Source organism: Phaseolus vulgaris, chromosome 6 (genome assembly GCF_000499845.2).
Source record: "Phaseolus vulgaris cultivar G19833 chromosome 6, P. vulgaris v2.0, whole genome shotgun sequence".
NCBI classification, from domain to species: Eukaryota; Viridiplantae; Streptophyta; class Magnoliopsida; order Fabales; family Fabaceae; genus Phaseolus; species Phaseolus vulgaris.
Genome location: NC_023754.2, coordinates 6,894,708 through 6,966,796, shown reverse-complemented (window position 1 = coordinate 6,966,796; position 72,089 = coordinate 6,894,708). Strand labels below are relative to the sequence as shown.

General features: G+C 40.7%; 2 protein-coding genes and 1 pseudogene across 2 annotated transcripts; 1 reads left to right on the top strand and 2 right to left on the bottom strand.

Moving 5' to 3' along the window:
* The first annotated feature begins 35,104 nt into the window (after positions 1–35,104).
* Positions 35,105–36,130, top strand: LOC137833296 (uncharacterized). Its single transcript, XM_068641656.1, has one exon. It carries the CDS (start codon positions 35,105–35,107, stop codon positions 36,128–36,130), a length of 1,026 nt encoding a protein of 341 aa, XP_068497757.1.
* A 7,077-nt stretch (positions 36,131–43,207) lies between these two features.
* On the bottom strand, positions 43,208–44,356 carry LOC137831018 (auxin-induced protein X10A-like; annotated as a pseudogene).
* A 2,182-nt stretch (positions 44,357–46,538) lies between these two features.
* Positions 46,539–47,706, bottom strand: LOC137833295 (uncharacterized). Its single transcript, XM_068641655.1, has 2 exons — positions 47,480–47,706; positions 46,539–46,812 (listed from the first exon to the last, which is right to left on the bottom strand). Exons 1-2 carry the CDS (start codon positions 47,704–47,706, stop codon positions 46,539–46,541), a joined length of 501 nt encoding a protein of 166 aa, XP_068497756.1.
* Positions 47,707–72,089: the final 24,383 nt, after the last annotated feature.

Below are 72,089 nucleotides of genomic sequence, written 5' to 3'. Positions count from 1 at the left end.
ATCCAACTTCTAAGAAAGTGCCTCTATATTTTCCAGCTCAAGGTGATTCCTCAAAGTGTCAAGAATCTTGTTCTATGTGGCTATTGGAATCACATCAGAGGTTCTCATTTCTAAATACGGTGGGTGGAGAAGCTTGGGAGAGAATGGAAAAGGTAGTAGTTGCTCTCTTTGGTGGAAAGATCTGAAAGAGGTTTGGTCCCCGAAGGGTTGGGGGAGAAGCTTTGAAGACGGTTTCAAGAGGAAAGTTGGTGATGACAAGAAGATTTTGTTTTGGAAGGACCGTTGGTTGAATGGCGAGACGTTGAAGAATGCCTTCCCAAGATTGTTTTCTATTAGTTCTTCCAAAGACGCAAAGTTGTCGAAGCTTGGTTTTTGGTCTAACGGCGTTTGGATTTTGCAGCTTGATTGGAGAAGACCGTTTTTTGAGTGGGAGAAGTCGATGGCGGAACAGTTGAGTCAACTTTTGTTGGAGGCTAGGATTGATCCGGGAGAGGTTGATAGTTGGATGTGGAAGGAGGGGGGTCTCCAAACTTTTTCAGTTAATTCTGCCTACAATCTTGTTAGGAAGGACAATGAGGAGGATTCTTTCCCAATTTTTAGTAAATTGTGGAGGTGCAAGGCAGTTCCTTCTGCAATGCTTACAGCTTGGAGGGTGATGGAAGACAAACTTGCTACGAGGGTAAATCTGAGTAGAAGAGGGATTTTGGTGGATAGCCCCATGTGTTGTTTGTGCGGGAAGGAGGAAGAATCTTGTAGACATTTGTTCTTCGACTGTAGCTTTGCTCGGCGTGTGTGGTGGTTATGTTATAGATAGCTTGGGGTTTTGTTTGTGGCTCACAATGAACCGAAGTTTAACTTTGATCAGTTTAGGATGAGTTTTTCTTCAGAGACGGTTAATATTGTTTGGAACACACTCTGTGTTGGGGTGGTTAGCGAGATATGGAAACACAGGAATAACATAATTTTCAAAAGTGGAGTGGCTGATGTGTCTGAAGTTTTTGCTCTGGTGCAGGTAAAGGTGTGGTCCTGGGTCTCTACAAATTTTCGGTTAGTGTCGTTTTCATTTTCTGATTGGTGTTTAGAACCTTTGGTGTGTATGAGGTTAGTCACTTGAAGTTTTTAGGGCAAGGTTGTTTTAGTTAGATTTAGTTAGTTTCGAAGGTTTTAGGCTGGAATCGATGTTTGGGCACCATGTATAAGGGTTGAACCACCCCTAAAGTGGTTTCAATTTATTTATTTTTTATTTCCGATAAAAAAAAAAACAAGTACTATTTGGTGCTGAAAGCCATAATGAAAACGAGCCACATAAATAACAGACTAGCATGTGGTTGAAGCTATTCCGAGACAAACCACTTGATAGAATAGTTTCAAGGGAGTGATAGAACTAGGAGAATGTTGATATTACAATGAATTTCTTAAAGAGTAATAGACTTTTAAAGGTGATAACACAAATACGGTTGCTTGGTGAATAAGTAAGAAATTAATTTATGGTGAAGAAAATCTTGGCCAATCTTCCTGAGTGATATGGTTCGCAAACAAAACTACCAGTAAAATTAGGAATTTAGGGTTACGGAATAAAATCAATTAAAGACAGTAACAATGAAAACCTGGAGAAAGAGGCGTCACAAAAAAGGTTTGGTAAGCCTAAGGATGATCACCACAAAAATTGGTGAATTTTTTTATAAGATGCAAGGAAGAACCCTAGCAGAGATATATTCTATTAAATTGCCAAAACATTCTTTCTCATTCTAAATTCCAAAAGTGTATAAATAAAAATTTAGTTATAGGTCTTGTCTTGTTTGTAAGTAAATAAAATAAAAATACAATCCCTATATTTCAAAAAATGATCATTTCTCCTAGTGGTTAAGTTGATACTTTGTAACGGGTAAAAGGAGACACATCAGACACGTTAAAAGTGGTACCCACATTGTACTTACTTGGAAGATCAACCTTGTAGGCATTGCCATTAATGTTTTCTAACACTTGGAAAAGTCCATCCCCTGTAGGTTGGAGCTTGGATTGTCTTTGTTCAGGAAACCTTTCCTTCATCATGTGTACCCAAACCCCGTCTCTAGGATCAAAGATTACCTCTTTTCTTCCTTTGTTAACTTGTTTAGAATAACCTTCAAATTTTTTTCAATTTGTGCTTTAACCTTTTCATGTAGCTTTCTCTCATAGTCAGCCTTAGCCTGTGCATCTTTATGATTTAAAAGGTAAATGTTAGGCATAGGTAACAAGTCTAATGGAGTTAAAGGATTTAATCCATACACAATTTCAAATGAGAACAATTTGTTGTGCTATGAACCACCCTATTGTAAGCAAACTCAATATGAGGTAAACATAATTCTCAATTAGCTTTCAATCTTTTTTTCAAAATAGTTCTAAATAAGGTACCCAAAGTTCTATTCACTACCTCTGTTTGTCCATCTGTTTGGGGATGACAAGTAGTCGAAAACAAAAGTTTGGTACCTAACTTACCCTATAATGTCCTCCAAAAGTGACTTAGGAATTTGGTATCTCTATCACTCACAATACTTCTTAGTAGCCCATGAGGTCTTACTACCTCCTTGAAAAACAAGTCAGCTACATGGCAAGAATCATCATGTTTTTTAGAAGGAATAAAATGAGCCATTTTGGAAAATCTGTCAACAACCACAAAAATAGAATCTTTCTCTCCTTGAGTCCATGGAAAACCCAATAGAAAGTGAATTGAAATATCAATCCAAAGATTATATGGAACAGGAAAAGGAGAGTACAAACCATGAGGTTTGACTTTTTATTTGGCATTTTTACAAGTAATGCAACTTTCACAAAACTTTTGCAAATCATGTTTCATGTGAGGCCAACAAAAATGTTCACGCAAAGTGTCAAAGGTTTTCTGAACCCCAAAGTATTCCATTAGCCCTCCCTCATGTGCTTCTCTTACTAAAAGATCCTTAATGGAACATTTAGGAACACACAATCTTTTCTCTTTAAACAAATAACCATTGTTCCTAAAATATTCATTGGTGCTAAACTTTGTGCAAGCATTAAAGACTTCAACAAATTCAAAATCATATGGATACATTTGTTTTAAAAATTCAAGACCAACCAATTTTGTTTCAAGAGAAACAATCAACACATGTCCTGTAGACAAAGCATCTGCCACAATATTTCCTTTTCCTTTTTATGCTATATGACATATGGAAATTGTTCTAAAAATTCAACCCATTTGGCATGTCTTTTATTTAATTTTCCTTGGCATTTTATGTACTTTAAAGACTCTTGGTCACTATGAATCACAAGTTCTTTTGGTAAAAGATAGTGTTTCCATGTTTGTAATGCTCTCACTAAGACATACAATTCCTTATTGTAAGTGGGATAGTTTAAGTCAACACCATTTAATTTCTCACTAAAATAAGCAATTGGATGACCTTCTTGCATCAAAATAGGTCATATACCCACATTAGATGCATCACATTCAATTTCAAAAGATTTTGCAAAGTTTGGTAATGAAATAATGGTGGCATTAGTTAATTCATGTTTAAAGGCGGCAAAGGATTTTTCTTGTTTTTCTTCCCATTTGAACCCAACATGCTTTTTAACAATCTCAATTAGGGGTGCTGCCAAGGTGCTAAAATTCCTTACAAATCTCTTGTAGAAACTAGCTAGGCCATGAAAGCTCCTAATATCAACCAACTTTTTAGGGATAGGTCATTCTTGGATAGCCTTCACTTTTTAATAATCTACTTGAACTACTTTAGAACTTACCACAAACACCAAGAATGCAATTTGTTTAGTACAAAATGTGTAGCATACAACTTTTCTTTTCTAAGAACATTAAAAACAAAACACAAAATGTTCCACATGTAATTTTAGACTAACTAGTACAAAAAGGTAGATTAACGACAGTTAAAATCAACATTTAAAGACGGTTCCAGAACCGTCGTTATTACGGGCGTCGTTAAAAGGTTTGGTTTTTCATGACGGTTCTGGAATCGTCGTTAAAACCCCTACTTATAATGACGGTTGTGGGAGAATCGTCGTTAAAGATGTCTCTTTTCTTTTAAACTTATGGTCTTTTAAAGACGATTCCTAGAGGAACCGTCGTTGTAAATAGCCATTTTTAAAGACGGTTCCAAGTGGAACCGTCGTTATATATAGTGTTTAAAAAAAAATTCATTGCTTTTTAAGAAATCTCAAACTTGCGTAAAATTTTCAATTCCAGAAAATAAAATCATTTCAAATCATAATTTAAATATAAAAATTACATACAACAAATTATAACATTATACAAAAAAGTTTTGCTAATATATGAAAAAATTTGTCATTGTAATGATTTATCTATACTAGAGTGTTATACATGTTTACAAAATACTTTGACCATGTTGTTCTCACATACTCCAATGCTTCTAAATCTAGCGGGTGTTGGTCGTTGAAGAACTGTGACATTTGAAATTTTTTGAATTAGTGCATGAATAATAAATCTCAAATTTTAAAGTTTTTATTGTATTGAGGTATTACCTTATCCCAACCTTTCTGAATTTGAGCTTGCAAAATAGTCAACATCCACTGCTTAACATAATAACCCCACTCATAATTTTTAGGTTGCCTGTTGGACTGCATGTGAAAATAAATGTATTAAATGAATGTGTGAAACACATTAAATTAAGTGAACAAATATACTTTAAATACCTTAAGGTACATCCAAGTCAGTTTTTGTGAATTTGAAGTTCTCCTCCCACACAACATATTATATCCAGAGTAAGCACTAAAATAATAAGATTTCATGTTAGAATACATAACATTATATAATATATAAGTAATAATAAATGTTAAATGAAACTGTCATACCTATCTATAATGTTTTTAAAATAGGTAGGAGGTTTTTTATGCAAGGAGCAAAACCATGTAGCGGTATGATCTTGAACATATATGATCAATAGTTGTCAATGACGCTTGTATAAGAAATCAGTTAATTAGTTTCTCTTATTTCAATAATTTATTAAAACTTATTTAATAAATAAGAACTTACTCATGGATGTACGGAGCAAAATAAATGTGTTTTCCACCATTCTTTAAGGCAGTGGTGATGTATGTTTGTGTTTCTGACTTCTTGTTTCCAATTGATTGAGTGATTTGAGGGTCTAAAAACCTATATATATTGTGTTTCCCCTCATCACAGCATAATCCAGAAAGATACCTAAATTTCAATAAGTTAGTACTTGTACCGCCCTGATGGTCGGGTATGATGACGTGGCATCCTGCTACAGTGTAGGCGTGTTGACAAGGCGCCAGGTTGGCAGATGGGAAAGAAGTCGGGAGGCACGCGTAGTCGCCAGTTGTTAAGTTGGCGTGTTCCAATTTCTAGTTTACCAGAATAGGTGATCGCCAGGTTCAAGATTAAGTCGCCAGATGTTGACCCAGGCGACCAAGCAGTCGGAGATCGCCAGAACAAGCACATCGCCGAAGATGAAGGAGAAGCAGATTATGAGGGCGGCCGGCGAGACCACAGGGAAGGTGTATGAAGGCCCTAACTCGCCAGTTCCAGTAGAGATCGCACTCCTAAGTTAGCTATGCACTGGGCAGTACCATGCATAAGTAACTTAGCCAAAATGAGAGCAGAAGCGGCGCCAAGTCAGGGAGCCTCCAGATGATGGCACGTGTACAGTTGGATGCGAGCCACGTGTCCAAGTCTGTAACTGCCAGGAGAGAGAAAACCACCAGGTATATAAGAGTTCTTAACAGACTTTCTGAGGTACGCACGTTCAGTTCATACACTTTACGCTTGCGAGTGACAGAGCTGTTTGTGAGAGGATTTGCACGGTTCTAGTTCTATCAGTTTTTGGTGATACCGTCACTGACTTGAGCGTCGGAGTGCGATCGGCCGCAGTGGCGCCGTATCGTTTCTTTGCAGGTTCTTGAAGCAGATCCCGGGAAGGAACGAAGGTGAGAGGCGGTGCGCACGTCGATCTGTTGACGAGGCATTCTCCAGCGCTCCGGTCAACAGGCAGGATCATCAGGCGCCCACTGTGGGGCCGTGTAAAACTTGCTCCCATCCACAGCGTGAGTTCGTGGAAGTTTTCGAGGTTTTCGGCGTGGTTGTGTGCTGGTGCAACCGTCGTTCGCAGTTTCTTTGAGTTTCGTTCGGTGAGTTTGCGTTTTGTACCGTCTGTTTGGTTTTCAATCGGTGGAGTGAGGTCTTTTGTTGCTTGCGCGCAATCTGTTTGGTGGAAGTTCGAGTTCTTTTGTGGTTTTCTGCGAAGGTTTGCGGTGTTCTTGAGTTCTTGCGCAGTTTCTTGAGTTTTCTCCGATTGATCGCTGATTCGATCGTGGTTGAAGTGTTGTTTGCTGTATTCCTGTGGTTCGCTGAAGTTAATGAGAAAAATGAGAAGCAATCGTTCCAGTCCCGTGGCGCCTGTCGCTGCTGAAGGCGACGCCGCCATGACCATGGCGCAAATGGCAGAGATGATGCGCTCGCTGCAGGCAACCGTGGAAGCCTCGCGCGTAGAGCAGGTAAGGATACATGAGGACCTGGTCGCCTCTCGCGCCAGGAACGAGGAGCTCAGCAAGGTAACTGAGGAGCTGCGTCGAGCTCTTCAGGAGCAGCAGGGACGTTCTTCCGCTGAAGAGGTGGCACCGTCGACGCCACCTCGTGTTTTCCCAATGCCTTTTGTTCAGGCGATTATCGCCGGCCAAGGATGAAGAAATGCTGGTCTATGCCTTCAAGAAGGGCGTGCAGCCAGGGCCATTCTGCGAGGCCTTGATCAGGGCTCATCCAGCGACGTTTGCTGAAGTCAGGCGACTTGCGGTGACCCACATCGCCGACGAGAGTGAAGTCGCCGAGAAGAGAGGCAGCGTGGCTCCCGCCAGGCCACGCGCCCAGACCAGGATCCAGCCACAGAGGGTGCTGGAAACGGCGGCGGCGGCCAGAAAAGACCAAAGGACTCGCTATCCTTACGATAGGAGAAATAAGGGAAGAAGCCAAGCGCGCCAACCACCAGCACGCCAACAACCAGCACGCCGGGAGTACAATCGCCCGCCTAAGCACAAATTCGTCATGGGACTAGCGGACCTGATCGCTATCCCTAACATATCTGCTAGGTTGAAGGCGCCTGAAAAGGTGGGCGACAAGGTGCTGGGGTCAAAGCCGGACGCCTAGTGCGAGTTCCACCAGTGTTTTGGCCACAACCTGGACTCGTGTTTGTCTTTAGGATACCAGCTCGACGATCTGGTTAAGAGCGGGTTCCTAAATGACTATCTGCTGGATAGAAGGACGGGGGGAGCGTCGAGTTCCCAGCCAGCAAGTGGATAAGCCCAGCAACACGAGATGCCTATCCATGGGGAGATCCACACCATTGCAGGGGGTTTCTCAGGTGGTGGATGCACCGCATCGCAGAGGAAAAAGTATGCGCGATCGGTGATGGCAGTGGACATGTTTGAAGATCACTCGCCGGAAGTGGACATTACGTTCACAAAGCAGGATCTTCGGGACGTTGTGCCTCATGACAACGATCCCATAGTTATTTCGTTGATCACGGCGGGAAGGAAGGTCCACAGAGTTCTGGTGGACCAAGGAAGCTCGGCAGACGTGATGTTCTGGCCGACTTTCATGCAGCTGGAATTGCCCCTTGACCAGCTAAGGCCCTATGGAGGGTGCTTGTATGGGTTCGCTGGTGACCAGGTGAAGGTCAGGGGGTACATTGAGCTGAGAACCACGTTTACAGATGAGGCTGGGTCGAGGACGGAGAAAATCAAGTACCTCATCGTAAACGCCCCTTCAGCATATAACATCCCGTTGGGAAGGCCCACTCTTAACAGGATAGGCGCCATTCCGTCGACGCGTCACATGAAGGTGAAGTTGCCGTCCATGGAAGGGGTGGTGATCACGATCAAGTCTGATCAGAAAGAAGCGAAAAGGTGCTATGAGAATAGCCTGAAAAACAAAAGATCAGTGAGTTATGTAACAACCACCCCCACCTCCCGGTGTGAAGCCCAGACCGCCAGTAACAGAGGAGGCCGCCGCAAGGGATGTAGAGATGGTAGACGCTGAGCTGGGGGGGGAATGCTGGCCTGGAGGAGGAAGAGGCGCGGAATCGCCCTGAGGAAGCAAGGGAACAGGGAATCGCCAGGGCGGTGATCGCTAGAGAATCCAGGCCCAAACCCGTCGAGCAGTGGCTCGAGAAGGAGATCGGAGGGAAAATCTTCAAACTCGGAAGATCCCTGGAGGTCGATCTCCAGGACCAGATCGCCAAGGTGATTGAGCGGCATCTGGACTCGTTTGCTTGGTCCGCTTCGGACATGCCCGGGATCGATCCCGACTTCTTGTGCCATCATCTGGCGATGGACAACATGGTGAGACCGGTGCGACAAAGGAGAAGAAAATTCAACGAGGAAAGGAGGCAGGCGATCAGGGACGAAACCCGGAAACTCCTCGCTGCAGGCCACATCAGGGAAGTCCAGTACCCTGAATGGTTGGCAAATGTCGTACTGGTGAAGAAGAGTAACGGGAAATGGCGCATGTGCGTCGATTTCACCGATCTGAATAAAGCTTGCCCAAAGGATTCGTATCCTTTACCAAGCATTGATGCCCTGGTTGATAGTGCTGCAGGGTGCAAGCTGCTGAGTTTCCTGGATGCCTTCTCGGGCTATAATCAGATCAAGATGCATCCCATGGACGAAGAAAAAACAGCCTTCATGACGGAGAGGTCGTGCTACCGTTTGGGCTGAAGAACGCGGGGGCCACGTACCAGAGGTTGATGGATCGAGTACTTGCACCGATGCTGGGAAGGAACGTGCAAGCCTACGTCGATGACATGGTCGTGACCTCGCAGGAGAAGGGCAAGCACGTTGCAGACTTGGAAGAATTGTTCACGACGATCGCCAAGTTCAAGTTAAAGCTCAACCCGGAGAAATGCATTTTCGGCGTGGAGGCTGGAAAATTTTTGGGTTTTCTCTTGACTGAAAGGGGAATAGAAGCTAACCCGGACAAGTGTGCCGCCATCTTGGCGATGAGAAGCCCGGCTACAGTAAAAGAAGTCCAGCAGCTGACAGGTCGGATGGCAGCCCTATCTCGCTTCGTGTCAGCTAGCGGAGAAAAGGGGCATCCCTATTTTCAGTGTCTGCGGCGCAATAACAAGTTCGCTTGGACGAAAGAGTGTGAGGAAGCTTTCGTCAAGCTGAAGGAGTATCTGGCGAGCCCGCCGGTTCTGTGCAAACCGCTGGCGGGAATCCCTCTCAGGTTGTATTTCGCTGTGACTGAGAGGGCGGTGAGTGCGGTGCTCGCCCAGGATCAAGATCAGGCTCAGAAGCCTATTTATTTTGTGAGCAAGGTGTTGCAAGGCCCAGAGACGAGATATCAGGCCCTGGAGAAGGCTGCGCTGGCTGTGGTGTTTTCGGCGAGGAGGTTGCGCCACTACTTCCACAGCTTCACAATACTGGTGATGACTGACCTGCCCATCCAGAAGGTCTTGAAGAAACCTGACGTTGCGGGAAGAATGGTGAAGTGGGCAGTGGAGTTGTCAGAGTTTGACATTAAATATGAGCCCCGAGGCCCGATCAAGGGGCAAATCTTTGCAGATTTTGTGGTTGAGCTCTCATCAGAGGCGACGCGGGTTGAAGGAGATGATTTCCGTTGAGTACTCTCGGTGGATGGATCGTCGAACCAGCAGGGTAGCGGTGCTGGAGTCATATTGGAAGGACCCAACGGCGTGCTAATCGAACAATCGTTGAGATTTTCCTTCAAAGCCAGCAACAATCAAGCAGAGTATGAGGCGCTGATCGCCGAGATTTTGCTGGCCAAGGAGATGGGAGCTAGGGTGCTGATGGCTAAGAGTGACTCGCTGCTGGTCACAGGGCAAGTAACAGGCGAGTTCCAGGCTAAAGATCCACAAATGGCGGCTTACTTGGCGTATGTGCAGGAATTGAAGAGTTCCTTTGCCTCTTTTGAAGTAGTACATGTGCCCCGAGAACAGAATGCCCGAGCTGACTTGCTTGCTAAGCTCGCCAGTTCAGGCAAGGGGGGTAGGCAGAGGACGGTGATTCAAGAAACTCTGAAGACGCCGAGGGCATTTGTAGCAGATCACCTGGTCCTTCAGATAAGCAAGTCGACGGAGAGAGCAGCGAGAAGCCATAAGTCTTTGACGCAAGAAACTCTGAGATCGCCGAGAATTAGAGCATGTCGAGGAGAGAAGGTGGACGTGATGCAGGTCTGCGCCACCCATGAGCCAGACACTTGGATAACACAGTACAAGCGGTGCTTGGCAGATGGCCTCCTCCCGCTGGATCCAACAGAAGCTAGGAAGGTAAAGAAAAATTCCAGCAAGTATACATTGATTGATGGCGATCTGTACAGGTTTGGGTTCACTCACCCACTCCTGGAATGTATACACGGTGAGAAGTGCACGAGAATTATGGCAGAGCTCCACGAAGGTATATGTGGAAGCCACGTCGGGGGTCGAGCTCTGGCCGCGAGGACTCTCCGTGCAGGCTACTACTGGCCATCCATGAGAGAAGATTGCAAGAAGTATGCCCAGTGCTGCAAACAATGCCAGCAGCACGCCGATTGGCACAAGGCACCTCCCGAGGAGTTGAAGTCGATCTATAGCCCTTGGCCGTTTCATACTTGGGGAATCGACATACTGGGACCTTTCCCGCTGGCGATCAGGCAGATGAAATACTTGGTGGTGGCGATTGAGTATTTCACCAAGTGGATCGAAGCAGAACCAGTGGCCCAGATCACCGCACACAAGATCGAAGGTTTTGTATGGAAGAACATCGTGTGCCGGTTTGGAGTGCCTAAGCGCCTGGTGTCGGATAATGGGACTCAGTTTGCAAGCCACCTGTTGAAGAAGCTTTGTGAAGGGGTTGGAATTCAACAAGTGTTTGCATCCGTCGAGCACCCTCAGACGAATGGCCAGGTGGAATCAGCTAATCGGGTGTTGTTGAGAGGTTTGAAGAGAAGGCTTGAGAAAGCCAAGGGAAGTTGGGCTGAGGAGGTGCCCCGTATAGTCTGGGCGTACCACACCACCGAGCAGTCGGGAACCCATGAGACCCCGTTTAGCTTGGTCTATGGGTGTGACGCCATGATTCCAGTGGAGATCCAGGAGAGCTCGCCGAGATTCCAGAACTTCGTAGAGGAAGATTCGAATGAAGAGAGAAGGCTGAACCTGGATCTGCTGGATGAGGTCAGGGAAGAGGCGAGGCTGAAGGCTGAGGCGGTGAAGAGGAGGATCGAGCGAAGGTACAACTCTAAGGTGATGCCAAGGCAGTTTAGAGAGGGCGATCTGGTGATGAGGAAGGCCCACCAGTACGAGATGGAGAATAAATTGTCACCCAAGTGGACTGGACCGTTTAGAATAACCGAGGCGCTCGGGAACGGGGCCTACCGCTTAGAAACGCTGGAAGGAGGGGCGATCCCTCGTACCTGGAACGCCACACACCTGAAGTTGTACTATAGTTAAGAGCTTTGTAAGTAAAGACAAACACAAATGTTATATTACAATGTCTCTATTAAAACAGTTTCAAGGGGGCACTCTTTTTTCCCTAAGGAGGGTTTTTAATGAGGCCACCCAATAAAAGAAGAGTTTTCGAAGTATAAGGTGTTTTCAGATTGCATGTGTGCTATTCTCAAAAGTTTTGAAGAAAGACCTTGTCATTTGTACATGATTTAAGGCAAGAAAAGATATATCGCGTGCTTTCTAAAAGTTTTAAGTCCTCATCGTTTTTCGGCGATTAGAGGCACCAGTTAAGTTTTAAGTCCTCATCGTTTTTCGGCGATTAGAGGCACCAGTTAAGTTTTAAGTCCTCATCGTTTTTCGGCGATTGGAGGCACCAGTTAAGTTTTAAGTCCTCATCGTTTTTCGGCGATTGGAGGCACCAGTTAAGTTTTTAAGTCCTCATCGTCTTTCGGCGATCGGAGGCACCAGATGAAAGACCTCAACGCCCTCGCGCGTCCTGAGGCAAGTAAAAGACCTCCTCGCTGTTGAGCGAGTGCAGGCGAGAAAGAGAAAAAGTCCTCCGTGTTTCTGGGAGCGAGAAGATGTAACTCCTGGGGCAATGTAGAGGCAAGTTAAAGACCTCATCGCCGTCGAGCGGGTGCAGGCGAGAAAGAGAAAGGTCCTCAGTGCATCCAGGGGGGAGGAGATGTATACCCTGGGCAAGTTGAGGCACCAGATAAAGTCCTTCTCGCCGTTGTGCGAGCTAAGGCCAGTTAAAGACCTCCTCGCCGTCGAGCGAGTGCAGGCGAGAGAAAGAAAAGGTCCTCAGTGCATCCAGGGGGGAGGAGATGTACACCCTGGGCAAGTTGAGGACCAGATAAAGACCTTCTCGCCGTTGAGCGAGTTCAGGCGAGTTAAAAGACCTTCTCGCTTATGTGCGAGCATAGGCAAGATAAAATCCTTCTCGTCTCGAACGAGTTCAGGTATGGCGCAGAGGGTGGAAGAAGCTTGAAAGGTGGCTAAGGTAGGTTCGAAGAGAACGCCTAGTCAACCGGTCTTTTGCTCTGAAGTTCAGGGGGGCAAAGGAAGATCCCAAAGGGCGTTTCTACCCCAGATAAAGAAACGATTGCCAAAGCATGAAGCTAGGAAAGGCTGATGGTACCAAGAGTTCTTGGCGATCGGGGAAAGTTCAAACGACGGCGAGAAGGTTGAAAGACTTGTTTGATAAAGCAGGTCAAGTGGGACGTTGTTTGAGCCAATCATTGAGTTACAGTTCGTTGTTCGAAGGGTATTCTTGCGATAAGGTTAGTTGCCTTAAGAATACAAGTTGTTTAAAGTGATTATTGCTTAAGTTTGAATTGGCTCGAGGCAATTACGTCAAAAGTCGCGTTTGCAAAATCACTAAGTTAAATCCGACAAAGTTAAACATGCAAAGAGGGCTAAAGCGCTTAAAAGGAGTCAAGGGAGAGAATATCCAAGTTCTGTGATTGAAATAAGTATCTGTTCAAAACACATATGCACGAGTTTTTATTACAAGGTATATACAAGCGAAATTATAAAGTAGCAGACGGGGTGGAGTTGGTTGAGCCTTCGGCGGGAACGACCTTTCCATCTACTACTTCGTTGTTCAACGACACCATGCTGAGGTCGAGATCGGGGAATAGGCATGCGAATTGTTCCCGAGCGGCTTCGAATCCAGCAACCAGAATCTGAGCAGAGCTCAGCTTAAGTTCTTCAATTTGCCCTTGAAGTTCTTCAACCTGTTTCTTGAGCTCCTTGTTCTGCTGCTCCAGCTCTTCGACCTGTTTTCGGAGTTGTTCGTTGGTCTCCCGAGCATGAAGAAGGTCGTCAGTAACCTTCTTGGATTCCGTTTGAGCCTGGGTCAACTCGGCAGCCATCTTCCCTTTTTCCTTGTTGGCCTCGGCGAGATCAGCCATGGCGTCGTCCCTCGCTTTTTCTACTTGCCCAAGTAGCTTCTCGCGGTCGATCGACCTCTGCTCCAGTTTTTGCACCCTGGCGGCGTCAGCTTGAATGTGAGCCTCCAAGTCGCTCGCCTTGGCGCGCAGAGGCACGATTTTGCTTTCTAGCTCAACTTTCTCTTGGGCAAGATCATGAACTTTGCGGCGAAGGTCAGCAGCTTCCTTGCGCGCCAGCCTGAGCTCGGTATTCAGGGCATCCTCTACTCGGGAGTGATCAAGTTCTGCGAGCGTCAGGCTGAATGACATTTTCTCCACCTCGACCTTCATAGTGCTATTTTCAGTCTTGAGGTTGTAGAGATCGTCTTGAAGCCTCCTGGTGGAGCTCTCCACAACCCTAGTTATGATCGATGGGATATCCTCTGCTATGGTTTTGAGTTTGGCAGTCAGAGGTTCCCACATCCTTGTGACTTCGAGGGAAAGGTTCGCTGCTTGGAGAGGCGCCAGGGGGGCTTGTTGAGGGTTCTCGCCGCCACCTTCCTTAGCAATATTTTCAGTGTTTGCTTCCTGGCGTGGCGACGCAATCGGGGATTCGGTAATTAGAATTGGAGAGGTGTGAGCAACCTCATCCCCGATTGGAACGTTCTCTGCAGCTGAAGTGTTTGAAGGGGGGCCCCCTCCAGCTGAGATGTGTGGCGTAGAGGCACTTGGGGGGTCCTCCAGAAAATTTGGCTCTTGAGCCTCAGCTGCTGGTGGCGCAGTGGCCAGTGGAGTTGCTTGGACTGGTGATGAAGGGGCTTGTGGTGTTGGCGATGAGGGAGGAGGAGCGGGCGTTGATGGTGGTGATGAGGTTGGAAGAGGGGGTGGAGCAGGTGGAGAAGATGGTGCCACCCTCTTCCTTTTCGTGACAAGGCCATCCTCTGTGACCTCGTCGTCCTCTTCTTCCTCCTCTTGGACGATTTGGGGGGCTTTTCGCTTAGGCCTCTTAAGGACCAGTTTCTTGCGCTGGGTGGGTTCTTTGGGCGGTGATCGCCCATGAACGATTGCCTTCTCGACCGCCGAGTTGGGCACCGTTTGGGAACCGGTCGCCAACCCGTGGTTTCGGGCGAGCGCCTTTAAGTCGGCGAGCATGTTTTTACCCAACATATTGTCTGCATGAAACGAAAATGCATGAGTTAGCTCAGAGAAGAAAACGACAAGTGTATGAGGTAATAAAACAGCAAAACGGGTAGTATATGCAGAAAAGGTAAAACCAAAGTCTTGTGCGTATCGCACAAGACGCCCAGAAGCAATATCAGAAGCAGTATCAAAGCAACAGTTTGGATGTCCTAACCTATTTGGAATTCTAGCTGGACCTCAAAGAATTCGAAGGAGATCAAGGTGGGGGTCAGGAATGTTATGTTGGCATCCGACACCCTCTTCCAGAATAGACAGAGGTCTCTGTCCAAAGCTCCCATGCTATCAGGACTTCTGGGCCTCCTGAAGCAGCTCTTGGACTCCTTTTTCCCCTTGTCCACCCAGTACAAGGGGAAGCCATCAAGAAGGGAGGTGTCTTTATCGTTTGCGCGCACTTGGATGAACTTCCCCTTCCAGTCTTTGTACGATTGCTGGATTATGGTAAAAATGGATCTCCCAGCAATTGTGTTCAGGCTGACCCACAGGCGGTCTCCTGGGTGCTTGGCCTCAAAAAGGAACAAAAACACGTCCACCGACGCGGGCAACCCCAGGTGGTCGCATGTTATTTGAAAGGCTCGAACAAACGCCCAGTTGTTGGGGTGAAGCTGGGCGGCAGCAATATTGAGCTCGGTCAAAAGTTCCCTCTCGAATCGGGTGAGGGGAAACCTGAGCTTGACCTTCTTGAAGAAAGTTGTATAGACAAAGCAGAAGGGCCCGTCGGCGCTTACTTTGTCATCAGCACACACTGGCAGAGCGGCGGGGCAAGGCAGCACCATCATCCTCTCATCGTGCTCCTTGTGAAACGATTGATAGGCCTCGTCCCCCTTTGTCAACCGCAGAACTGCTCCCGCAGTGTTCACCGACGAGGTCTCCTTCAGAAGGGTTGGGTTAGCCCAGGGGTATAGAGTTTTGAAGTCTGGCAGAGGGACGGGGGCTCCTCCAGCGTAAGGTGGAGTCGCCTGGGCCAGAGCAGTTTGGGAAGATGCAGGCCTCTCATCCTGCGAAGAGGAAGCGCCACGAACTTGCGTTGAGTCGTGTGCTTGTGAAGAAGGGTTTCGCGCTGATGGAGGGGGGTTCGGGGTAATCTTGGTGCGAGTCATGATGGCAGCTGCAAAGGAAGAAGAAAGGAAAAATGATCAGGAGGGTTACGAAGGCTGACTCGGTCATGGAAGGGAGGTGAAACGACGAACGAATGTGAGTTCGTTGCGACGATCGACAAAGCCCTAAGTTACGCAGAAGAGAAATGGAAAAACGACCCACAACGTATGCACCAGGCAGTTACAGGATGATGCAAATCGGTGAAAATGCAAGGAAACCCAGCAGACGAAGGAAAGTAATTACCTTTCGATGATCAGGAAGACGATGGAGGAAGATGGTGATCTGGAGCGTTGAAGAGCGTTGAGAGTTTTCGCAGAGGGAGGTTAGAGCGTTTGCAAGCGCGAAGGAAAGTGATGAAACAGTGGAACGTAATGGGTTTAAGGGTTTTCGAAATGGTTTTGAGAAGCGCTAACGGCAGATGAAGATAGTCGTTGATGAAAGCCACGTGTCGAACGATGAGTGAAGGGGTTGGTGGAGCGTCAGAGCAGCAGAAAGTACAATCGCTTGGAATTCTGCGTCAGTGCCACGTAGATCGGTGTTAACGAAGGCTCTTTCAGTCTTTTCGCTAGACAAGTCTTCGCTTAAGACTGGGGGGCTTGTGTACCGCCCTGATGGTCGGGTATGATGACGTGGCATCCTGCTACAGTGTAGGCGTGTTGACAAGGCGCCAGGTTGGCAGATGGGAAAGAAGTCGGGAGGCACGCGTAGTCGCCAGTTGTTAAGTTGGCGTGTTCCAATTTCCAGTTTACCAGAATAGGTGATCGCCAGGTTCAAGATCAAGTCGCCAGATGTTGACCCAGGCGACCAAGCAGTCGGAGATCGCCAGAACAAGCACATCGCCGAAGATGAAGGAGAAGCAGATTATGAGGGCGGCCGGCGAGACCACAGGGAAGGTGTATGAAGGCCCTAACTCGCCAGTTCCAGTAGAGATCGCACTCCTAAGTTAGCTATGCACTGGGCAGTACCATGCATAAGTAACTTAGCCAAAATGAGAGCAGAAGCGGCGCCACGTCAGGGAGCCTCCAGATGATGGCACGTGTACAGTTGGATGCGAGCCACGTGTCCAAGTCTGTAACTGCCAGGAGAGAGAAAACCACCAGGTATATAAGAGTTCTTAACAGACTTTCTGAGGTACGCACGTTCAGTTCATACACTTTACGCTTGCGAGTGACAGAGCTGTTTGTGAGAGGATTTGCACGGTTCTAGTTCTATCAGTTTTTGGTGATACCGTCACTGACTTGAGCGTCGGAGTGCGATCGGCCGCAGCGGCGCCGTATCGTTTCTTTGCAGGTTCTTGAAGCAGATCCCGGGAAGGAACGAAGGTGAGAGGCGGTGCGCACGTCGATCCGTTGACGAGGCATTCTCCAGCGCTCCGGTCAACAGGCAGGATCAGTACTAATATATTTAATGAATCAAAAGTATAAAGATTTTAAAATTTGAACTTACTTCATCCATAATTGCAGAATTGTTATGTTAATCTCTTGATCTCCGAATGTAAGGTCCAACAAATCAGACATGTGAACGTATAACGGTATATTACTATGCCTTCCTAAAACATTGGCATCCCATGGAACCTCTAAGACGGTTCTATCTAAAGCTGTAGCAACTTCCACCAATGCCTCCAGAGGATCATCAATGGAGACTATTTTCTTCTTTCCCAGAGGCAGATTTGTCTTAGGTTCCTGCTACTCATCAAAACAAACAAATACTTAAATTAGTTAGAATGTAATATGTCTGATATATAATTCTATTAGTATTAGTGCAAAGATATACCATAGAGTCTATAGGTCTGACGAGATGTCTAGGCCAGGCAAAGAAAGTATGTAATGCCTCTACTACAATTGTGACCTCTGATGTCGACACATGAACTGCAAGATCACCATAAAGGACCTTCTCCACCGTGACCTTCAAGAAATTAGAAGGAAGAGGCACATTGTGTAACATTGTGACCCCTTCATAACACTTATCCAAGGCAACGAGTCGGGTCAAAGAATTACACTCAACATATAATTCGCATTGGCTAGTTGAGCCAAAGTCATCCTCTGATAGATCAACTGCCGAACAACTCCCTTTAGTGCTGACTTTCTTAATAGGAGGTGGAGGTGGTTCATCTTCTACCATAGTAGGTGGTTGCTGTGAGAGTCCTAAACCCTCCCACCGCTTTTTGAACTCTATTTCCATTCGCGCACTAAACTCCTCCATGAAGCTTTCTTTAAGCTCTTGAGTTACCTCAGCCTTTAACTGCTCACGTAGTTGTAGTAAATACTCTTGGCTAGGTTCATTGGACAATTGTTCCTTGTTGTGTGATGGAGCTCCAAAGTATGACCGAATCCCAACCCCATATCCAGCTACATGAACACGTCAAGGGTGTTCAGGTCGTCCGAGAGCAACATTAAGAATATCATTGCGACCACATGGTTTAAAAGTCCCCTGTGTTGATTGCTCATTTAGAGAATCCTAAAACAAATGAAAAGAAATTGTCAAACTTCAACACATTGAATTTAAAATAACACATAGAAAACATATTTCTTACAATGCGTTCAACTGTTTGTTCTGTAGACTTAGAACTCCATGTCCCTAATGGGTTTATACGGGCACCCTTCCACTTCTCATGTCGGAGAGGTGGGGATGGAGGTCTTAAAGAATCTACACTATCCATTTCCTCAATGGAAGTAGAACGTGTTTTAATCTTTTCTTCAAGCATCTTTTGCTCTAACAACTTATAACCACCACGAGACAATAAGTGTGGGGTATCATTATGTGCCTGACTGGCTTTTGCTTTGTTCCGAACCTCCTATCATAACACTCAAAATTTAGTAATACGTTAATATAAACTATATTCAAATATAAAAGTGATATCAACCTGCCATTTTTCAGTTTGTCAAATATTCACAAACTGCTGTCAAGTTTCTTCATCAATGGATGCATATTTTGCACAAGGATTTTCTTCTTTCCTTTCCCCATATATATAATCTGTTGTCAATTTTGATTTGAACTGACGAAACTTGACACCCACATCTGAAAGAACCTTCGCTTTCAAGGTTTCCACATTTGGGATCTTGTAATGCGTCTACATTGTTTGAAAGAATTAGTTCATAAAAAAAAACAAAGTATAAAAGAACTTTAGATTGAGCAAAGTAAAAACAGTTACATACCAGAATATCTTGCCAAATCATGTTTTTCTCGTGGTCAGTCACGTGATCCCAGGATTGAGTTAAGATAGAGATCCTTTCACGAGACAGTACTCCGAGATAACTCCTATATTTCTTTGCATATTTCCCAGTGGCCACACCAGTGTGGATATCAATAGACAAAGGTATTTTGTCATCTTTATTTATCTTCTTAAACATATTCTTTAATCTTGTAGGTCCTCTACCAGTTTTTGATCGAGAAACTTTATCATCTGCCGTGTTCCTGTTATCAAACAAATATGATAAGCATCAAGAATATGAAATATAATTAAGATGAAATATATTGTAAAACTAAACATGAATCACATGTACATACAAATATATATTCCTTCATCATGATCATTTCGAGTTGCATGTACAACATCAGCAACATCCTCGTACTCTTTATTGATGGTCGTTCTTGTAAGTGATTCAATCTCACATATGTCATTGTTTGTATCTTCTGGGTCATTATGTTGTTTTTTTCCATGTAGCACAACAGACCAATGGTCAGACATAGGATCTTGGATATAGAAAACTTGGGAAGCTTGATGTGTCATTATAAATGGTTCGTCATGATAACCTATCTTTCGAAAGTCAACCAAAGTCATTCCTGATTCATCAACTTTGACACCAGTCTTATTGTCAACCCACTTGCATTTGAAAACAGGTACAGTAAACTTGGTATAATTAACTTCCCAAATCTCTACTATGACACCATAATAAGGCATTGATCCCACAACAGGATTTTGATCATTTGCAGTTGAAAACTGCATAGACTCTGCATCCAAGGTGACTTCGCTATTTTGCACTGTACTCCTATCATCTCGAGACTTTGTGTAAAACAAACAACCATTTACTTCATAGCCAGAACAACATAAAACATCAAATTTGAGACCGTTTGCAAGCCATGTTAATGTTTCAGATGCTGATGGATCATTCATTATTTGTTGCTTAAACCATGACATGAAAGTTTTGTTATGCTCAATTAACACCCATTTTTCTGATTGTCTTGGATTTTTATATTTGACAATGTCTTTGTGTGTATCTAAGTATGGTAACACCTCATCAGTGTTATTCAAGATATACAAGTGTGCTTGCAGAACCTCTTCTCTAGATTTGCTTATGACATGTACACCTTTTGAAGATCTACTTATGAATCTACGAGAGTGCCAACCTTTTTCAAGAACTCCTATACATTTGGCTTTTGACATGTACTCGGAACAAAACTCAATAGATTCTTCTGAAATGTATCTTTTAATAATGGAAGCTTCCGGACAACATTGATTCTTTACATATCCCTTTAAAATCTTCATGTATCATTCAACTAGATACATCCATCGCATATAAACTGGCCCACACAATCTGATTTCTCTTACAAGATGAACAACCAAGTGTACCATAACATCAAAAAAAGATGGAGGAAAAAACATCTCGAGTTGACACAAGATAACAATTATTTCTTCTTCAAGTTCATCCTACTTCTGAGAGTCAATCTCTTTACTACATATGGAATTGAAAAAAGAGCATAGTCGAGTGATTGTATGCCTAACATTTTTTGGCAAGATTCCACGAATAGCCACCGGTAGTAATTGTTGCATTAGAACGTGACAATCATGTGACTTTAAGCCAATTAGTTTCAAATCATTCATAGATACAAGACTCTTCACATTTGAAGAGTAGCCTTGTGGTACCTTAACACCTTTAAGACATTCACAAAAACTTGTTTTCTCTTTCTTTGACAAAGTGTAACACGATGCAGGCAAGTATGTACGTTTACCAACTTCTCTCGGTGCCAATTCCTCTCGTATATTCATCTCAATCAAATCCAGACGTGCATTCACACCATCCTTTGTTTTGCCTTTAATGTTCAGAAGTGTTCCTATTAGACTGTCACACACATTCTTTTCTACGTGCATTACATCTAGACAATGTCTGACATTTAACTTACACCAATACGGAAGATAAAAAAATATTGATCTCTTCTTCCATATTTCATTCACAGTTTGCTTCTTCTTCATTTTTCCAAAAGTCACATTAACATTTTTGTTTTTTTCATAAATTTCAACACCACTTAAGGAAGTGGGACAAATGTCATGTTCTTGGTATCCGTTAAAAGCTTTTTTCAATCTACGATTGATATTTCTTTAGAAATCTACGATGCCCAAAATACACGATTTTTCTTCCATGTTTCAACTGCTCATAAGATGTCTTGTCTTGACATATTGGACATGCTCTATGGCCTTTCACACTATAACCTGACAAGTTCCCATATGCAGGGAAGTCATTGATAGTACAAAACAACATCTCATGCAATCAGAAATATTCATTCTTAAACGCGTCAAACACATCAACCCCTTCATTCCACAATAATTTCAAATCTTCAATCAATGGATTAAGATAAACATCTATGTCATTTCCAGGTTGTTTTGGACCAGAGATCATCATAGATAACATCATGCATTTGCACTTCATACACAAAGCAGGAGGTAAGTTGTAAATCACTAACAAAAGGGGCCATGAACTATGATTACTACTTAAATTTCCAAAGGGATTCATTCCATCAGTTGCCAATCCAAGTCTTAAGTTTCTTGATTCTTTTCCAAATTCAAGAAATTCTTTATCAATATTCTTCCACTGCAAAGAATCAGCAGGATGACGAAGTAATTCATCACATTTTCTATTATTTGCATGCCACCTAAGGTTTTTAGCGTCATCTGCATTTGCAAACAAACGCTTAAGCCTTGGAATTATTGGAAGATACCAAACAACCTTAGCAGGAGGACCTTCCTTTGTCAATTCATCAATTTCATCATTCTGACCAACCTTAACCTTATAACGTGACAAACCACACCTGGGACATCTTCTTAAATCTTCATACTCATTTCTGTATAAAATACAATCATTAGGACATGAATGTATTTTTCTATACTCCATACCCATTGGACAAAATATTTTTTTCGCCTCATAATTTCGATTGGGCAAGGTATTTCCTTCTGGAAGCATGTCCTTAAGCAATTGAAGCAATTCTGTAAAACTTTTGTCGGTCCATCCATTCATTGCCTTCAAATTCATCAACCTTAACACTGTTGATAATCGTGTGAAGTTAGTTGAACCAGGATACAAAGGAGTCTCTGCATCATTAGACATATTTTAAAAAACTGCATTAGCAAATGATTCTGCTCCCACATCACGAATCATGTCTTCTAATCTATCATCCATTGAGAAATGAACTTCCTACGAACCTCCGTGCACACTTGGCAAGTCTAACAATTCACCATGCTACGTCCATGTTGTATAACTTTTCAAAAATCCATCACACAAAATATGTTCTCTAATTTCATAAACAGTCAATATCCTTCCATTTAAACAATTGATACAAGGGCACCTTATCCTTACTCCATTCTTATAACTAACGGCATTATGTTCTGCGAATTGTATGAACTCTTCCACCCCTTTTTCGTAAGTATCACTTATTCGTGGTGTATTAATCTAACTTCGATCCATAGAACTGCTAAACTAAGAACCAATACTTTCAATATGTAATCATGAAAAAATAAAACAAAAGTGTTGAAGGTCGGATACCTCCGGACTCAGAACCAATGCGTTCAATATGTCAAAACAATATATAATGACTGAAAATTGCCGAAGGTCGAACACCTCCGGACTCAGAACCAATGCGTTCAATATAAAGAATCAATATCAAACTCAAAACGAATACTTGCAAAATATAGGTGATAATAAATAAGAATACACTAACCTCAAATGGATGGGCGGTCACGACAAACGGTTGTAGCAAGGAGTCGGAGGTCACGAACGTGCGTCGCGACACAGGTCGGTTGTCACGTAGGCGTGGACGATGGTCGCAGGCGCAACGGCAGGGTCGCGCGCAGGATGTTGGTCGCGGTCGCGCGGGCGGCGATCGCGGTCGCGCGGGGTTCGCAGTGCGGTGCGGTCGCGCGGCGGTGCGATCGTGCGTCAGGGGTTTAGGGTTCGCGGTCGCGCGGGCGACGGTCGCCGTCTAGGGCGGCTGGGTCGCGGTGCGGTGCGTCGCGGTCGCGATCAGTGGCGCGGTACGGTGCGTCGCGGTCGTGGTCAGGGGCGCGGGTTCTTGGTAGCGTGGCGGGGGTCGCGGTGCGGCGGTCTGGGGCGGCTGGGTCCCGGTCGCGGTGCGGTGCGGGGTACCGGTCGCGCGTCAGGGGCGGCGGTCGCGGTGTTGGGTCGTGGGCGACAGTGAGTGTGAAAAGGGTTGTGTTTCTGAATGAAAATAGGAGAGTGGGAAAAGAGTTTTAAAACCAACTTTAACGACGGCTCTGGATGAACCGTCGTTGTATCTCCCCCGTGCCACTTTTAACGATGGTTCTGGGTTAAACCGTCGTTGTATCTCCACCCGCGCCACTTTAACGACGGTTCTGGGTTGAACTGTCGTTAAAAGTCCAAAAAAATTTCGAAAAATTTACAGGATTGCCACCGCCTAGTTTTTAACGATGGTTGTCTCCAAACCGTCTTTGAAGGGTATCGTTATTGAAGAATTTTGTACTAGTATAGTGTTATAGATCAAGATGTCATCAAAATACACCACAACAAGTTTGCTCCAAAATTTTCTGAAAACATGATTCATTGATAATTGCCAAATTTAAGTAATATTTCATATTAAAATATAGGTATTTGTGGGTATTAATTGATGAAATAAACATAAAATAACCCTTAATTTATTAATTTATACCTTTTTTACATTTTTGTGATTTTAATTTAAATAAGAACGATTTATTCCCAAATTTGTGTTAATTTCAGGATTCTAGGAAATAATGGAGATGATTGGGAAAAAGGAGATTATACAAAGCTAAAAAGGGAAAGTTGGAATATCAACACTCACCAAAGCTTGCCCAGACGCTCCCAGAGGATCTTGCTAAGCATTGGGTCTTTTTTCGTGCAACTTGCCCAAGCAAGCCCAATAACGCCCAAACAAGAAGTTATTTAGCAAGCCAATTGGGTTAAATAGGAGGCTTGAGGCATAACCCTAGAGATGCAAGATTGAGAAGAAAACAACATTGAGTGAATTGTAATCCAATTGGAAGATTGAGAAGAAAACAACATATTGTTGTTTTTGTGAAAGATTAAGAACGGCCTTTGGGTTTGCTTTTGTTTCTTCCACGAAATTCATTTCTCCCACGGGTTTCACCTCTTCCTCGATTCTCAATAACATTTTCTTCATATTGAAAATTTGTACCTCTCTCTTTCCTTCTGGATTTTTCATTCAACAGACTGTCTAAAACAGTGTTCATTGAGAGCTTCCCATCTGGGATTGAGTTGCTGAGCGTGACTACTAGTGTGTCCCAACTCTCAATAAATGAACTACGTAGCAAAAGAGCCTACAACTCATCATCAATCATCATATCTATCTTTGTCAATTGATGAATTTAAGTGTTCCATCATACTTTGATCATCCGTATTGTCAAGTTTACCATTCTTTTGACAAGGGATGCTTTATTTCTTGGAGTTTTCTTTTGAATCATAAATTTAAGTTTTGACCATAACTCATAAGCATTTGTGTATGTGGACACATGCTCAAACAAACTTCTATCAATATACTTTCGAATCATTGCAACAGTTTTTTGATTCAAAAGTTCTCAATCGTTATAATTAATGTTTATCACATTTTCAAGAGAGATTTACAATTTCAAGACTGTTGGAATCACCATCATTTAATATATTCAATGGATTAGTTAGCAAGATTCATTGGTCATGATCCTCATTAAAATAAGAAGGGATTCCCAACATCATTAAACAAATAAAAAGAAGAAAAAATGTTACTATAATCGCCCTTTTTCTATTATTCAAAAAGGAGTTATGTTTACAAATGGAAGATGCCTATGACAAAATGGCTCTTCAATTCTATGTCAGACTTCTATATTACAAGACTTAATGTCTACTCAAGTGTGAAGTTGTACTTTGAAAGACATCTTCACTGCAAGGAATTGTAAGACCACCCATGGGATGATCGAATCCAAACTCTTCCTCTGCTTCACTCAACATGTCTTGGAATGAAGGTTGTCTCAAGTATGATATGGGGATCACAAATCGCTTCATTTTCTCTCCAACGTACACTGCAAGATAACCCTTTTGCACCTCCATACCCTTAGAAGATGTCTGGTTTGCTGCGATCGATGCCCTTCTGATACCAGGTAAACGAAAGCCCATTGTTGTGTTGTATTTGCTCGGACTTGATAACAAAATGATATGAATAGAGCTTGAGAGCTGAGGCTTATGAATTATGTTGCTTCAGGATGTGAATGATTTGTGTTGGTTCTAAAATTCTAGCAACGGTGAATATATATAGATAAAGCTTATGTAAGAAAGGTACTTGAATTATTGGTGAACGATTATGAGATAATAGTCATGGGAGCAACCGGGAGACAAGGGCATGTGGTAATGTCTAAGAGGACTCTCACATGTATACAAGTTGGTACGTGATAGTTGTCATTTATTAATGAGATGCCCAACATTGAAAGAGCTATGGTAGGATGATCAATGAACAAGCATTTGGTTTCACCTTTGTCGATGTCTTGAACTTGAAGTGGATAAATTTGTTAGCCATAATCTCAAAAGCATGTCCATCATTGAAATTCCTATTCATTTGAAGCCATCTCTAAGACAACACCAATATCTTTTTTCTTATAGCAAAACAACCTGCTCATGCTGAGGAAGTGAATATTGTGGGTGTAACTATAATGAACAGAAAAAAAAAAAAAAAAAAAACTCAGGAGCTACATCAGTGGTTGAATTCGTTGTCATGAAACATAGACAAAAAGGAACAAGTTTGTCACAGCGTTATAGTCTTTTTCTTTTGTATTATTTCTAACAAGGGTGATCTTCACAAAGAGAGAAGATTCCTATTGTACAAAATCTCACTAGAAATCTGCCAGTCTTCTACAGTGTTAGATTATAGTAAATTAAAGTGTGAAGTTATATTTAGGAAGATATCTTCGCTGCATGGAATTATAAGACCACCCATAGGATTACCATATCCAAACTCTTCCTCAGCTTTACTGAACAAATCTTCGAATAAAAGATGGATCAAGTATGATACAGGGAACAAAAATGGCTTATGTTTCCCGTGTTAGCATTGTGGTTTCTATTTGTGCTAGGCTCCCTATTGTAGTTGAGTTAATTTTCTTATGAGAAGTGAAAAAGAAAACAAGTTGTTACTCTTAGTTTACTGTAAAACAGAAAATCAGGTTGCTAATATTTACTTTATCTATTGTACTTGGATTTATGTTCTTTGTTTAAGTTTGATGAGCAAATAAATTCATTATAATTTGACACATTTTCTTATGGAGCAAATATGTTAATTATTGATAACTATACATCTAGATTTGTTTATTCTTTAAATAATTTGAAGTTAATATTTCTCATTGGTCCTTGTAAAACTACTGTTGCTCTTCCCTTGCTAGGAGATATTTGTTCTATATATGCCTTGAAATTCATGAGGACAGCCAAGTCTAGCTTTTGTTTATATAGCAACAAACCCTGCTTTTAGAAGGTGAGGTTAATATTGGGAATGTCAAAAACAGAAAACATAAAAGGGCCTCTGGAGTAGTTGAATTCGCTCTCATTGAACATATAAAAAGGTCTTATTAATTGTCTTCTTCATTTCATTCAAAAAAAAAAAAAGGAATTATGTTTACAAATAATAGATTAATTTTCAATCTTCTTCTGTGTCCTATCCAAGAAAGAAGTGATATCTATGAAGAAAACTTCCTACGAGGGATTGTAAGCCATGACCATCTCTACAAATATAATTTAAGAGACGGCTTACGAAAACCCTTAGTTAAAAGAAATTGTTCCTGTCGGTTGACTCGATTATCTTCGTACGTCTACGACGATCACACGCCCAGTTATCTCTGTTTTCATTCGTGTTTTCCTTCAATCAAACACCTGAAAATGCAAAGACAAAGGGCGCCCTCGAGGCCATTTGCACTCTGACGCTCAAGTCAGTGTAGGGCTAGGAAACACCAAAGGTAAGCTGTCAAAAGCTCCCTGTGTAATTTGTGTGTGTATTCGCGTAAATGTTATGTATTATTACGTTGAATTCTACCCTTTATATACTCAAGGATTTTTTTTGTTTCCGCTAACCGCAACTAGGGTTACTGAGGGTGTGCCTTAAAGCCGCTATCACCCACTCTTAGGGCAATCTAACGCGTAAGGCTCCTTTACTGGAGTGCAACCTCTGACGGGATGACCACCTGGGTACCAACTTGTGCACCTAATCTCTGGGGTCACCCATCCTGGGAGTGCCCTAGCTGTTCACGTGACATGCATGCAATTTCACCCCTGGAACGTGACCCTCACTAGTCGTATCTCTTCTAGTGACTCTTTACTTGTGTTACGCTTAAACGTGTTATCCACACCACACGCATGAACCCCTCGTGATCTAGGCTTCTCCCTAACTGCCAATTGGTGTGTGGTCTGGGATCCACTTCTCGTGGTCCAGCTCTGCTGTCTGACTTACTGAAGTCCGAGGACTCATCAGCATATCCTGATGAGCGATGCCTGACCACTCCTCGACACTCCGGGCGTACTGTCTACAAGGCACCCTGGGCATACCGCTTGTGGGACCCTCCTTACATGACCGAGGCCTGACCACTCCCCGCACGCCCTGGGCGTGCCGTCTGCAAGGCACTGGCCCATGCCACTCGTGGGACCTAGCCTTCGCGGCCTCACGTCCATTAGCAGTCAACGACACTCGAAGATGGTCGGTACAAAAATGATGGATACAAATAGGATCTAGTGAGATGTAGGGGCATGAGGATGCTACTGTCTTTCTATTACTATTATAAGTTAGAAGTAATAGTAATAGTAATTTGTTTTATATATTTTCAAATCAATTGTTATTTCAGTTTTGGATCACGTAAAGATTAATAAATAACTAATCGTTTGTTGCTGCAAGTTTACATAAAATTGTCTAATGTACTTTTAGCACAAAACACACACTAGCATATTTATATTACCTACTAGCGTAAGTGCGTTTGTTATCATGTAAATTCTCTTAATATACTATACAAAGTTAGATCATCTAGAGTCTGAATATTTAGTTGGCCTTAACATGGATAGGATTTAGATACAAAGTAAGAGAAAGAATATGAAAATATATATTTTTCTTCGGATTTAGATATATATTAGCAGTACACTCATTGGTCTATCTAAAGAAAAACAACTAAAAAAAACACTTGTACAAAGATAAATGAATAAGAATCATAAAAGATGAAATAACAGATTTGAATCTATAAGTAAATTCGACATTACCTACAGATTATGATATACGAATTTCTATCTATAGGTAAATTTTACATTATCCACAATTTTTACCTACAAAACTATATCCATAAACAAATTCAATATTATTATTAATATAAATATTTTTATTAATATTATTAATAATATTAATATTTAAATTTAAATTATTATAATAATATTACAAATATTTATACTATTAATAATATTAACAATTGACAATATAAATAATATCAATAATATAAATGATCTTAATAGTATTAATAATATGAAAAATTAATCATATTACTTATATGCGTAATATTAATAATATTATTATAATATAAATAATTATAAATAATAATAACTAATATTCATAAATAATAATCATAAATAATAAGAAAAGATAAAAATAATAATGAAAAAAATTAAATAAAAGAAAATATAAAACTAAAAACAAAATAAAACTGAAACAAAAATAAAACAGAAACTTGTAATGGTAAATAAATAATTAAAATAAATAAATAAAACTATGTATACTCTAAATAAAAACAACGAAACTAAACATAAAAAATAAAATCTAAAATAAAAAAAACAAAAAATAAATAAATAAACTGAACAAATAATAATAATAATAAATACAGTAAAACTAAAAAAAAACATAAAGATAAAACGAAAATAAATACACTAACAAAATAAAAAATAAAAACAAAAATTTTAAGAAAAAAATCAAAGCACTTGATTTAAGAATGTGGCTATTACAAATAGTCGCCTTCTTGAAACCTTTTTTACCATAACCCAGAAGCACGTCACTTACGTTTTCATACGCTCCTTCCACTTGTGCTTCGTTTCTCTTTTGTGCTTCCTCCATTAACTGTGTTTCCTCTTTTCTTTCTCTCTTCTTTGCATTGTCTTCGTGTAATTGGTAAGCATTGTCTTCCTCTCTTCTTGTTCACCATTGATTTTTGTATATTTTCCGTCTCTCTTGTGTTTTGTCTTATGCCATTGCCAAGGTCACTGTTTCATTGGGAAGCTTTCGATTTGCTTTCCATTGTGCCTTCCTCGTCGTTGTTGTCGTCTTACTCCGTCGTGTATTTGCGTTTCATTGGGAAATTTTTATTTGCCTTTTTCGGACTTTTATTTATGTTCTTGGTTATCAGGCCTTCCAATATCAATCCATTATTTGTATTGTTTTTATTTTTATTCAGAACATGTCAGATTCAGATTCAGATTGGGATGAAATACTAAGAATGTGAAGAGGTAAAATATGGATGCACCAAGAGATCAAAAGAAATGCTAAAATAATGACCTGTTCTTCAGAAAAGATCAAAGTTGAGAACTTTGATTAGAAACCCAAACAACAACGAAAAAGAAAAGAAACCCTAAACGCCATTCGTAAATACGATTTATAAATGCGACTACGGTAAATAGCCACATTTATAAATCGAATTTACGAGCTAAATAGTTGCCTTCTTATCTCTTCGATTTAAGACTGTGTGTACATCAAATGTGGCTATATAGCTATCGTTTTAAATTGAAAATAGTCGTCGTTGTTTTGCCTTTCTGCACCAATGTAAGTCACTTTTGGAGGATATTATGGAGTAAGTTAGGTACCAAGATTTTGTTTTCGATTACTTGTCATCCAGAAACAAATGGACAAACAGGCGTAGTGAATAGAACTTTAGGTACCTTACTTAGAACAATTTTGAAAAAAAATTTGAAAGCTAATTTGGAATTATGTTTACCTCATATTGAGTTTGCTTACAATAGAGTTCTTCATAGCACAACAAATTGTTCTCCATTAGAAATTGTGTATGGATTAAATCCTTTAACTCCATTAGGCTTGTTACCTATGCCTAACTTTTATGTATTAAAACATAAAGATGCACAAGCTAAGGCTGACTATGAGAGAAAACTACATGAAAAGGTTAAACCACAAATTGAAATTTTTTTTAAGGTTATTCTAAAAAAATTAACAAAGGAAGAAAGAAAGTAATCTTTGAGCCTAGAGATTGAGTTTGGGTTCACAAGAGGAAAGAAAGGTTTCTTGAACAAGGACAATCCAAGCTCCAATCTAGAAGGGATGGACATTTCCAAGTGTTAGAAAAAACTAATGACAATACCTACAAGATTGATCTTCCTAGTAAGTACAATGTGAGTAGCACTTTTAATGTGTCAAATTTGTCTCCTTTTACCCGTTACAAAGTATTAACTTAACTACTAGGAGAAATGATCATTTCTTGAAATATAGGGATTGTATTTTTATTTTATCTACTTACAAACGAAACAAGACCTATAACTAAATTTGTATTTATACACTTTTGGAATTTAGAATGAGGATGAATGTTTTGAAAATTTAATAGAGAGAATATATCTCTACTAGGATTCTTCCCTGCATCTTGCGATCTTATCAAGAATTCACCAATTCTTGTGGCGATCATGCTATCAAACCTTGTTTGTGACGCTTTAACCACATACTAGATTCTGTTATTTATATGGCTCGTTTTCATTATGACCTTTCAACACAAAATAGTACTTGTCAACGGTTACAAAAGTGCTCCTTTTGCTTCTTCCATGACTTCAAAACGATATCATTTTCTTAGGGTTATCAAATCTTCCATTTTCTTACACAACCACCGCATCAAGGTTATTATTAGTTGTTACTTGGATGATAATAGAAACATCAGTATACTAGTGAAATAGAAATGATATTAATTATGTGGTAGGTGATTGGATTGAAACATTGAGCCTTTTCATGCGTACTAACGATCACAAGTTCATTTATATAAGAAACAAAAGCCAAAGAAAAGCATTAATTGAGATAAACCATCAGTAAATGGTATGAGAAAAAAGGATTTTGAGTATGGAAGTAGGCTGGTATTATTCAAGGGTCTCTAAAGATAACCCTTAATTTATCTCACCTCCATTATTCTTGCACTCAATCCCTAAGACTCAACGTACACCTCACCTGTTAACATAAACTATCTTTCACGTTGATTCTAGTAAAACTATTGTTGTTCTTCCCATGCTAAGAACCATGTGTTCTATATATGCCTTGAAATTCAACAGGACAACCACGTCTTGCTTTTGTTTTATAGAAAGAAACCCTGGTTCTACAGCTTGAAGTTAATATTTGCAATCCAAAAAACAGTTAACACAGAGGGGCCTCTTGAGTAGTTGAATTCGTTGTCATCAAACAAATAAAAAGGAGCAACAATATCACTATAATCGCATTTTTCCTATTACTCAAAAAGGAGTTATGTTTACAAATTGAGAAGATGCCTATGACAAAATGGCTCTTCAATTCTGTGTCAAACTTCTATAGTAAAAGACTTAATGTCTATTCAAGTGTGAAGTTGTGCTTTGGAAGACATCTTCACTGCAAGGAATCGTAAGACCACCCATGGGATGATCATATCCAAACTCTTCCTCTGCTTCACTCAACATGTCCTGGAATGAAGGTTGGCTCAAGTATGATATGGGGATCACAAATCGCTTCATTTTCTCTCCAACGTACACTGCAAGATAACCCTTTGGCACCTCCATACCCTTAGAAGATGTTTGGTTTGCTGCGAATGATGTCCTTCTGATACTAGGTAAACGAAAGCCCATTCTTGTGTTGTATATTTGCTCAGACTTGATAACAAAATGGTATGAATAGAGCTTGAGAGCTGAGGCTTATGAATTTTGTTGCTTCAGGATGTGAATGATTTGTGTTGGTTCTAAAATGCTTGCAACGGTGAATATATATATAGATAAAGCTTATGTAAGAAGGGTACTTGAATTATTGGTGAAAGATTATGAGATAATAGTCATGGGCCAACTGCTAGACAAGGGCATGTGGTAATGTCCATAGGACTCTTAGAAGTATATGTGTGAAAAAAAAAATCTAATGCGCCATGATATTGACAATTATTTGGCGAGAGGAATTTCATTTATGGAAGTTGAAATGGTTGTTCTCAAATTTGCCAGACACAGAAAGAGTGTGGTTCATAGGGCACCGTGAAGATGCGTTCAATATTGCTTCTCTTCTAACCTCCAATTCAATTTAGTGTACACATGGCGATGCATGTGAGATGTCTAAAGCATGTCGATCATTGAAATAGCTGTAGAATCATAACTCATGAATAAGCATTGCTTTCAATTTTAATTTGAAGGGGGTAAATCTGTTGGCTAGAATCTAAAAAGGCGGGGTAAGTAGTCCCATTGAATTGCCAAGTCCTTGAATGAGATATCTAAGACAACACCTTGTGATCTTGTCTCTTGGTTGAATCCATTGTAGACAATCAAAAGATCAATAATTGAGGTTTATGAGTTAGCAGAGGGCATTTGGAAACTATATATGCAGTACTTGTTTGGGTTTCAAGCACCACAACTGATTGCATTCCTCAAGTAATACAAGTTAAAAATTTCTTTCATACACAAATCCTCTAACATCAATATATTCTTTGTGGAGTGAAGAAAGATAAAACAATGGGTTTCCGCATAAAAGGTATTCTTAGACGAGCATCAGTTTCTACAATCCAAGTGGCCTCCAAGGGGGGTGAAGTACCAAAGGGCTATATTGCAGTTTATGTTGGAGATGAAATGAGGCGGTGTGTGATTCCAGTATCATACTTGAACCAGCCTTCACTTCAAGAATTGCTTAGTAAAGCAGAAGAAGAATTTGGATATGATCATCCAAAGGGTGCTCTCACAATTCCATGCCAGGAGGATGAGTTCCTAAATATCATCTCTCACTTCAATCAGTTGTAAAGCATTTTCATGGAGAACCTGAGATAGATAATCTTAGAGGAAGCAAATAGAAGATAATGTTAGATGAGACAAGTTTGTAAATCACTCTAGCAGGCTGGACCTTAGGGAGACTGAGCTAGATCATAGATTAACTGAGGCAACTTTGTACAGAAGGAACTTCCATTTTAAATTTTTTCTATTTTAGTTTGTAATTTGAAAGTAAAATGATGTTACAATGAAGAGAAAGTTTTTACAAAACATTCTTTATTAATATCAATCAAGTTTAGTTGATATATATCAGGAAATTCGGTGCAGCTATTATTTCATAGATATTGATCTAAATTATACTGTTTCTAACTATACATTCTCCAATGGCCGTTCTTTCTTCTGTTTTTCCTAATTAAGCCACACAACTATACACGGAGCTCTTATTTCAAAAGTAGTGACTTCAACCAGTTATGTATTTTTTGTTACATTTGTTCCTTAATAAAAATTTAATACTGCAATATACGTATAGTCTACCGAAACGAAACTGCAAGCATTAGTATAACAACTTGAAATAATTGGTCATAAGAAATTTAGAAAATACATTCTCCAATGGCCGTTCATTCTTCTATTTTTCCTAATGAAACCACACAACTACACGGATCTCTTATTTAAAATGTAGTTACTTCAACCAGTTATGTATTTTTGTACAGGCCAAACATTAGTCATCCGTCTGAGAGAAAGACATCGGACATCGGACATCGATGGACTGATAGCGATAGTGGGCCATGTAAGCTGGGTCCCACAGATTGCATGAGTTAACATGGGTTAACACCCCGATACTAGAAGAAACCTAAGTCATGAGATAATCATGCATGGGGTGTGTATGGTACATTTGGGTACGACGCAAGCAAGTGTTACTTGGAGGCGCTAAGGCCCATTAGGGTTAGGATTTCCAGGGAAAGACTGCATGCATGACACGTGTATACTTAGGGCACCCGCATAACAGATGATGCCGCAAGCGCTGGTACGTGAATAGGTACTTGGCGGCTACGCTGTTAAGTTTTTGCACTCCAAGAAAGGGAAGTCCTACGTGCCAGATTATGCTAAGATTGTGTGATAGCGGCGCAAGGACATTCTCCCAGGAACCCTAAGCCCATTAAGAGATGTGGGAGCGTAGTAGAAGTAACCCTAGATACAACCTATAAATAGGGTGGTAAGAACCCTAGCAAGGTACGCCGTTTCTAAGATTGAAACTGCTTATACACATTAGTGTCGGAGTGCAAACGGTCGCTAGGGCGCCCTTTTGTCTTTGTAGGAAAATGTCCTTAAACCTAAGAAGGTTCGATTCTGAGGCGGAGACAGGTGGGCCAGAGACTGCCATTCGAGTCAAACGACAATTAGGTCAACTGGTGAGAACATTTGGTGCCCACCGTGGGGCTTGATAAAACTAGGTTCCATCCACAATCGTGCTGAGAGCCACCAGCAACATGAGGAGCACGAGACAAGGATCTGCTGCGCCCTCAGGAGGGGACAACGTCTCCATGCAGCAGCTCATGGAGACCATACACGCCCTTCAGGAGGTGGTAGCAGCGTCCAGAGTCGACCAGGATAGGATCCAGGTTGATCTGGCCAGATTGCAAGCAAACAATGAAGAGCTACACAAAACCAATGAGAAACTGCGTAGGAATTTGTAGACGGTAGGAGAACGTACTGTGGATGAGCGAGCCCCGCCACTCCCAGTTAAGGCTCCCCCCATGTCGTTCTCTTAGGTGGTCATGGACAGCGTGATACCAGCCACGTCCTTGAGCCTGAAGGTCACCTTCACAGGATTAGAGGACCCGCAAGCGCATATCACGGCGTTCTACACCCAGATGATGCTTTCAGGAGGTTCTGATGCCGTGTACTGTAAGCTATTTATGTGTTTGTCAGTCTCCCCGACGAACACATTACTTCATTCGACCCGTTCTCAACGTTGTTCAGAGAATAGTATATTGTCAACAGGGCTCCCCCTCTGATCTCTTACGATCTCTTTAACGTAAAGCAGTACCAAGGAGAGTCCTTGAAAGAGTTCTTAAACAGGTTTGGGGTACAAGTGGTGAGGTTGCACACCAAGGACGAAGCCATGACCGTGCACGCCTTCACCAAAGGAGTGCTACCAGGACCCTTCAGCGACTCGCTGATCAGATGTTGCCCAAAGACATTTTGCAAGATCAGGCATCGGGCCATGACACACAGTGTCGTTGAGGATCAGGTCATAGAAAAATGCAGTAGCGTTGGTTCTGTCTGACCTTGGGGAACAGGTCGTCCTCAGCCCATGAGGGTACTTGAGGCCATGACGGAATCAAAGGCCCCAGGAGCACAATCGTCGTACGAAGCAAGGAAGCCCCAAACCAGGGGACGCACAAGAGAAAACACTCCACTCAGACACAATTTCTGGGTGGACCTTAAAGAGCTCATCGCTATCCCTGACGTAGCCAGCAGACTAAAGCCCCCACCAAAGACTAATAAGAGGCTAGGGCTCAGAAAAACCGCTTGGTGTGTGTTCCACCAAGTTGTTGGCCATAACATACGCAATTGTCTGGCGCTGGGTTTCCAGTTAGATGAACTCGTGAGAGGCAACTTCTTGAAAGATTACCTGCAAGAGCCGCAAGGGGCCCTGACGACAGCGGCCCCAACAGAAGATCAGGGGCATGAGGTGCCCATCCATGGGGAAATCAACACCATTGCAGGAGGATTCTCTGGAGGGTGTACCGTCTCCCAGCGCAAGAAGTACGCCAAGGGAGTGATGATAGTGGAAACTCAGGGGTTAGACCTGACGCTCGAGCCCGACCTTGTCTTCACCAAGACTAACCTGCGGGACGTGGTCTCGCATGATAATGATCCCGTGGTAATCTCAATGGTGACAACAGGCAGAAAGGTGCACCACATCCTAATGGATCAAGGAAGCTCCACCGATGTGATGTTTTGGTTGACCTTCAACAAGTTGCAACTGTCTCTCGACCAGGTGAGGCCTTACGTTGGATGTCTGTACGACTTCGCAGGATACCAGGTGGAAGTGCGGGGGAACATACAACTGTGTACAACCTTCACTTCCGATGCAGCCTCCCGCACTGCCAACATCAAGTACCTTGTCATTAATGCTCCTTCGGCCTACAACATTCTTTTGGACAGACCTGCTTTGAACAGGATTAGAGCAGTGGCCTCGTCGAGACACATGAAGATGAAGTTGCCTTCCCTTGAAGGAATCGTGATCCCCATGAAGTCTAATCAGAAGGATTCCAAGAGGTGCTATGAGAACAGCCTCAAGACCAAGAGAGGAGTGTGCTCAGTCACCATCCAACCTCCTGGGGAAGATTGAGGTCGATAGTTCTAGGTCGTCGACTTGGGAATGCGGGAAGACCACCCACACCAGTTAGAAAACAAGTTGTCTCCCAAGTGGACTGGACCCGTCCGCATGTCAGAGGCCCTTGGGAATGGAGCATACAGGCTCGAGACTCTAGAAGGTGGAGCAATCCCTCGTACGTGCTTAAGTTTTATTTCAGTTAAGATTATTGCATTGTACACAGATTTAGGGGACACTCTTTTTCCTTCATAAAGGTTTTTTAATCAGGACGTCCAATAAAGGTTTCAGTTATTCACTTAAAGAGAAATATTTTGTATAACGCAGTTAATGAACCTCTCCCTTGGTTTTATACACCAAGATCAGGAGTAGTATGGTTCTTAGTGAGCCTCCCTCTTGTGTGAGTTCACCAAGGCTGAGAATAGTATGGTTCAACCGTTAAAATCCTCCCTTGACTTCATACAACAAGGTTGAGGTCAGTTATTAAAATCCTCCATTGACTTCATACATCAAGGATGAGGTCAGTTATTAAAATCCTCCTTTAAATTCATACAACAAGGATGAAGTCAGTTATTAAAATCCTCCCTTGACTTCATACAACAAGGATGAGGTCAGTTATTAAAATCCTCCCTTGACTTCATACAACAAGGATGAGGTTAGTTAAAGTTAAAATCCTCCTCTACCTTTGTACAAATAGGGTGAGGTTAGTAAAACGAACCTCTCCTTTGGTTTGATACGCCAAGATTGAGAATAGTATGGTTCTTCGTGAACCTCACTCTTGTGTGAGTTCACCAAGGCTGAGAATAGTATGGTTCACCAAAGAAATCCTCCCTTGCCCCTGTGCGGCAAGGAATATGTCAGTAAAACGAGCATCTGCCTCGAGTTATAAACAACAAGACTAGGAAGAGCAAGGTTTTTAGTGAGCCTCCCTCTTTTGTGGGAACGCCAAGGTCGAGAACGAAACGGTTGCCAGTTAAAATCCTCCCCTGCCTCTACACGGCTAGGGCGAGGTCCTAAAGAAGGACCACTTCCTTGTATTGTAAGGCAAGGCTAGTATGTGCCCTGGTTACATGTCTCCCTTATCCTTATGTGGGAAAGACGAGACTAGCTAAGTGCAGACCTCCCTTTCCTTAAGGCAAGGTCGAGAACTACTTAGTTTCCAATCAAAGGTCTCCCTTGTCTTGAGAGACGACGTTGAGAGTGGTGCGGTACCTAGTTAAAGATCTCCCTTGACCTATAAGCCAAGGTCGAGAACGGCGTTCCCTTACCTTCATTTGGCAAAGGTTAGGGCGAAGTGAGAGCTTGGGTAGGAATGGCTTTTACGAAGATCAAAGTCAACAAGCAGTAAAGAAGCGTGCTACCAAAGTCGTGAAGACCCTAAAAGCATTGTTAGACTAAGCAAGTCAGACAAAGCAGTTAAAGGAGCAATTTAAGAATACATTAGATTTTATAAACAAGCAGATATATATATACACAATTTGCTGAAATTGTCTGTAAAACAGTTAAGTTACAATGAAAAGAGAGTTACTCCTGGGCGTCAACTAGTTGCCCATCAACAACTCTCTTGGTCAACCCAATCTGAGATAGGTCCACCCTAGGATGCAAGCAGGCAACCTGAGCCATGCAATCCTCAAACCCAGCACCGTATTCCCCAACACAGTATGCCCCAACAGATACTTTTGGAATGGCCATCATTTAATATATTCAATGGATTAGTTATCAAGATTCATTGGTCATGATCCTCATTAAAATAAGAAGGGATTCTCAACATCATTAAACAAATAAAAAGAAGAAAAAATCTTACTATGATCGCATTTTTCCTATACTCAAAAAGGAGTTATATTTACAAATTGAGAAGATGCCTATAACAAAATGGCTCTTCAATTCTGTGTCAGACTTCTATATTACCAGACTTAATGTCTATTCAAGTGTGAAGTTGTGCTTTGGAAGACATCTTCACTGCAAGGAATCGTAAGACCACCCATGGGATGATCATATCCAAACTCTTCCTCTACTTCACTCAACATGTCCTGGAATGAAGGTTGGATCAAGTATGATATGGGGATCACAAATCGCTTCATTTTCTCTCCAACGTACACTGCAAGATAACCCTTTGGCACCTCCATACTCTTAGAAGATGTTTGGTTTGCTGCGAATGATGTCCTTCTGATACTAGGTAAACGAAAGCCCATTCTTGTGTTGTATATTTGCTCAGACTTGATAACAAAATGGTACGAATAGAGCTTGAGAGTTGAGGCTTATGAATTTTGTTACTTCAGGATGTGAATGATTTGTGTTGGTTCTAAAATGCTTGCAACGGTGAATATATATAGATAAAGCTTATGTAAGAAGGGAACTTGAATTATTGGTGAAAGATTATGAGATTGGGAGCAACTGAGAGACAAGGGCATGTGGTAATGTCTAAGAGGACTCTCACATGTATACAAGTTGGTACATTAATAGTTGTCATTTATTATTGAGATGTCCATCATTGAAAGAGCTATAGTAGGATGATCAATGAATGAACAAGCATTTGGTTTCACCTTTGTCGATGTCTTTAACTTGAAGTGGATAAATGTGTTAGCCATAATCTCAAAAACGGGTCCATCATTGAAATTCCTATTGTTTTGAAGCCATCTCTAAGACAACACCATGAGATCCCCTGTGTCTTGGTAGACTCCTCTGTAGACTCCTTTGGCAACTATATATATAACATTTCTTGGGTTCCGAAACGACCCAAGTGATTGCGTGCTTTCAAGTATCAGAATTCAAAATATTTCTTTCTCAAACAAGATATCAGTAACAGTGTATTATTTGTTGTGTGGAGGAATATAGTATAACGGTTTCCTAACAACAAGTATTATGAGACGAACATTATTTAGGGGATTGAAGTTCGAATAGGCTTTCTTGCAGTTTATGTTGGAGATAAGATGAAACGGTTTTCTATTCCATTATCATACATGAACACACCTTCATTTCAAGAATTCATGTGTGATCATCTGACTGGTGGTCTCACAATTCCATGCCAGGAGGATGGGTTCTTGCAATATTAGTTTTTTCTTGTTAGCTTCATACTTACTGCACATTCATTAAGGGAGGCACACCTAATGAAGGGTCAAGGCTCTGTTACCCCAACATTTAAATGTCGTTTGAATGTTGCTAGCCAAATGATTGAAAAAATTAACTTTGCCCCAAATAAAATGATCTTTCACCTTGGTCCTAGTGAAAATACTTTAAATTTACTTGACAACAAAGCCTTTTTTATTATAGCACAGCAACCTGCTCATGCTGAAGAAGTGAATATTGCCCGGGTAACTAATGAACAGTAAAAAAAAAACTATATTTAGGAAGATATACCGTGCAAGATTATAGTAAATTCATATGTGAAGTTATATTTAGGAAGATATCTTTGCTGCATGGAATTGTAAGACCACCCATGGATCATACCTACACTCTTCCTCAGCTTTACTCAACAATTCTTTGAATAAAAAATATCAAGTATGATACAACTTCAGATCTTAGTTCGGAGTGTACTTGCAAGAGGTTCTGACACTCAAGTAAGTATTCAGTATGCTGATGCACTAAACGCATTAACAATAGACATACCATTGCCTTGGTTGTTGTGCCTATTTATATGGTCTTGATGGATTCTTTTACTGTTGGATCATGATTAGCATAGGTATCATGATTAAGACCATATTACCTAATTTTCCATACAACTTATTCTAAGTTAATCGTTTACTTGCCTTAATGCATTTTCATGGCAGTTGGTCATTACCGGATACCGAGGTATCCTACGGTCGTCCAGCCTCTAGTAGTAGACTTGCCCACTAGGCTCGAGGGGATATTATTACATCTTCCATTTTCTTACACAACCTGATACTTGGATGATAATAGAAACATCAGTATAGTAGTGAAATAGAAAAGATATTAATTGTGGTAGGTGATTGGATTGAAACATTGAGCCTTTTCAAGCATACTAACGATCACAAGTTCATTTATATAAGAAACAAAAGCCAAAGAAAAGCATTAATTGAGATAAACCATCAGTAAATGGTATAAGAAAAAAATATTTTGACTATGGAAGTAGGCTGGTATTATTCAAGGGTCTCTGAAGATAACCCTTAATTTATCTCACGTCCATCATTCTTGCACTCAATCCCTACGACTCAACGTACACCTCACCTGTTGTCAAGCCCTTGACACCCTAAAATTTAACTTAAACTATCTTTCGCGTTGATTCTAGTAAAACTATTGTCGTTCTTGTGAATAGATAATATAACTTTTATTTTCTTATTACTTTTCATATAATAATACAGTCTATTTAAATAGTCTTGCAATAGACTTCTCAAATTCTACATTCTTTCTCATCAAAGCTATACTATAAATTACATTTAAAATCACAACATAAATTACATTCAAAACTATGATTAAAGCTAATAATTATTGACCATTCAAATTTTTAAATAAAACTGATGACGACGTTGAGTTTAATGCTAACAAATTCTTCCCTTAAAATCAAACATTTCATATTCTTCATTCAGATTGTTTTTCTGATCGTCATCACCCGAATTTCCAATATTTTCCCAACATTTACCACACTGCTGTATTATAAGCAACTTCAGTCTTCTTCACTGCCTTCACTGCACCAACCCTTGTAGAGTTTTGGATTGAAATACTTTTAGTCTCCCAAACAAAATTTTCTGCACTTTCACCCTCTGAATTAAAAGTATTTAAGAAAGACTATGACTTCAATAAGCTTGGAACATAATGATTAGACCATATATCCCTTTCAGATAATGCCTTTACAACATTCCATTTACTGTATTTTCCCAAATCAAAACCATTATTTTCACAGAGAACTTTACTGCACCCTGCAGTCATACTATGTGAAATATTATTTCTTACAATCTCATCAACAATAACAAAAGATGGAAGATACTTGTCATTGACCTTTGGTTCTGCCCTTAGCTTCTTGATAGCTTCAAGGGCATTTGTAAAATTATAATGGGTTTCTAATTTGGATTGTAATTCATTCACCTTTTCATTTTGTGCCAAAAGTAACAAATTGAGTTCTTCAACTTGATTGACTCTACTTTCTTTGTCTTTCTCCATAGCAATATATTTTTCTTCAAATTTTGTAAACCTTCTTTCCAGGTTACCAAATTTTTCTTCAACACTCTCCAATTGAGATTGCAGGACACTACTTTTAGAAGATTTTGCTTTTATTATTCAGTAAATTTCAAAATTCTTCCAAACTACTTGATTTTCCCCTTAAATCTTCAAGCTCAATTTCTTCATCACAAAAAGACTTCTCCGACAATGTATTCTTTAAATTGAGTTTGAACATTCAATTCTTCGCCATCTCGACATTTGCAAGCACTCATCAATTTTTGTCCTTCATGTGCAAAATCCGGTCTTTCATGAAAACTGGATAACCTTTCTCCAACAATTGTCCCATACTAAGAATATTATTCTTCAAATCGAGTACATAATAAACATCCTCCACAGTGCATTCTTTTCCGTCATTTTGGAAAAAACATATTTTCCCCCGACCTTTGATTGGAACTTTTGTTGAGTCTCCAAAAGACACATGTCCATCTTCTATCTCTTGTATAACAAGAAACAGATATTTGTGCCCACACATATGATTACTAGCACCAATGTCTAGATACCATACCATGTCACTATCCAGAATGACGTCTTCATTGGCCATCGTGATAATTCCTTTCTCTTTTGTCTCCTCTTCCTCCACTAAATTTGCACTTTCTTCCACTTTTTTCTTGTCATAACACTCCTTTGCATAGTGTCTATATTTTCCACAATTGTTACATTCAACATTTGAACGATGTGAACGATCTTCTCGATCACGACCTCGTCCACGACAGTTTTGTTGGTTCATTTGTCCCCTTTCTTCATTGTTGTTTCCATGACCATGACCTCCGTTGTGATCAAAACTGCGACCTTCGCGTCTAAGTCCTTTTCCTCGGTTATGTTGCATGTACATCACCTTGTCTTTTTTTATGGTCATCTTTGTTTGTAAGGCTTCCTCCAAGACCTTTTGTTTCTTTTTCTTTTTTCGTTGTTCATGTGCTTCAAGTGAACCCGCAAGATCATCAATGGTCATCTCTTCCAAATTTCTTGACTCCTTGATTGCATATACAACATTTTCAAAGTCATCGGTTAATGACAGAAGAATTTTCTACACGACCCTTGCATACATGAGAGTCTCTACATTGCGTTTTAGTTGATTGGCTATTGTTTGCACAGAGTGATGTAATTAGATACATCTTCCGAATCCTTCATCTTCATGGCCTCCAACTCACCTCGTAGAGTTTGAAGACGCATTTCTTTAACTCGGACTGCACCCTTGAACACCTTTTCCAAGATGTTCCATGCTTCCTTTGAAGTGGATGCACCAACAATCTTCTCAAAGATTGCCTCATCAACGGCTCTATACAACATGTACAAAGCTGCCTTATCTTTCGATCGTGTCTCTTTCAACACTTTGTTTTGGGTCACTCAGTAACCAATAGTATTTTCTGGTTCTTCAAAACCTTGTTGAACTACCTCCCAAAAATCTTGAGATCCCATAAGGGCTTTCATTTGGATGCTCCAATTGTCATAATTGACCATCTTTGTTAATTGAGGAAGAGACATATTATTGGTTATACTGGTCATAGCTCTAATACCAATTTGTAAATAAAGAATATAACTTTTATTTTTCACTGCTAGTTTTCATATAAAAATACAGTCTCTGTAAATAGTCTTACAATAAACTTTTCAAATTCTACATTCTCTCTCATGAAAGCTATACTAAAAATTACATGTAAAATCACAATATAAATAACATTCAAAAACTATGATTAAAGCTAATAATTATTGACTATTCAAATTTCTAAAAAAAACTGATGACGACTTTGAATTTAATGCTAACAATTCTTCCCATGCTAGGAACCATGTTTTCTATATATGCCTTGAAATTCATTGGAGAGCCACGTTTTGCTTTTGTTTCACAGAAAGAAACCCTTCTTATACTAGGTGAAGTGAATATTTGCAATGTAAAACACAGAAAACATAGAGGGGCCTCTTGAGTAGTTGAACTCGTTGTCATTAAACAAATAAAAAAAAGCAAACATGTTATTCTTAGTGTGTTTCCTATTACTCAAAAAGGAGTTATGTTAACAAATTGAGAAGATGCCTATGACAAAATGGCTCTTCAATTATGTGTCAGACTTCTATAGTACAAAACTTAATGCCTATTCAAGTGTGAAGTTGTGCTTCGGAAGACATCTTCACTGCAAGGAATCGTAAGACCACCCATGGGATGATCATATCCAAACTCTTCCTCTGCTTCACTCAACATGTCCTGGAATGAAGGTTGGCTCAATGTATGATATGAGGATCACAAATCGCTTCATTTTCTCTCCAACGTACACTGCAAGATAACCCTTTGGCACCTCCATACCCTTAGAAGATGCTTGGTTTGCTGCGATCGATGCCCTTCTGATACTAGGTAAACGAAAGCCCATTGTTGTGTTGTAGATTTGCTCAGACTTGATAACAAAATGGTATGAATAGAGCTTGAGAGCTGAGGCTTATGAATTTTGTTGCTTCAGGATGTGAATGATTTGTGTTGGTTCTAAAATGCTTGCAACGGTGAATATATATATAGATAAAGCTTATGTAAGAAGGGTACTTGAATTATTGGTGAAAGATTATGAGATAATAGTCATGGGCCAACTGCTAGACAAGGGCATGTGGTAATGTCCATAGGACTCTTAGAAGTATATGTGTGAAAAAAAAAATCTAATGCGCCATGATATTGACACTTATTTGACGAGAGGAATTTCATTTATGGAAGTTGAAATGGTTGTTCTCAAATTTGCCAGACACAGAAAGAGTGTGGTTCATAGGGCACCGTGAAGATGCGTTCAATATTGCTTCTCTTCTAACCTCCAATTCAATTTAGTCTACACATGGCGATGCATGTGAGATGTCTAAAGCATGTCGATCATTGAAATAGCTGTAGAATCATAACTCATGAATAAGCATTGCTTTCAATTTTAATTTGAAGGGGGTAAATCTGTTGGCTAGAATCTAAAAAGGCGGGGTAAGTAGTCCCATTGAATTGCCAAGTCCTTGAAGGAGATATCTAAGACAACACCTTGTGATCTTGTCTCTTGGTTGAATCCATTGTAGACAATCAAAAGATCAATAATTGAGGTTTATGAGTTAGCAGAGGGCATTTGGAAACTATATATGCAGTAATAGTTTGGGTTTCAAGCACCACAACTGATTGCATTCCTCAAGTAATACAAGTTAAAAATTTCTTTCATACACAAATCCTCTAACATCAATATATTCTTTGTGGAGTGAAGAAAGATAAAACAATGGGTTTCCGCATAAAAGGTATTCTTAGACGAGCATCAGTTTCTACAATCCAAGTGGCCTCCAAGGGGGGTGAAGTACCAAAGGGCTATATTGCAGTTTATGTTGGAGATGAAATGAGGCGGTGTGTGATTCCAGTATCATACTTGAACCAGCCTTCATTTCAAGAATTGCTTAGTAAAGCAGAAGAAGAATTTGGATATGATCATCCAAAGGGTGCTCTCACAATTCCATGCCAGGAGGATGAGTTCCTAAATATCATCTCTCACTTCAATCAGTTGTAAAGCATTTTCATGGAGAACCTGAGATAGATAATCTTAGAGGAAGCAAATAGAAGATAATGTTAGATGAGACAAGTTTGTAAATCACTCTAGCAGGCTGGACCTTAGGGAGACTGAGCTAGATCATAGATTAACTGAGGCAACTTTGTACAGAAGGAACTTCCATTTTAAATTTTTTCTATTTTAGTTTGTAATTTGAAAGTAAAATGATGTTACAATGATGAGAATGTTTTTACAAAACATTGTTAAAAATATGAATCAAGTTTAGTTGATATGTATCAGGAAATTTGGTGCAGCAATTATTTCATAGATATTGATCTAAGTTATACTGTTTCTAACTATACATTCTCCAATGGCCGTTCGTTCTTCTGTTTTTCTTAATTAAGCTACACAACTATACACGGATCTCTTATTTCAAAAGTAGTTACTTAAACCAGGTATGTATTTTCTTTTTTTGTCTGTGGAGTGAAATCTTAAAACTTAAAACTTGTATAATTGATCGAATAAAACTAGAATTGAACTCTGCAAAGCTTTATCTGCAAAAAAAGATAAAATATTTACAATGTTCAACTATGTGCTCTATACAAAGTTGAAATAGTCATTGACCTTTTACTTTCCAAGCGAGAAGTGATATATATGAAGAAACTTCCAACAAGGGATCGTAAGCCATGACCATTTCTACATATAATTTAATAGAGGGTTTAAAGAAAAGTCTTAGTTAAAGAAATGATTGATCCAAATTGAATCTAGTGAGAGGCATGGGGAGGATGGTACTGTCTCTTTGTATTAAAGTGTTAACAGTGGTGGAGGATATTATTAGATTAGAGTAAATGCAGAAGTTTTAATTGAATACTGGCGAGAGTATTTGATAAGAGAAGGTATTGTATATTATCATATGATTATGATTCCAAATCTCAAAAAATTCACTCAATCCTATAAGACATTCTTTCGTGGACGTTCTAAACTACCATTTATCTTCTCATATGTAATATTTTAATTTAAAAAGAGAATAAATGACAACAAAAAACCATCATCAGAACATCATATAGAAAGAAACTTCTCAAATTCTAACACTCCTCCTTGAAAGGTTTCTTCATGATTATGATTATTGTGATCATCACCAGTTTCCTCTCCATCATTGTTATCCTCGTCATCTTCATTGTATTTTTATCATCATCTTCTAATTCTCGGTGTTCTTGTCAAGTCTCCTTGAGTTGATGCTCCTTCAAATAAACTAGATTTCTTTTCATTATTTTTTATTTTCTTGCTTAAGGTGAATGATTTTAGCATTGATTTGTTTTGGCTTCCTTGGACTTTCAACAAGATTCCACATATTTTTATAGTTATTTCATTGTTTCAAAGTAGCAAATTTAAGAGAGCTAGAGTTGAAAGAAAACGATTGAATGTATTTCTGAATGCATTTATAAATGTGATTACAGTCTAAATTTATAGAGTATTTACAACCTAATTAAGAAAATAAATAATAGGTAATTAAAGTTATACAAATCAAATCGCCAAAAGATATCAAATTTGTCTTAATAAATACTAAACATAATCTACACTAATTATGGAATAGTTATCTCCTAATTACGCAACACTCCTCTTCAAGTTGGTGCATGTATATCTATCATTCTTAGCTTGCAAGTAAGATCTTTGAAGGGATCTACCAATTGTGAACATATCTGCCAAATTTAGTTTTGAAGGGATGTACTCGGTGACTATAAGACCATTATCCAGTTCTCCTTAATAAAATGTCAGTCTATCTCTACGTTCTTTGTTCTATCATGTTGAACTGGATTGTGTGCAATAATGATGACAGACTTCTTATCACACACCAGTCCCATAGGAGCTTCATATTTTACTTTGAGGTCATTGAGTATGATCTTCATCGATAATAGTTCACAAATTCCTTTAGCCATGGCTCTAAATTCTTCCTCCACACTTGATCTTGCAACTACATTTTGTTTCTTGCTCCTCCATGTCACCAGATTTCCACCCAAGAATATGGAATAGCCTGTGGTGGTTCTCCTATCAACAATTGATCGTACATAATCACCATCAGTATATACTTTCATGAATAAGTTTTCCCATTTTTTAAATAGCAATCCTTTCCCTGGAGAGGTTTTTAAGTACTAAATAATTATATTTACTACCTGTAAGTGTCTTTCTCTTGGATCATGCATGAATTGTCTAACCACACTTAATTCATAGGCTATGTCCGGCCTAGTGTGTGATAGATATATGAGCTTTCCCAAAGTCTTTGATATTGTGACTTCTCCACCTTTGGCCTTTCCTCATCATTCCAAATCCTATGATTTTGCTCTATTGGCACTCCAGTGGTCTTACAACCCAACATAGTAGTCTCTTTAAGGAGATCAAGGATGTATTTTCTTTAAAAAACAAAGATGTCTTGTCTGGAGTAAGCAATATCTATCCCAAGAAAGTACTTCAGCTTCCCAAGCAGCCAGACACTCCCTCAAAGTTTGTTTTTCAATCTCATCAACACATGCAATAATCATATCATCTAATAGACAAAAATTAGAGTGAGTTTACCATCCTAAAAATATTTTATAAACTGTGTATGGTCACCTTGGCTTTGCCCGTACCCCAACGATATCATAGCTTTAGTAAACCTTTCAAACTAGGATCGAGGTGATTGTTTAAGACCATATAGAGCCTTTTTAAGTCTACACACCTTATTCCTTCATAAGTGACACCATAACCAGGTGCAATCTCCATGTACACTTCTTCCTCCAAGATTCCACGCAATAAGGCATTTTTAACATCAAATTGATGTATCTCCCAACCAAAGTGCACTACCAAGAAAAGAATAATCCTGACTGTAATCATTTTGACCACTAGAGGAAAAGTCTTCTTGTAATCAATCTGATAGGTTTGGGTGTACCCTTTTGCAACTAACATTGCCTTATACCAATCCAGTGTGCCATTAGACCGATACTTAACTATGTATATCCACCTACAACCCACTGTCTTTTTATCGATCATTTGGTCTCTTTACAATCTCCCATGTCTTATTCCTTTCTAATGCACCCATTTCTTCATTCATGGCTCGAATCAATTATCACTTTTTAAGGCTTTTTGTATTGATGTAGGGATTATGATATAATCAATAGCTGGAAGAAAACTTTGATGTTGCATCGAAAGTTTTTTGGTAGACACAATTTGGGATATAGGATATTTAGCACAAGGTCTTTTTTATTTTCTCAAGGCCATAGTTATATCATCTAGGATAGGTTCAAAAATAGTATTTAAGGTGTCCTCAAGAGTCTTAAGGTATGAGTTCTGTACCGCCCTGGTGGTCGGGTATGATGACGTGGCATCCCGCTATAGTATAGGCGTGTTGACAAGGCGCCAGGTTGGCAGAAGGGAAGGAAGTCGGGGGGCTCGTGTAGTCGCCAGTTGTTGTATTGGCGTGTTCCGATTTCCAGCTTACCAGAATCGGCGATCACTAGGTTAAAGATGAAGTCGCCAGATGTAGATTCAGGCGACCTAGTCATCGGAGATCGCCAGATCAAGCACATCGCCAAAGATGAAGAAGAAGCAGATTATGAAGGCGGCCGGCGAGACCACAGGGAAGGAGTATGAAGGCCCCTAACTCGCCAGTTCCAGTAGAGATCGCACTCCCAAGTTAGCTATGCACTGGGCAGTACCATGCATAAGTAACTTAGCCAAAATGAGAGTAGAAGCAGCGCCAAGTCAGGGAGCCTCCAGATGATGGCACGTGTACGGTTGGATGCGAGCCACGTGTCCAAGTCTGTAACTGCCAGGAGAGAGAAAGCTACCAGGTATATAAGAGCTCTTAACGAACTGTCTGAGGTACGCACGTTCAGTTCATACACTTTACGCTTGCGAGTTAGAGTTGACTGTGAGAGAGGATTTGCACGGTTCTTGTTCTCTTAGTATTTGGTGATACCGTCACTGACTTGAGCGTTGGAGTGCGATCGGCCGCAGCGGCGCCGTACTGTTTCTTTGCAGGTTCTTGAGGTAGATCCCGAAGAGGAACGGAGGTGAGAAGCGGTGCGCACGTCGATCCTTTGACGAGGCAGTTTCCAGCGTTCCGGTCAACAGGCAGGATCATCAGGCGCCCACCGTGGGGCCGTGTAAAACTTGCTCCCATCCACAGCGCGAGTTCTTGGAAGTTTACGAAGTTTTCTGCATGGTTGTGTGCTGGTGCAACCATCGTTCGCGGTTTGTCTGAGTTTCGTTCGGTGAATTCGCGTTTTGTACCGTTCGTTGGCTTTTCGATCGGTGGAGTGAGGTTTCCTGCTGTTTGCGCTTGATTTGTTCGGTGGAGTTTGAGTTCCTTCGCTCGATCGGTTGTTCGAAGGGTTTTTGGTGAAGTTGTGGTTTTCTTTGAAGGCTTACGGTGTTCTTGAGTTTTCTTGCGCAGTTTTGCACTGTTTTCTCCGTTTGATCGCTGATTCGATCGTGGTTGAAGTGTTGTTCGCGGCATTCCTGTGATTCGCTGAAGTTCATGAGAAAAATGAGAAGCAATCGCTCAAGTCCGGTTGCGCCCGTGGCACCTGTCGCTGCTGAAGGCGCCGCTGCCATGACCATGGCGCAGATGGCAGAGATGATGCGCTCGTTGCAGGCAACTGTGGAAGCCTCACGCGTAGAGCAGGCGAGAATGCATGAGGACCTGGTCGCCTCTCGCGCCAGGAACGAAGAGCTCAGCAAGATGACTGAGGAGCTGCGTCAAGTTCTTCAGGAGCAGCAAGGGCGTTCTGCCCCGGAAGTGGTTGCGCCATCGTCGCCACCTCGTGTTTTTCCCATGCCTTTTATTCAGGCGATCACGGACACGCCCATTCCCGCGAGCATGGTTCCGGTTAAGGCTGTTTTCACCGGCGTGGAGGATCCTGAGGCTCATCTCACCACGTTCCATACGCAGTTGATGCTGTCAGGAGGGTCAGACGCCGTCTACTGCAAGATGTTCGTGAGTACGCTCCAGGGAACGGCGTTAGAGTGGTTCGTGAGCCTGCCTAACGGCCACGTAACCAATTTCCAACAGTTCTCGAAGATTTTTGTCGAGCAGTACATCGTGAATAAGGCACCGCCCAGGGTGTCTTATGATCTGTTTGATATAAGGTAGTACCAGGGAGAGTCCCTCAGAGAGTACCTGAATCGCTTTGGAGCGCAGATGGTCAGATCGTCGGCCAAGGATGAAGAAATGCTGGTTTATGCCTTCAAGAAGGGTGTGCAGCCAGGACCATTCTGCGAGGCCTTGATCAGGGCTCACCCTGCGACGTTTGCTGAAGTCAGGCGACTTGCGGTGGCTCATATCGCTGACGAGAATGAAGTCGCCGAGAAGAGAGGAAGCGTGGCTCCCGCCAGGCCACGCGCCCAGACCAAGATCCAGCCGCAGAGGGTGCTGGAGACAGCAGCGGCGGCCAGGAAGGACCAGAGGACTCGCCATCCTTACGATAGGAGGAAAAAGGGTAGGAGCCAAGCGCGCCCGCAACCAGCACGCCGGGAATACAATCGCCCGCCTAAGCACAAGTTTGTCATGGGACTGGCGGATCTGATCGCCATTCCTAACATATCTGCTAGGTTGAAAGCGCCTGAGAAGGTGGGCGACAAGGTGCTGGGGTCAAAGCCGGATGCCTGGTGTGAGTTCCACCAGTGTTTTGGCCACACTTTGGACTCGTGTTTGTCTTTGGGATATCAGCTCGACGATCTGGTTAAGAGCGGGTTCCTAAATGACTATCTGCTGGACAGGAGGACGGGGGGAGCGTCGAGTTCCCAGCCAGCAGGTGGAGAAGCCCAGCAACACGAGATGCCTATCCACGGGGAGATCCACACCATTGCAGGGGGCTTCTCAGGTGGTGGATGCACCGCATCGCAGAGAAAGAAGTACGCGCGATCGGTAATGACGGTGGATATGTTTGAAGATCACTCGCCGGAAGTGGACATTACGTTCACCAAGCAGGATCTTCGGGACGTTGTGCCTCATGACAACGATCCCATAGTCATTTCGTTGGTTACGGCGGGGAGGAAGGTCCACAGAGTTCTGGTGGACCAAGGAAGCTCGGCAGACGTGATGTTCTGGCCGACTTTCACGCAGCTGGAGTTGCCCCTTGACCAGCTAAGGCCCTATGGAGGGTGCCTATATGGGTTCGCCGGTGACCAGGTGGAGGTCAGGGGGTACATTGAGCTGAGAACTACGTTTACAGATGAGGCTGGTTCGAGAACGGAGAAAATCAAGTACCTCATCGTAAACGCACCTTCAGCGTATAACATCCTGTTGGGAAGGCCCACGCTTAATAGGATAGGCGCCATTCCGTCGACTCGGCACATGAAGGTAAAGCTGCCGTCCATGGAAGGGGTGGTGATCACGATTAAGTCTGATCAGAAAGAAGCGAAAAGGTGCTATGAGAATAGCCTGAAAAACAAAAGATCAGTGAGTTATGTAACAACCACCCCACCTCCCGGTGTGAAGCCCAGACCAACGGCAACAGAGGAGGCCGCCGGAAGAGATGTAGAGATGGTGGACGCTGAGCTAGGCGAGAGGAATGCTGGCCTGGAGGAGGAAGAGGAGCGGAATCGCCCTGAAGAAGTGAGGGAGCAGGAAATCGCCAGGGCGGTGATCGCCAGAGAATCCAGGCCCAAACCTGTCGAGCAGTGGCTCGAAAAGGAGATCGGAGGAAAGGTCTTCAAGCTGGGAAGATCTCTGGAGGTCGATCTCCAGGACCAGATCGCCAAGGTGATTGAGCGGCATCTGGACGCGTTTGCATGGTCCGCTTCGGACATGCCCGGGATTGATCCCGACTTCTTGTGCCATCATCTGGCAATGGACAACATGGTGAGACCGGTGCGGCAGAGAAGAAGAAAGTTCAACGAGGAGAGGAGGCAGGCGATTAGAGATGAAACACAAAAACTCCTCGCTGCAGGCCACATTAGGGAAGTCCAGTACCCTGAATGGCTGGCAAATGTCGTGCTGGTGAAAAAAAGTAACGGGAAATGGCGCATGTGCGTCGATTTCACCGACCTGAACAAAGCTTGCCCAAAGGATTCGTATCCTTTGCCAAGCATCGATGCCCTGGTCGATAGTGCTGCAGGGTGCAAGTTGCTGAGCTTCCTGGACGCCTTCTCGGGATATAATCAGATCAAGATGCATCCCATGGATGAAGAGAAGACAGCCTTCATGACGGAGAGATCGTGCTACTGCTATAAGGTGATGCCGTTTGGGCTGAAGAACGCGGGGGCCACGTACCAGAGGCTGATGGATCTAGTACTTGCACCGATGCTGGGAAGGAACGTGCAAGCTTACGTCGATGACATGGTCGTGACCTCGCAGGAAAAAAGCAAGCACGTTGCAGACTTGGAAGAGTTGTTCACGACGATCGCCAAGTTCAAGTTAAAGCTCAACTCGGAGAAATGTATTTTCGGCGTGGAGGCTGGAAAGTTTTTGGGTTTCCTCTTGACTGAAAGAGGAATATAAGCCAACCCAGACAAATGTGCCGCCATCTTGGCGATGAGGAGCCCAGCCACGGTGAAAGAAGTCCAGCAGCTAACAGGTCGGATGGCAGCCCTATCTCGCTTCGTGTCAGCTAGCGAAGAAAAGGGACATCCCTATTTTCAGTGTCTGCGGCGCAATAATAAGTTTGTTTGGACGAAAGAGTGTGAGGAAGCTTTCGTCAAGCTGAAGGAGTATCTGGCGAGCCCGCCGGTTCTGTGCAAACCACTGGTGGGAATCCCTCTCAGGTTGTATTTTGCTGTAACTGAGAGGGCGGTAAGTGCGGTGCTCGCCCAGGATCAAGATCAGGCTCAGAAGCCTATCTATTTTGTGAGCAAGGTATTGCAGGGCCCCGAAACGAGATATCAGGCCCTGGAGAAGGCTGCGCTGGTTGTGGTGTTTTCGGCGAGGAGGTTGCGCCACTACTTCCATAGCTTCACAATACTGGTGATGACTGACCTGCCCATCCAGAAGGTCTTGAAGAAACCTGACGTTGCGGGAAGGATGGTGAAGTGGGCTGTAGAGTTGTCAGAGTTTGATATTAAATATGAGCCCCGAGGCCCGATCAAGGGGCAAATCTTTGCAGATTTTGTGGTTGAGCTCTCATCAGAGGCGACGCGGGTTGAAGGAGATGATTTCCGTTGAGTACTCTCGGTGGATGGATCGTCGAACCAGCAGGGTAGCGGTGCTGGAGTCATTTTGGAGGGACCCAACGGCGTGCTGATCGAGCAATCTTTGAGATTTGCCTTCAAAGCCAGCAACAATCAAGCAGAGTATGAGGCGCTGATCGCTGGAATTTTGCTGGCCAAGGAGATGGGAGCTAGGGTGCTGATGGCTAAGAGTGACTCGCTGCTAGTCACGGGGCAAGTAACAGGCGAGTTCCAGGCTAAAGATCCACAAATGGCGGCTTACTTGGCATATGTGCAGGAATTGAAGAGTTCCTTTGCCTCCTTTGAAGTAGTGCATGTGCCCAGAGAGCAGAATGCCCGAGCTGACTTGCTTGCTAAGCTCGCCAGCTCAGGCAAGGGGGGTAGGCAGAGGACGGTGATTCAAGAAACTCTGAAGACGCCAAGGGCATTTGTAGCAGATCACCTGGTCCTTCAGATAAGCAAGTCAACGGAGAGAGCAGCGGGAAGCCATAAGTCCTTGACGCAAGAAACTCTGAGATCGCAGAGAATTAGAGCGTGTCGAGGAGAGAAGGTGAGTGTGATGCAGGTCTGCGCCACCCATGAGCTAGACACTTGGATAACACAGTACAAACGGTGCCTGGCAGATGGCCTCCTCCCACTGGATCCGACTGAGGCTAGGAAGGTAAAGAAGAATTCCAGCAAGTACACATTGATTGATGGCGATCTGTACAGGTTTGGGTTCACTCACCCACTCCTGGAATGCATACACGGCGAGAAGTGCACGAGAATCATGGCAGAGCTCCACGAAGGTATATGCGGAAGCCACGTCGGGGGTCGAGCTCTGGCCGCGAGAACTCTCCGTGCAGGCTACTACTGGCCATCAATGAGGGAAGATTGCAAGAAGTATGCCCAGTGTTGCAAACAATGCCAACAGCACGCCGATTGGCACAAGGCACCTCCCGAGGAGTTGAAGTCGATCTATAGCCCTTGGCCGTTTCATACTTGGGGAATCGACATCCTGGGACCATTCCCACTGGCGATCAGGCAGATGAAGTACTTGGTGGTGGCGATCGAGTATTTCACCAAGTGGATTGAAGCAGAACCAGTGGCCCAGATCACCGCACATAAGATCGAAGGTTTTGTGTGGAAAAACATTGTGTGCCGGTTTGGAGTGCCTAAACGCCTAGTGTCGGATAATGGGACGCAGTTTGCAAGCCACCTGTTGAAGAAGCTTTGTGAAGGGGTGGGAATTCAACAAGTGTTTGCATCCGTCGAGCACCCTTAGACAAATGGCCAGGTGGAGTCAGCCAATCGGGTGTTGTTGAGAGGTTTGAAGAGAAGGCTTAAAAAAGCCAAGGGAAGTTGGGCTGAGGAGGTGCCCCGTATAGTTTGGGCGTACCACACCACCGAGCAGTCAGGAACCCATGAGACCCCCTTCAGCTTGGTCTACACTTTATGCTTGCGAGTTAGAGCTGACTGTGAGAGAGGATTTGCACGGTTCTTGTTCTCTTAGTATTTGGTGATACCGTCACTGACTTGAGCGTTGGAGTGCGATCGGCCGCAGCGGCGCCGTACTGTTTCTTTGCAGGTTCTTGAGGTAGATTCCGAAGAGGAACGGAGGTGAGAAGCGGTGCGCACGTCGATCCTTTGACAAGGCAGTTTCCAGCGTTCCGGTCAACAGGCAGGATCAAGTTCTTACCTCCGGTTCGGACAATTGAAGTTGTTGTTCAACAAGGACGAGTTCTTATTTCCTTTGTTGATATTGTTTCCCAAAATATTTGTCCTTATTATTCTTCTCTGGTAATGATGATGGCACAAGGTCTTTGTCATCCTCCATAAGAGTGAAATCCTGCAAAAAATGTTGTTGAATCAAGTGTGTTCAAGCTTTGAAGAATCCAAATCCTTTGAGTTTGATGGAAGGCTGGATGTGTTTGTTGTTGCTGAGATGTTTTAGAATAGGATCTGGGGTAGATTATCTGTGTTAATCCAATCTTGATTGAATCCAAAACTTAAGCATTCTCAAACCTTTTTAATTGAAAGTGTTTTTCAAACTAAGTGAATAACAACCTGTTGTTTTGTCGGGGGATTGTTTTATACTTAGGTGTTTTAAGAAAGGTTGAAAACTGTTTTTGATGGTTGACTTGCTGTCAAACCAAAACAACCGATTGATTCGAGCATTCAACCGATTGTTTGCTTTGGGACCATAACAGAAAACTATTTGTGCTTTGACTGAGCTTTAAATGATTTTATAACTAAATGCGCTCCAGTTTTAAATGCTTTGACCAGTCTTTGAAAGCAATAAAGAGTTTGTTCAATTTATTTAACAAACAAGAACTGAGTTTTATCATAGAAAAACATATTTGAGTTTTTCACTGATTTTGCTTTTGAAGAGTTGAAGATTGCTTTGATCAAGAGAGTGTGGAATAGGATTTTTATCTTGTATTGATTTCAGATCTTTCTGTAACAAGTGTAATCCTTTTGTACTTTGTGTAAACTTTGTTGTGTGAGGCCAAAAAGTGTTGTGTGCTCTTAAGGTTGTCAAGATCAGCATTCTTGGTGGTGTATGTGCTGAGCCAAAGGAAGTGTGTGTCTTGAGGGGATCAATGTCACTTCTTTGGTGGTGTTGTAAGTAATCTAGGTTTGATGGGAAGACTGGATATAGCTCTTGGTTTAAGAGTGAACCAGTATAAACTTGTGTGTGCAATCTCTTTATCCCTTAAACTCTTTAATTTCAGTTTATATTTGTTAACTGGTATAAACAACCGATTGTTTCTACGAAACAACCGATTGTTTTTCTGGTGCTGTGCTAAATTGCTTTGTGTTTTGGCAAACTGAATTCTGAATCAAGTTTTTCTCAAAGGAATTTCATTCTAGACGAAAAAGTTTGCGAAAACCCTCTTTAAATCATTCACCCCCCTCTAGTTGAAAGCCATACATTCTAACAAATGTGACAGCTCAAGTTCCTCAGAATCTTGAATACTCACCTTCTGAAGCTGAGAATTAGGAAAGAAGGACTTCGTTTCATGAAAGGTAACATCCTTGGAGGTATGGACTTTACGAATTTGAGGGTGATAACATTTGTACCCATTTTTGTTGGAGGCATAACTGATGAAGACACATTTGGTGGCCCAACGATCTAACTTACCCTAATAAGGACTATGGATATGGACATAAACAGGACAACAAAAGACATGACTCTAAAGACTAATCATAATGGGAATAAAATGGTAGAATGTGGTTGTTCTTGCCGGTTGACTTCCTCGTCAGTTTACCCTGGCTATAAGCTTTAACCCTGATCTACCTCTGCTGGAATATGTTCTACTTCTGGTTGCATTGGAACGTGGCTCTGTTGAAACAGAGGGGGCCCTACCTGTTGATTGCACTCCGACGATCAAGTTAGTAAATGGCTTACTAGAATTTAAGAAGTATTCAGTTTCAATCTTAGAAACAACGTACCTTTACCTAGGGTCTCAAGACCCTTTTATAGTTTTGTAACAACTTTCTCTCATGAGAATCTAATCTCAACTGAAAGCATACTCAACAAGAAAACATTTTGTTTATGGGTGCCTTCTCTCAAGGTGCTACAACAGAAAGGAATCTTATCTCTAAGGAGAGCATAAAATAATAACAGAACAACCACTTGCGAGCTGGGCACCAACTTATGTGCCAACATCAGGGGAATATTATGTTTACGTGGGCACTTTACTCATGGTGCAACGTTATCTTTGTCACGCATGCCCTAGTACATATGTACTTAAGTTAAAAGTGTTGAACCAAGTGGTGCTCAAGCTTTGAAGAATCCAAACCCTTTGAAGGATGATGAAGCCTTGGCTATGCTTGCTGTTGCTGTGCTGTTATAGTCTAGTTCTGGGGTAGTTTGAGTGTTGTAATCCACCCCTTGATCGAATCTAAATCATAGGCATTCTCAATCTTTGTGAAACTAAAATGTTTTCAAACTAAGTTAAAACAACCGATTGTTTTGTCGAAACAACTGATTGTTTATACTTAGATGTTTTGAGAAAAGATTTGAAAACTATTTTTCAAATGGTTAAGCTGTTAAAACCAAAACAACCGATTGATTCGAGGAAACAACCGATTGTTTGTTTTGGGACCATAACAGAAAATCTCTTTTATCTTTGACTGAGCTTTAAATGATTTAACTTATTACGCTCCAGTCATTAAATGCTTTGACCAATCTTTTAATGCAATTTAAGAGTTTGTTAAGATTTGATAACAAACTACATCTTTGAATAAATTCAGAAAAAAAGATTTGAGAATAAATCTTTGACAAGTTTTTCCTAAGAGTTTTTGAGTTTTTCAAAGAGCTGAGATTGCTGAAAGTTTGTGATTGATCAAAGTTGTGGAATAGGATTCTGCTTGTATTGATTTCAGATTATCTTCTGTAACAAGTGTAATCCTTGTACTCTGTGAATCAAGTTTTGTTTCTGTGTTTGCTGAGATTGGTTGTGTGTTCTTGAGGGGATCAAGATCAACAATCTTAGTGTTGGTGTGTTGGCCAAGAAGAGTGTGTGTCTTGAGGTGTTCAAGGTCACTTTCTTGGTTGTGATTGCTTAGTGGATTTCCTCAGGGTTTCTGAGAAGACTAGATGTAACTCTGGGTTTGCAGTGAACCAGTATAAACATTTATGTGCAATCTCTCTATCCTTAACTCTTTAAATTCAGTTTTGTTTGTTGTGTACTGGTATAAACAACCGATTGTTTTTCTGGTACTGCTGTTTTTAATTGCTGTTTTGGCAAAATGAATTTCTTATCAATTGTTTCTTGTAATAATTTCATTCTTGTTTTAAAAGTTTGTGAAAATCCTCTTTAAACAATTCACCCCCCCCCCCCTTCTAGTTTAAAGCCATCCATTCTAACAATTGGCATCAAGAGCTTGGTTCTTGAAAGTTATTCAAGTTGATCCTAAAACTGTTTTTAAAATGGCTGAAAAGTTTTCTTATGGGGAAGGTGCATGTTTAAACAAACCACCTTTGTTTTGTGGTATGAAATATGATTTGTGGTGCATAAGAATGAATTTCTTTGTTGAATCTTTAGATAGGAAAATATGGAATGTCATTACAAAGAACTCTCTCATGCCTATATCTGAAAATGATTCTTCTGAAACTGAACATCTTGATTGTATAGCTATGAACATCATTGTATCTGCACTTGATTCTAATGAACTGCTCAAGGTTTCAGAATGTAGGTCTGCCAAAGAAATGTGGAATACCCTTGAAGAGTATCACAAGAATCCAAGGAGTGCATTGATGGAAAAAGAAGAATCTTCTGCTGAATCTCTCTCTTCAGAATCCAAAGAGAAGGCTCATGTTAAAACTAAATGTCCCAACAGAAGGAAGAGAAACTTCAAGAAGCATGAGAAGAAAGGTAAATCAAGAAGAGCTTATAATGATAAAAGCTCATCATCAAGTAAGGAAGAAAAGGTAAACTTATGCTTAGTTGTTGAAGATGATGATGAATCATGTAGCTCAAATGAGGTAAGTTCATGTGCTTCTTTAAATGAACAGAATTATAGTGAATTGCTTGAAGCTTTTCAAGAAACTCATGATGAAGCTAATCGATTGGTTCTTTCAAATAACCGATTGAAAGAACTTAACAGCTGGCTGGAAAAGAGAGTGAAATCACTTGAAGATGAGATTGAAAAATCTAAAAATGATTTAAAAAATCTGGAAAACCATTTCAAAAATGCTTCTTGCAAGTGTGACAAATCTTGAGAAAAAGGTTCATTACCTTGTTGAAACTGTGGACAAGCTTTCAAAGGGGAAATCTAACTTTGAGAATGTATTGGCATCTCAAAGTTGTGTTTTTGGAAAGGTTGGTTTGGGTTTCAATCCATAGAACCAACAAGATAAGTTTTAAAAAAAAAATTTAAGAAAGCCAGTGAAACAACCGATTGTTAAATCGAAACAACCGGTTGTTACATGCTTTTATTGCATGAAAAAGGGCCATTCGGTTAGATTATGCAATATAATAAAATTCTCTGTTCCTAGAGGCTACATGAAATGGATTCTGAAAGGATGTGAGGTTCCAAGAGAGAAAAAGAAATCTATTGGACCCACATTTGTGAAGGGACCAAATGTTGTTGCTTGAATTCATGTTTTTGCAGTAACTCTAATGAAGTGTGAAGGACTAAGTCATGTGATCAAGTTCTTGGAAGAAAAAGACAATCATTGAAGCTGGATCAATGCTATGCATCTGTCCAAAGGACCTCAACAGTGAAAAGAGGCTTCTTGATCATAAAGCACATGACTCATTGAATAATTAACATAAGGATAAAACTTTCCTTCACTTGTTCTTAATTTTTATAAGTCTTTCTCATGGAATAAAAATATTTTTAATAAGCTTAGTGTCATATGCTTTGAACTCTTTCTGCTTATAGTTAAAATTCAAAATCAGTTTTAATTGCTGCAGAAAAACAATCGATTGTTTTGGGTCTGACAACACTGTGAGGAAATCTTTTTAATTGCTATTTTGAATTTCTATCCGTTGCAGATCAATTCAAAGAGAGAATCTTGGTCAAAGAATCTGTGTTGAAAGTTGATCACGTTCAGAGAGAAGTTACAACAGTCATAAAGAAAATATTCCAAAATCTTGGAAATTCAAGAGCCTTAATGACTAGTAAAAGATCACATGTGAAGACCATGTGATTCTCAACTTTTTCTGACGTTTTCTGTGCAGAGCAGAGTCAAGTCCTCTCTCTCTGAAAATCAGGTACCCACTAAATAAAATTGAATGTTGATTGATTCTTTTTATGCTATAAAATCTGGTGCAGTTGATCTCTTCCACAAGAACAACCAATTGCAACATCTCTTGCAAAAATTTGTGAAGTGAGCTCTTCTCTGTTTTCTTCTCTGCCATCATGGAATCAACTCCTCCCACCTCAAAGAGAGTCAAAACCAGGGCTGTAAGGTCTGGAGGAAGGCTAGAAGGCTGGTTTTCTGGAGAATATGATCTTATTAAGAGGTATAGGTATGAAACAAGTATAAAAAAGATAAACAACCCTAAGGTTGTATGCTTTGATTGGCTGAAAAGTCAAAAGCTTGATAATGTAAGAAGGCTGCTCAAGGATCAATCTCTAAGAAAATTCCTGGAGATGAAGGGAAACATTTATCCAGATTTGGTAAGGGTGTTTTACACAAATTTAAAGTTTGAGGGAAACAATCTAGTTTCTCATGTGAAAGGTGTAGAAATGGAGATAACTCATGAAGTATGGACTGCTGTTGCTGGTCTCAAGTTCTCTGGCCTTAGAATCAACAAAGGAAATCTTGGAGTAGTGCAGGATTTTAACAAAATCCAATACTACAAAAGTTGCTTGAAGAATCAACATGCTCAAGTGAGAACATACTCGGTTGGAGGTCTAAAGCTTGATGAAAGATTGCTTGCTCTCATTGTGACTTGGATTATAACTCCAAGGGGGAGTAATCATTCTGTTCTTACTGAGGAAGATCTGGTATATATTTTCTACATCATGAAGAAGATTAAAATCAATTGGATCCACATCATCAAAGAGCACATGCAAAAGGCTATGAGGTTAAGTGACTATCACTATCCATATGCTGTTTTAGTATCTAAATTTCTACTCTATTTTGAAGTGAACCTTGAAGATGAAACTTTTGAGTTGGTCAAGTCAACTTAAGAGTTGAACAATGGATCACTGAGCAAGATGGGTTTTACCAAAGTAGGTGGAAAATGGATTAGTAAGGATGGTGACATTGGTGCCTCATCTAGTAGTGCTGCTGATCTTGAACAAGATGAACCTGCTGATATGGATGTTCAACATGAAGATCCACATGAAGATTATCAAGATGCTGGACCAAGTGTTGGTGCTGGAAATCAAGAAGAAAGGATGCAAACCATGTCTCCTTTTGAAAGATTAATGATGAATAGGCTTGATAGCTTTGCTGAAAATCAAAGAAACCTCCATGATCTCTGTGTTAGTAATTTCCAGAGGATTGACAACAGGTTTGACAACATGGATGCACGCTTCATGACTCTAGATGAACAGATTGAAGTTGTCCAGAACCAAATCTTTGATCTTCAGTTTGCTGATGATGATGAATGAAGAAAAACAACCGGTTGAATTATCGGAACAACCGATTGTTTTTGGTGGTTATATCTGGTGTTTTAAAATTTTCTTTTCTTCTGCTGTTACTGCTTTAATTCAGATGTAATCAAAAAAATATTTTGGTTTATCTCTTCTCTTTGTCTATTTGTGAAGACAAATAGGGGGAGATATATATGCTGTGTTTAAATTTCTGTTTTGTTAAAACAGTTTGGATGAGTATTTTTTTGTTTTTTTTGTTTATGATATTTAGCTCTGATCTTTAAATCTTATATCTGTGCTAATCAAATATTAGAAGTTCTATGCTTTGTTCAAAACTGTATCTTGCAGGAACTACTTCAGATTCAATCAGTAACAACACAAGCATTAGGGATTTCTCTTCATCAAATAGGGGGAGATTGTTGAACCAAGTGGTGTTCAAGCTGTGACGAATCCCAACCCTTTGAAGGATGATGAAGCCTTGGCTGTGCTTGTTGTTGCTGTGCTGTTATAGTCTAGTTCTGGGGTAGTTTGAGTGTTGTAATCCACCCCTTGATCGAATCTAAAGCATAGGCATTCTCAATCTTTGTGAAAGTAAAATGTTTTCAAACTAAGTTAAAACAACCTATTGTTTTGTCGAAACAACCGATTGTTTATACTTAGATGTTTTAAGAAAAGATTTGAAAACTGTTTTTCAAATGGTTAAGCTGTTAAAACCAAAACAACCGATTGATTCAAGGAAACAACCGATTGATTCAACCAAAACAACCGATTCAAGGAAAAAAATGTTTTATCTTTGACTGAGCTTTAAATGATTTAACTGATTACGCTCCAATCATTAAATGCTTTGACCAATCTTTTAATGCAATTTAAGAGTTTGTTAAGATTTGATAACAAACTACATCTTTGAATAAATTCAGAAAAACAGATTTGAGAATAAATCTTTGACAAGTTTTTGCTAAGAGTTTTTGAGTTTTTCAAAGAGCTGAGATTGCTAAAAGTTTGTGATTGATCAAAGTTGTGGAATAGGATTCTGCTTGTATTGATTTCAAATTATCTTCTGTAACAAGTGTAATCCTTATACTCTGTGAATTAAGTTTTGTTTGTGTTTGCTGAGATTGGCTGTGTGTTCTTTAGGGGATCAAGATCAGCAATCTTAGTGTTGGTGTGTTGGCCAAGAAGAGTGTGTGTCTTGAGGTGTTCAAGGTCACTTTCTTGGTTGTGGTGTAAGTGATCAAGGTTGTGATTGCTTAGTGGATTTCCTCAGGGTTTATAAGAAGACTAGATGTAGCGCTGGGTTTGGAGTGAAGCAGTATAAACATCTGTGTGCAATCTTTCTATCATTAACTCTTTAAATTCAGTTTTGTTTGTTGTTTACTGGTATAAACAACCGATTTTGTGAAACTGAATTTCTTATGAATTGTTTCTTGTAATAATTTCATTCTTGTTTTAAAAGTTTGTAAAAATTCTCTTTAAACAATTCACCCCCTCCCCCCCTCTAGTTTAAAGCCATCCATTCTAACAAAAAGCAACAAAGCATTTACTTGACCTAGGTTTCATATGTTTTTTATGTACCCCTAGGTTAAAAAATAACCTTTACTAGTGGTCGTATCAAAGGTTAGTTTATGCCTCAACAGGCTTACTGACCAAATTGGGGCCAATCACATGACCCACTTTACTGGCCCAACAACCGACCGAACTTGCCTTTACCGTGCACCGAGATTTGACCACCGAGCACTGAGCCCTCAACGCTCTGTCCAGTACAATGGTCATAAGTTCAATAGGACTAACACCCTCTACAACCCTAGAGGGTAATCTATTGATCAAATAAGTGGCAGTCAGGACTATTTCCCCCTAGTAAGATCTAGGAACAGACGTTTGGAAGATTTTTAAAGCTCTAGTAACGTGGAACAATAAAGCTCTATTAACGTCAAGGAAATAACAATTTTTCCTATCTACAACCCCATTTTGTTGAGGAGTGTTCACACAGGTTCATTCATGAACAACTCCATTTTCCTTAAGGATCTTGGAAAAGTTTTGGTTAATGTATTCTCTTCCATTATCAAAATGAAATCTCTTAATTGAGCTTCCAAATTGTGTTTGAACCATTTGGTAAAAATTGATAAACAAGTGAAAAGCTTCAGACTTATTTGTTGATAGCATTGCCTTCTTTTCGTTTGAATTTTTCTGGTGGATTGCGAAAGCTCAATGGAAGTGGCAGACAAGGATGGCTCCAATGGAGCTATGGTTTACTTGAAGGTGCATGATAGGTAGGGAGAGTTAGAAAGTATGCAATCTTTGCAGCAATTCACTCATTCATTAATCTTGCAAATTCATGAGCCAAGCACTCCTTTATATAGCTTAGAGGTCCGACCATTGTACAAGAGAATTGGTGGGAAATTCAAAAAGAAAGGGTTTGAAAAGTGGCGCCTATTTTGGAGTCAAAAGGCAAGCATGACTTAGGTGTGCTTCATGTGACTATTTCTAGGTTTATGACTGACCTATGTTAATTTAGGAGTTTTCTAGAAACCCTAATTTAACTTAGGTTGGTTTTTAGGTGCAATTTTCAACCCTAGTTACAATTAATAAAAATTGCAAGTAAAATTCATATTCTACTTTTGTCAAGAAAATAATTTCTACTCTACACTAGGTATATGACATTTTTGAACATGTATAGGAATGTTTCTCTGCCATCATTAGCAGAGCCCTAGTCTTCTTGCCATGGACCTAGTAGTTGGGCCTGAACTTGGGTCTGAGTTTGACCTTCTTCCATCATTTGTCATGAGGAATATCCAGGTAACTCGAGTACTATACTAGACCAGACATCGGACATCGGCATCAGACATTGGCACCTATGTGGAGAAGGTCAGTTCGATGGTCTAGCCGAGATGGTGGGCCACGTAAGTGGGTCCCTGATGAGAATAAAAAGGATGTTATTAATAAGAGGAATGGACAAGGGCCAAAACATTTAAAGTTCTTCTTATTAGTCTTTTCAAAAGATGAGGCCCAAGCCCAAGAAGCCCAAGCCCAACCCATGAAGAGCAAGGCCAAGCATTAATAAATGAGCATCAATGGATGTCTCTTTCTATAATTACTTTTGTGTAGTTTTTAGTAGAACTTCAAAATGAAGGTGTAGATATTAAGCAAGGGGTGTTAATGTAGAAAACAAAGTCACACCTTCCAGGGAACACATGATTAGATCACTGAAGTGATAGCATGGCATCTGGAAGCCTTCGTGTGGTCTACCACAGACATGCCTGACATCGACCCTGATTTCCTGTGCCGTCGTCTCACCATGGATCCAAATGCCCAACCCGTCCGCCAGAGGCGGAGGAAGTTTAATGACGAAAGATGCCTGATCATCAGGCAAGAGACCCAGAAGTTGTTGACTGTTAGCCACATAAGGGAAATCCAATACACTGAGTGATTAGCAAATGTGGGGTTGGTCAAGAAGGCCAACGGGAAGTGGAGGATGTGTGTCGACTTCACGGATTTGAACAAGGTGATACAAACCCAAAGATGACTACAGACACTACAAGAAAAATCCAAAAAGGGCAGTCATCTCAAAATATAAAGCTGAGGCTCACCAAACATCAAGTCAATATCAGCACATACACCAAACGGGATTGACTTAGTCAAACCCTATGGCTGCCCACTTTTTCCCTTTTCCCATTCTACCCTTTAAGCTTGCTTTCCAAGACTCCTAAATCTTTAAATAGGGAGGCCTAACTCATGTATTAATAAGTTGAAAATAAAGTTACTATATACAAATTGTGTTAGAATTGTGAGTGAGAGATCTCCTCCAAATATTAGTCTTATCTTGTGAGTGTTGTGAGCTCTCAAGTGGCGACATCTACACTTATCTTGGATTCAATTCACCATCCAAGTGGCGTGCTCATTCACAAATGCACCATTCCTAAGTTTCCTTTCACTCATCTCTTTTCCATTCCATTTCCATTCCTAATTTCAATTCCAAAATATGTCTAGTTCTTGCTTTTGTTGCTTGAATTAAATTCGGTCCATATGTGTTGCTCACCTTGTGTTTGTTTAAATTCCGCACCTAATTGTCATTCATTCTTCACCATTAATTGTGTTTTTCCTTTGGCCTTATGGAAACGAACCTTCACATCTACTTAACACTTGTTAAGTTAATGTCCAGTGAGAATTTTCCTTAGGCTTCTCACCTGTCACTAATCAAATGAACAATCCTAAAATCAACTCACATCACAAAGCCTGTCCGAAGGACTCATATTCGTTGCCCAACATCGACGCCCTAGTGGATAGCGCGTCAGGTTCTCCTAGGAGAAGGACCAACACGTCGCCGACCTAGAGGAGCTATTCACCACAATAGCCAAGTATAAGTTGAAGTTAAACCCCGAAAAATGTGTATTCGGGGTAGAGGCAGGGAAGTTCTTAGGGTTCTTCCTCACCGAGCGGGAATAGAGGCAAACTCCGAGAAGTGTGCGAAGATCATAGCTATGAGGAACCCGACCTCGGTGAAGGAGGTGCAGGAGTTGACGAGACGAATGGCCACCCTGTCCCGGTTTGTATTAGCAAGAGGAGATAGGGGACAACCCTATTTCCAGTGTTTAAAGAGCAACAACAGGTTTGTGTGGACAAACGAGTGTGAAGAATCGTTCCTCAAACTGAAAGAGTACTTGGCCAGCCCTCCGGTGTTGTGCAAGCCGCTGCCAATTACCCCGCTCTGCCTGTATTTTGCCATTACAAAGCGGGCGATCAGCTTGATCATAGTCCAGGAGCAGGACCGCGTCCAACGACCCATATATTGTTGTTGTTCTTCCCATGCTAGGAACCATGTGTTCTATATATGCCTTAAAATGCATCAGGACAACCATGTCTTGCTTTTGTTCACAGCAAGAAACCCTGCTTATACTGGGTGAAGTTAATATTTGCAATCTAAAAAACAGAAAACATAGAGGGGCCTCTTGAGTAGTTGAACTCGTTGTCATTAAACAAATAAAAAGAAGCAAACATGTTATTCTTAGTGTGTTTCCTATTACTCAAAAAGGAGTTATGTTAACAAATTGAGAAGATGCCTATGACAAAATGGCTCTTCAATTCTGTGTCAGACTTCTATAGTACAAAACTTAATGCGTATTCATGTGTGAAGTTGTGCTTTGGAAGACATCTTCATTGCAAGGAATCGTAAGACCACCCATGGGATGATCATATCCAAACTCTTCCTTTGCTTCACTCAACATGTCCTGGAATGAAGGTTGGCTCAAGTATGATATGGGGATCACAAATCGCTTCATTTTCTCTCCAACGTACACTGCAAGATAACCCATATAAAGAAGAAGAAGAAGAATTCATATATGATCATCGGACGGGTGGTCTTCCAATTCCATGCCGAAAGGATGGGTTCTAAAATGTCATCTCTCATTTAAATTAGCTGCAAATTATGCTAATGGAGACTGAGATAGATATTCTTAGTGAGTCAATTGTACAAAAGTAGTTTTTGTTATTTTAAAGATCGTTCCAGATCTCACATTAATTAAAGATAAAGTAAATTTAGAGTACATAAATGGAAGTAATTCTCACCATACGAGTTGGTTTTATGAGGATGAGTTAGGCTTAAACTCACCTCTTAATATTAAAATCTATCTTAATGAGATTATTTTGACCTATTTTGTCATGCTTTATCAGATCTCTATCTAACATGTGATGAGAATCAAATAAAGGAGGCTTTTATTAATGGAGGAAGAGGATATCCACCCTCACATTTGAAGTTCTTCCTTCTAGTCTTCTCAAAATGAAAAGAAGACATAAAATAAAGATGAGGCCCAAGCCCAAAGCCCAAACCCAAGCCCAAGAAGGCCAAAGCCCAAAGAGCCCAAGTCCATCCCATGAGGGGCAAGGCCAAGCTTTGAAATACTCTTGTATAGTTTTAGGAGGTGTGGTTATTAAATAAAGGTGTGTGAAAATGTAAAATAAAGTCACATTGTCCATGTGACTTAGGAGAGTGGTGTAGGTGTAGTTTTTAGGAGGTGTCATAGTAGAAAAAAGGTCACACCTCCCATGTGACTTGTTTTTGGTGGGAATTTCAAATGAGTTTTATTTGAAATTTCCCACCTATTTTTCAGCACCTCTAGGCTATAAATAAAGGTGCTTAGCTTGTACAATGGAGGATTGAAATTAGAGAAAAGAAACTATACTCAATTTTTGAGTGAGCATTGGAGAGCTTTTGAGCCTTCTTCTCTAGTCTTATCTTGAAGGATCCATGGTGTCCTCAAGTGGCGGCAGCACACTCATCTAGGAGCAACCATCCTTCTAGTGGCATGATCACTCACCTTCTCTTCCATCTCCATAAGCTTTTCTCTTCTCCTTCCTTCCTACTCTTTCAATTGTTCATGTTTAGCTTGTGTTCTTGAGTTTTGGTTTGGTTATCTTTCATTTTCCAGCAGCTGTTCTTATTCTTTTCTGTTTTGGTTCGGTGCATTTTAATTTCCAGCACTTCTATTTCAGTTTGCTTATCTTTTGTTCCATTTTCTTCGGTTCAATTTGACTATAATTGGAACTTCCATATGAGTTTGGAATTGGTGCTAGTTTTTGGAGAGTTCTTGACTTAGAACAATGATCCAATTCTAAGAAAAAGTGCCTAACTATTGTCCAACTCAAGTTGATTCCTAAGAAGGTCAAGAACCTTTCTCTATGTGGCTATTGGAATCACATCATGTGGTATCATGAGTCTTAGGTTCTTCTTGTTTAATTGTTGAGTTGTGTAGCACTTTATTTCAAGAGCTCTTTTAATTTCTTGCAATTTAAGTTTCTATTTTAGGCTTAATTGAGTTTTTCTTGCTGTTTTTCTTTTGTTACACCAAGTGTTTGTGAAAAGGTTTATGGCACTCATTGTTCATATGAGTATGGCTGCTCTTTTGGAATGGCATTCACCTTCCTAGAGCTGACCTTAAGCTTCGTTTCACTTGTTGATACTTCTTGTGATATGTCTTTTAATTTTGTAATCATGTCAAGTTTTGTCTTAGTCATGTTATTTCATAATTGTCATTACTTCTTGTAGTACTTTTATTGCTTTGATTGTTTCTTGCTTTAGTTTACTTTCTGTTTTTGAGTTTATTGCTTGATCCTTTGTGGATTTTCATTTTTTAGATTTGAGTTCATGCTTGTATTCTAGTTCTATACAAGTTCCTTTACACAATTTCCATTATGTCTTTGCTAGTTCATCATACTGTTTTTCATTCCTAAATAGGTTCCTCTGTTTTCTTACAAACGTTCTACTGTTTTCAATTTACTGCAATTAATTGGCTCACTGGAAATTTGTGAAAATTTGGATTTACATTCTTCAAAGTGTTACAAAACCATAGCAAAAAGAAGCACTCAAAAATTCCAAGTACACAAAAAATGATAAATAAAATACGAAAAGTGTACATTACTGCCGAACAAAAGACGGTAATTGGGCAGCAATTTTGAAAAATTTATTTCTCTCAATTGGCTCCTACTTTGTACATCACCGTGGAAGAGTTACAAAGTCTCACTTGTATCATTTGGAAGGATAGATCATTGGAAAATGTGTACGAAATATGTTTCATTGTTAAAATTTTCCATTTTAATTTCTGCCTTGTATTCCTTTGGAAATTAGAAATAGTTGTATGAACGAAAAAGTTTGAGCTCATACCTATCAGGCAATCAGGTGCAGCAATTGTTTTGAAAATATTAACCAAAAATGCTAATGATGCTTCTGCTGCCATATTGCAGTTCAATGTTTTTCGTTGAGCTAGGCATGGAACACACAACACATTTATCCTAAAACAAGTTTTGCTACGTGTTGGTGGATTCTTCTATTTATGGAGACTGAGATGGATAGTCTTAGATGAGGGAAATTTGTGCAGAAGGAACTTTCTTTTACTATAATGATCCTCTTTTGGTACTAATAATTTCGTTGGAATTTGAAGGTTGTTACCTAAATAAAAGTGCAATACAACATATTTTTAAACCACTTTTGGCTTAGCTAAGTCTTAGTGAATGATACAACAGTTTCATTCCCGTGAAGATCTTATCCATCAACCTCTAAGTTGCAACGACGTTCTTTAGCCCGAAGGGCATAACCTCGTAGTAATAGTAAAAATTCGTTTTTTCCTTGGATGCATGCGAATCTGGTTATACCCAGAGTATGCATCCAAGAAACTCAAAACTCAATGTCTGGCCGCCCTATCCACCAATCGGTCAATGCTAGGCAATGAATATGGTTCCTTCATGCAGGACTTGTTTAGGTCCGTGTAGTTCGTGACATCCACCACTTTCCGTTCAGATGCTCTTTTTTTATCAACAAAGAATTAAATTAATTAAAAGGGGATACTTTAGGGGTATCCCAACCCGTTTACAGATAAAGAGGATGCTATCTATCTATATGGCACCTCTTCCCTTCCTAAAACTACCATCCATGGACCATAAACACAAGATGCACCTAGAACAGGGACCATATCCTAGATGATTCAAAGCAAGTGCTTCTTTATAGCAAAACCCCACCACCAACAATTTCTAACATTCCTCCATCGCTGCCAAAGCATCCCTGATTTGGCCTTGTAGAGCAGCTGCCATGATTTGGCCTTTAATAGCAACTATCACAGCTGCCATCACAAACACCTTTGGTGACCCGTATTCTGATAGTGTTGTCATTGAATATCCATTTATAACAACTATAATACTTTTGAGTATCTTATCATGCTTGCCAGTTGCTTCTCTATAAAACAAACTTCTATGGAAAAAACCAGCGTTGCCTTGAATTAAAAGCTCTAGGACACCCAAGGCTACGCTACTCTTGCAATAATTGAGCCGAAAATCAGAAAACCAAAGGAACCAAAAAACAGTATGTAGAAGCAACTATAGCTGCATAATTCAGATTATTCATCTCAAGAGCCATTAATGGCCTTATGCCTTTAGCTCCAGCTACTCCACATTCATCTAAAACACAGCTTCAGCACTCTGAGCCTTCACCAATCAGCTCCCCCTTAAGTGCATCTCCCTAACTCCAAGTCATATTATGTAGCAAAACAGAAGCTAATTTGCTTCATGCCATGACCCTTCTGTTCATAGACCTTTCACATATGTATCTTTACGACTAAACCCAAACCCATGTACTAGTTGCATTTCTCTACCTTCTTTTTCACCTTCTCCCCCTTTTTTTACTTATAGCACCCTCACCTATTCTCTTCCTTTCCTTAATGATTACTATTTAGACATATGTGAGGATTCAGTACCCAATATGAGAAGGCGTAGTTAAAATATTTCGTCCTATATTTCAAGTAAAACCAGGTTTTGAGTTGTACCATCTGATATTTCAAATCATTATGTTCAGAACACAACATGCCAAACCACCTGAAGCAATTATTCCAAACCTGGTAAGCTATTTTACACTCCAGAAACAGATGTTGGTTTGATTCTTCCCTATCAAGGCATAGAACACAAATATTATCACTAACTACGACCCCTTTCCTTGATAAATTTATTTTCGTCGGTAATCTTTGTTGAACCAAGTGGTGTTCAATGTTTTGAAGAATCCAAATCCTTTTAAGGATGATGAAGCCTCTGCTTTGCTTGATGCTGCTGTGCTAGTTTAAGCTTTGTTCTGGGGTAGTTTAATGTTGTAATCAACCCTTGGATTAAATCTCAAAGCAATTAGCATCTCAATTTTAACAAAGCAAAATGTTTTTCAAACTAAGTTGAAACAACCGATTGTTTTGTCGAAACAACCAATTGTTTACACTTAGGTGTTTTGAGAAAGTTTGAAAACTGTTTTTCAATGGTGAATTTTGTTAAGTAACAAAACAACCGATTGATTCGAGGAAACAATCGATTGTTTGTTTTGAAACCATAACAGAAAAACTGTTTTCTTTGACTGAGCTTTAAATGCTTTAAATGAATACGCTCCAGTCATTAAATGCTTTGACCAATCTGTTTTAAATGCAATTAAGAGTTTGTTAAGATTTGATAACAAACTATATTCTTAGATATATTCTGAAAAACTGTTTTTAAGTTTTAAGAATCTTGAAACAAAGTTTTAATCAAAGAGTTTTTTAAGAGTTCTGAGATTGCTTAAGTGTTGAGAGATTGATCAAGGTGCTGAATAGGATTCTACTTGTATTGATTTCAGATATTCATCTGTAACAAGTGTAATCTTTGTAAAACTGCTGAACAATTCGTGTGTGTGTTTTGCTGAGATTGGCTGTGTGTTCTTGAGGTGTTCAAGATCAGCAATCTTAGTGTTGGCCAAGGAAAGTGTGTTTCTTGAGGTGTTCAAGGTCATTCTCTTGGTTGTGGTGTAAGTGATCAAGTGGTGATTGCTTAGTGGATATGCTCAGGGTTTCTGAGAATACTGGATGTAGCTCTTGTTTGGAGTGAACCAGTATAAACAACTGTGTACAATTTCTCTATCCCTATCTCTTTAATTCAGTTTTGTTATTTTGGAACTGGTATAAACAACCGATTGTTTCGCTAAAACAACCGATTGCTTTTCCAGCTTTGTGCTTTTGCTGTTTGTTTTGGAAAAACTGAATCCTTAATCAAGGTTCTTTCAAAGTATTTTCATTCTAAGGTTAAAAGTCTGCAAAAATCTTTCTTAAACAATTCACCTCCCCTCTCGTTTAAGGCCATATATTTTAACAATTGGCATCAAGAGCTTGGTTCTTGAATGTTATTCAAGTTGATCTAAAAATCTTTTTTCTATGGCTGGAAAACTATCTTTTGAGGAGGGTGCTTCAATCTACAAACGACTTTTATTCTGTGGATTGAATTATAAGTTTTGGGAAGCAAAAATGAAAATCTTTATTGAATCCATTGATCAAAGAATTTGGGACTCAATTGAGAATGGTCCTTTCATTCCAAAGTTCAAAAAGGAAAATGCTTTCTTTACAAAACCTTTGTCCAAATGGACAGATGATGAATGTAAGATGGCTTAGCTTGATAAGTCTGCTCAAAATATTATAGCTTCTGCACTAGAAACTAATGAATTTTTCAGAATATCAGAGTGCAAATCTGCTAAGGAAATGTGAGAGACACTCAAAGCTGTTCATGAACCAAAGGAAGCAATGACAAAGACTCAAGCAAGAAGAAACAAAAGGCAAAACAAGAAAAGCCTCAATCTTTGCTTAATGGCCAGAAGGGAGGAT

What these genes read in the sequence shown, in the direction of transcription:
- LOC137833296 (XM_068641656.1), top strand. Translation starts at nt 35,105, where the DNA reads ATGACGGAATCAAAGGCCCCAGGAGCACAATCGTCGTACGAAGCAAGG.
- LOC137833295 (XM_068641655.1), bottom strand. Translation starts at nt 47,706, where the DNA reads ATGTTAGTTGCAAAAGGGTACACCCAAACCTATCAGATTGATTACAAG. An exon ending in GTCACTTATGAAGGAATAAG is followed by an intron (nt 46,813 to 47,479) that starts GTGTGTAGACTT and finishes AATTGTTGATAG; the next exon opens with GAGAACCACCACAGGCTATT.